This window comes from Mytilus edulis, chromosome 11 (genome assembly GCF_963676685.1).
Source record: "Mytilus edulis chromosome 11, xbMytEdul2.2, whole genome shotgun sequence".
Lineage (NCBI taxonomy): Eukaryota > Metazoa > Mollusca > Bivalvia > Mytilida > Mytilidae > Mytilus > Mytilus edulis.
This window is the reverse complement of record NC_092354.1, coordinates 42550276-42622364: the sequence shown is the minus strand read 5'-3', so window position 1 is coordinate 42622364 and position 72089 is coordinate 42550276. Positions and strand designations below refer to the sequence as shown.

General features: G+C 31.0%; 2 protein-coding genes and 1 long non-coding RNA gene across 4 annotated transcripts in view; 2 read left to right on the top strand and 1 right to left on the bottom strand.

The window, feature by feature from the left end:
- Window positions 1-30655: 30655 nt before the first annotated feature.
- LOC139495603 (uncharacterized) lies at window positions 30656-40435 on the bottom strand. Its single transcript, XR_011657405.1, has 4 exons — window positions 40321-40435; window positions 36001-36072; window positions 34320-34871; window positions 30656-30790 (listed from the first exon to the last, which is right to left on the bottom strand). It is a non-coding gene; the product is annotated as an uncharacterized lncRNA (long non-coding RNA).
- A 15591-nt stretch (window positions 40436-56026) lies between these two features.
- Window positions 56027-62957, top strand: LOC139494854 (suppressor of tumorigenicity 14 protein-like). The gene is made up of 5 exons (XM_071283015.1): window positions 56027-56134; window positions 57374-57448; window positions 58508-58618; window positions 60850-60999; window positions 62543-62957. The coding sequence occupies exons 2-5, from the start codon at window positions 57397-57399 to the stop codon at window positions 62725-62727; spliced, it is 498 nt and encodes a 165-aa protein (XP_071139116.1). The 5' UTR covers window positions 56027-56134; window positions 57374-57396; the 3' UTR covers window positions 62728-62957.
- Window positions 62958-68740: 5783 nt separating this feature from the next.
- LOC139495602 (low-density lipoprotein receptor-like) overlaps window positions 68741-72089 on the top strand; it is a 6183-nt gene continuing 2834 nt past the window's right edge. Inside the window, exons 1-3 of one of the 2 annotated variants that reach the window (XM_071283887.1) lie at window positions 68741-68854; window positions 69832-69900; window positions 71306-71416. In XM_071283887.1, coding sequence (XP_071139988.1) covers window positions 69855-69900; window positions 71306-71416 — 157 coding nt within the window. In that variant the 5' untranslated portion in view covers window positions 68741-68854; window positions 69832-69854. Of the gene's footprint in view, window positions 68859-69831; window positions 69901-71305; window positions 71417-72089 lie in introns of both variants that reach the window. The other variant, XM_071283888.1, reaches the window with a different exon arrangement.

Here is a 72089-nt window from a genome sequence, read left to right as displayed (position 1 = left end):
TATAATGAACTTAATTGAAGTTATAATCAAATAACCTCATATCAAGACATTCCAGGGGCACCAACTCCTATAAGATGCCATTTAATTGTATAAGACTAAATGTAGCATATCTTCATTACAATAAAGCAGACATTTTGCACTTGTTCTTTTATATGTATCTCTCAAAGTGTCGGAGAAAATGCAAAAACAAGCAAAAGTCACTATTGAGAACTTGACCTTGACCTTTGACCTTGACCTCATTTTCTAAGTAAGGACCCAGGGGACTCAAATAAAAACATTCCAGGGTTATACGGTTAACGGTTTATGAGTTAAAAAAACATACAAACAAATTTATTCCGTAAAGGTAGATAACTCCTATAAAATTTCATCAAATAGCTTCGATCCAAAAACGCCAAAAATTACTGAGGTTGTAACGAACAATTTGTAAAAAGAATTTTGTCGCTATCTTTTTTTGTTACGAAGGAGATACACTCTGTTGATAAACAGTGAATAGGGAGATAACTCTTACAAAGAAAATGGTTTGTCTTAGCAGGGTGAAATTTGAAAGCGAATAAACTATACGATACAATATGAAAAATATCTAAGCGACATATTGCGAAACAAACATTTATCGCAAGTACAAAATTTGGCGGAAAAAAAAAAAAAATAATAATAATAATAATAATTAAAAACCAATTGTTCAGAGAACAATTGAAAGTCTTTCCACAACAAAGAAATTTGGATCAGAAGGTAGTTTTTTCATACTGATGATATAAATAATGGTTTAATTATCTTTTTGAGTGATGTAAGGGAGATAATATGCTACTTCCGGTCTCATATGATAGCTTCTTTCACACTGATTCCAAAAATATATAGTTTCTATGTACTTTTGCATGTAGAATGGGAGATAATTGGTTACTTCCGGTTTGTTGGAAGTCATTTTTATTCTTCAGTAATCAGTTTATGTATCTATATGACAAAATATATGGATTCTGAGTACTTGTATGTGAAAAAACTGCAAAAAAAGCTACTTCCGGTTTTCTCAAGGTCACTTCCGGTAACCATTTTTCAAGGTCATTTGTCACTTAACCTTTTGTATAAGGTCAAATGTCTTTGTAATGAACTTACTTGAAGATATAATCAAATAACCTCATATCAAGACATTTCAGGGGCAACAACTCCTATAAGATGCCATTTATTTGTATAAGACTAAATGTAGCATATCTTCATTACAATTAAGCAGACATTTTGCACTTGTTCTTTTTTATGTATCTCTCAAAGTGAGTGAGAAAATGCAAAAACAAGCAAAAGTCACAATTAAGAATTTGACCTTGACCTTTGACCTTGACCTCATTTTCTAAGTTAAGACCTAAGGGACTCAAATAAAAGCATTCCAGGGTTATACGATTAATTGTTGATGAGTTAAATAAACATACCGACAAATTTATTTTGTAAAGGTAGATAACTCCTATAAAATTTCATCGAATCGCTTCGATCAAAATACGCCAAAACTTTCTGAGGATGTAACGAACAATGTGTAAAAGAAATTTTGTCGATATCTTTTTTTGTTACAGAGGAGATGCACTCTGATTATAAACAGTGAATAGGGAGATAACTCTTACAAAGAAAATGGTTCGGCTTAGCAGGGTGAAATTTAAAAGCGCATAAACTATACGATACAATATGAGAAATATCTAAGCGACATATTGCGAAACAAACATTTATCGCAAGAACAAAAGTTGGCGGAAAAAAAAAATAATAATAATAATAATCAGAACAAATACAATAAGTCTTTCCACAGAAAAGTGGAAAGACTTAATAATAATAATCAGAACAAAAACAATAAGTCTTTCCACAGAAAAGTGGAAAGACTTAATAATAATAATAATAATCAGAACAAATACAATAGGACTTTCCACAGAAAAGTGGAAAGACCTAATTAACAATATAATCAAAATAACAAATACAAAGTTGGAGAGTATTTAAATCCGAAATTCAATATTTACAAATAATCATCGACAATAGGTATTTTCATAGTATTTCTAGTAAAAAAAACTGTGTACCTATGATGATGCTGGTGGTTTTAGAGATGAAATATGCCTCTTGGCAACGTCATATCAGAAGATACATGGCAAATGTACCACAATTCCGGGCGGTTTTTTTTTTATTTAGAGTATGTTCCATTGTCCATGTCCTATATCTACCAATTTATTGTAACAGCGCTATGTTAATGTTTTGGAATACACTACCCAAAGCAAGCAAGCAAACAGTATGATAATATTTTCGCTCACAATAAAACAAATTGTTTAATATTTGTTTGGTCAACGTATCAAACCGGAATATGTTATTGTAAATACGTACTTCAACAACCACAAAAGACCACAAAGGCATAATAATGTCAATGTATAAGAATTTATTAAGGAAACGACTACCAACAACACATTTGAAAGCACAAAAATCGAAAACAAGATGTGAATACCTATTCAACATTAAAAGGGCAAATCAACAGCAGGACACACATGAATGAATACCAAGTTGCCCGTATGTCAATAAAACATTACATATTTATCTCTTTTGCATGTGACGTTCCAGTATGTTACAATTTTCAGATGGTAGTTCTCCATCGGACAATTTCAAATAATTCTGAGACTTAATCCACAAATTGCTAGATCTGTAATGTCCAGTGTGCAGTAGCAGCTTATTGTTGTCATCTGTGAACAGACGTGATTTGTATGAAATAGAGTACAGTTATCTTATACGAGATTGGAGGAGTTCAGGTGGATAAAATTCTGTAATCATGTGACCGTTGCTTATGTTAACATAATTCGCTGGGTTTTTTTACACCGCACACCGTCAATCTTTTCATTTTCAATAATGTTTGTTTTATTCTTTGAGTAAGTTAAGGAAGAGTTCTAATTTGACATGCCAGTACTGGTTACTGGTCTAAATTTTAAATGCCATATTCCTGCCGTGGAATGAAATATTAAATATAATTAAAAACCAATTGTTCAGAGAACAATTGAAGGTCTTTCCACCAAAACAATGTATTTTAATATGAAAGGTGTAAAAATAGGTTTAAAATGTCATTTCAATCGTCAAATGATAGCTTATTGTACGCTGATTCCAAAAATATATGGTTTCTAAACAATATTTTTTTAGATAAGGGAGATAATTTCTTACTTCCGGTTTGAAAAACTCTATTTCCGATAATATTTGACTATTTACTTGACACTGATTCCAAAAATATCTTGTTTTTTATACTTTTATGTAATAAAGTACAATAAATAGCTACTTCCGGTTTACACAAGGTCACTTCCGGTTGTTTTTTTAAGTTTAAATGGTTTGATACCGTTTGTCAAAAAGTCTCATGACTTTATTATGTATACAGATGGGGTAAAAGCAAAGGTCAAAATCTAGAACGTCAAATTAAGCTATGACCTTGTGATCAATTTCAAGGTCATTAACCAAGAACCTCAAATCAAAAGACCATAGGTCTTAATTATGTTTAGTTAATGAGTTATATCACCATACGCGTATTTTTAAATACCAAAGGGGAGAAAACTCCCTTTCACATTCAACGTACCCTTGCAATCAAAATTTACGTGTTACGACATGTCACAACAAACGATTTAGAAAAAATAATTTGTCGATATCTTAACCGTTTTTTGGAAATGAGTGGAAATGAGCCATATTCAAAAATTAGAATATGACCTTGACCTTTGACCTTGACCTCATTTTCATTTTTTTGGACCAAGGACCTCAAATCAAAAGATCCTAGGTCTCTATCAATTATGGTTTACCAGTTTGAAATGCAATTCACTTATATCAAATGAATAAGGGGAAATAACTCTCGTATGGAGCATTCATATCACTTCGGTCAAAATAAGACAAATCATGCAAAGGATATAACGAGCAATTTTGTAAAATAAATTTGTCATAATATTTTACGTTTGCGAAGGAGTTGCGCTCACAAGGAAAACAGTGTTTGGGGAGATTACTCCTACAAAGAAAAGTTTTCGGTTACGCAGGGTAAATTTCAAAAGCGCATCAATTGTTCGATATCATATACCAAATATCTAAGCGACATATTGCAAAACAAATGTTTATCGCAAGAACAAAATTAGGCGTAAGAAAAAAAAAAAAAAATTCAGAGAACAATTGAAGGTCTTTCCATCCTTTTTGATATGAAAAGTTGTGAAACTAAGTTTAAAATGTCATTTCAATTGTCAAATGATAGCTCCTAGTAAGCTGATTCCAAAAATATATTGTTTCCATACATTTTTTTTTAAATAAGGGAGATAATTTGTTACTTCCGGTTTGAAAAATGTTACTTCCGATTATATTTAAATATTTACTTGAAACCGATTCCAAAAATATCTGGTTCTATATACTTTTATATTAATAAAGTACAAAAAATAGCTACTTCCGGTTTACAAAAGGTCACTTCCGGTTGTTTTTTTTCAAGGTTAAATGGCTTGATACCTTTTTCTAAAAGTTGTATATCTTTATCATGTATACATATAGAATAAAAGCAAAGGTCAAAATATAGAACGTCAAATTAAGCTATGACCTTGAGATCAATTTCAAGGTCATAAACCAAGGACCTCAAATCAAAAGACCATAGGTCTTAATTATATTTAATTAATGAGTTATATCACCAAACGCGTATTTTTTAATACAAGAGGGGAGAAAACTCCCTTTCACATTCAACGTACGCTTGCAATCAAAATTTACATCTTACGACATGTCGCAACTAACAATTTAGTAAAAATAATTTGTTGATATCTTATACAGTCTTTGGATATAAGTGAAAATAAGCCAAATTCAAATATTAAAATATGACCTTGACCTTTGACCTTGACCTAATTTTCATTTTTTGGGACCAAGGACCTCAAATCAAAAGATCCTAGGTCTCTATCACTTATGGTTTATAAGATAGAAATTCATATCACTTATATCAGATGCATAAGGGGAAATAACTCTCATATGGAGCGGTCATATCGCTTCGGTCAAAATAGGACAAATCATGCGAAGGATATAACGAGCAATTTTGTAAAATAAATTTGTCATAATCTTTTACGGTTGCGAAGGAGATGCGCTAACAAGGAAAACAGTGTTTGGGGAGATAACTCCTACAAAGAAAAGTATTTGTTTACGCAGGGTAAATTTCAAAAGCGCATAAACTGTTCGATATCATATACAAAATATCTAAGCAACATATTGCGAAACAAATGTTTATCGCAAGAACAAAATTAGGCGGAAGAAAAAAAAAAAAAAAATAATCAGAAGAAAAACAATAGGTCTTTCCACAGAAAAGTGGAAAGACCTAATAAACATACTATACTACAAAATATCAATTATCTATGTCATCCCGCGCGGTAGTAGTCAAGAAGACAATATTTTGTTCAGGGGGTGACAGGATACACGTAATCGTTATATTTTTTAACTAAATGGTTCCTATGCAAGCAAATTTAATAACCAAGGATTTTATATAGTTGTTTTATTGTTTTCATCTTACATAGGGCTTTATTTCTGATCTTATTTCTGTGTACACACTTCTGAATCTACATGTTTCCCCTTTATCAATATAAAGAAACATATACCATTATGTTTTAGTTTTTTTAGCCTCAGTGTCGACCTGGTGCATAATATTGAGGGTTCTCTGAGAGAAATGAATAGTTTTTATGATAGATAAACCAAATTAAAAACAATATAAATATAGTTAACAAATTTGTTTATTCAACTTCATCGGAATAATGATACATAGACCTAAAATTATTTGTTGTCTATCCCAGTCGTGACATTTGCGCGGGAATTTCTCACATTGACATCGTAGTATATGTAATGTGATAGGATTTAGTATTATATCATTTGTTTCTTCTTCTATAGTAAAACAGTTTGACGTTAAGTTTGTACATATGAAGTCTCTAGTCTACTCATTCTCAATTTTATGCTGCATATCCAACCCTAGTCCAAATAATTTTGACGTCTGGCAAGGTTATTTTTCTGGGACGCCTTCGTAGGACCCGTCTCTCTGTCACCCTACTCATTTACTTCGTAATTCTCGTATCACGGCTTTGAGACGACGGCAAGCATTCAAAGCAATATCATAACTTGCGTCTGATGAATGTCTGAGGAGATGTAATCAGGGACGTCACAATGTATGAGGAGACGTTATCAAGCTTGCTTTAATCAGCGCAAAACTCTCTTGGGTCAAGTCAGAGAGGTGAAAAAGCCAGTAATAGAACGATAAACAGATAAGCACCTGTCTTACATCGAGTTAGGGAGATTTTCTTCCTATAAATACATTAAAGTATCACCCAATGTGACTGAGTACACAATTTGATTCATTTTACCTCCTTTAGGCCTAAAAGGTTTATCGCGGATAACTGGCTTATATTTTACAATATCAATGTGTCGAAAAAGCGATAATCTGTACATGTGTGTGTGAGGAGTCGTTATCAAATAATCAGGTTTGTTTCGTATAGATCCCTTTTATTATCACCAACTAAGGACACATTTGATTTCAGCTCATAAGTTGCGCTCACTTGCCGAAAAAAGGTTCATTGTGGCTCAATGGCTAATAGTTTACGATATCAATGTGTAGAACAGTCAATAATCTATACATATATGGTCAGATCATTTCCTATCGTACGTCATATGAATTGGTACTATGAATGCATTTTTAATTGAAATTGTGACGACACAATGCATTCTTAGTAGTACGAAAAACCATGAGAAGAAGATATATATACATATGTCAACCAATAAGGGACGTCAGAGTGTGTGAGGGACACCCTGTGAAGCTTATGTTTATCTAGTGTTAAAAATGTTTCACCTAAAGGACAGTATATATTGTCCTAAAAATGGTATATCATGTTCTACACATGACAATTTAACAGAAAAGACTGCCATTAGATTATATCACCACTGCGACTTTTTAATTTGATTTCATCCACTAAAGTCATTCAAGGAGAACATTTGATGTCGAATTAGTCCACATTTTGGAATATATGAGATCATATAAAGAAATACTTAAATCTGTTCCCCGAAGACTGAGATAGACTTCAATAAATCATTGTATCATTGTTTATTGAAAATAAAATGAATCATCTTTTAGAAAAGTTGTTCCTATGTCAATAAATCCCCCCTTTTCTAAGTTAAAAAGGCTTCCTTTTTCTGAGACTGCAAAATATCCCTCAATTTTTTTTTTTTATTTAAATATTTGTTTTGGGTTTATTTTTGGGAATGGGGTTCCTACCTGTTTATTCGTAGAAATTGTGAATTAGGCCATTACTCATCTCAATTGTATTCATGCATACTTTTCATGTAAGAACAATTTTTTCTCATTTTTGAAGGCTGCTTATAATTGCTTTGTAATTTGAACCTCTGTAGATAGTTGTCTAGTTGAATTGGAAATCATATATATCATATATTAATATGGATTGCAGACGTGAAAAATATGTACGAAGTTGAATATGCTGCAATCTTCAAACAACCTACTACAACTTATTAACCATGCAACTGTTGATCAGAACTGTTTACATGTATAAATGATTTCATCCCAGTCCTTATACATATCCAACTATCAATCAGCAGAACAAATGCAAATAATGTTGATGTCATTCAAGATTTTTGAATAAATCTTGAATCTTTATATCACAATAAACTGTATCCCAATATAAACATATTGGGCTCTTTTACATCCAAATATACAGTATTTGGTTTTCTCATGTGTATAGGCCTGTTTACGGGATGTATTCTGGTATAGACATTAACTTAAAAAACTTTGGTGAATTGTTTATATCATCTACGTGAGCTTCTTTTTATTTTAATACATTTTAGATTTTTCATTTCTGAGTTTATTTTTAAGAAAAGGGGGATTTTCGAATTTTCAGACTATAACTCAAAAATGCTTTCAGCAGTTCTCATGAAACATTGGTGAATTGTTTATAATATGGATGTAAGCTGCTGCCTTCAGAATTTTAAAAATGTTACATTTTACATTTCCAAGTTACATGAGTTATGGGGTTTTATGTATCAAAAAGGGGGGGGTTTTACAGTTTTGGTCAATGTTTTCAGCAATTCTCATTGAACTTGGGTGAATTGTTTATATCTATTGGTGTAAGCTCACTTTTTGATTTTCATAAATGTCTATATAATATTACATTGAGAAGCAAAAATGTAATTGAACTTTATTCTTTTGGAAATGTTACGGACGTATCATGTACTCATGGCGCAGCTGTTTATTGAAGGTGGTATCATACTATGCATATGGTTGCCTGTGCTTTCTTATTTACATCTATATATTTGAATTTAAGGGAATAGTTGTTATTTGTATAAACAAACACCATGTCGATGTATAACATGTACAACAATAAAACATCAACCCAGGTCAATTTGCATGTATTTGAAAGACATCTAGAGACAGTCTCGAATAAAAGACAAAACAAGTAAAAATATATCGATTTTTTTAGAAGAATAATTTTTACGTCTATTTGCAAGAATTAAAATGTATCGTTACAATTTCTTGACTGTTACATTGTGTTAAGTTCAACCTACCATTTTAGAAAACGGATTGCGGCTAGTCTTTTCGAGGGATATTTCATTAGCTGCAGATATCTTATTTTAATTTAAACATGAAGTCAGATTTGAAAACGACTTGAATGAAGGTGGAGTTAAAGCCGAATGTCAGTTTTAGTCTTATATATGTATGTCAATTTTCGTCTAACATTGTATATATGTATACATATATTATTGATTTAGTTGTGATGGTAACTAGACACTGACAAGTCTGAGATAACATTTTATAGTTTTGAATGTTACTTCATCAGTTAACTAAAATAGGGGAGGTATTCTTTTATTTCTGACAGAGGTGCACTCAACCTATATAAATTTAGGCATGCTATAGACTGCATGATTTTACCTCTAATTTGTGAAAGTTTTAACCGGTGTTTAAACTGAAAATACGATAATAAAATTCATGTCTTTTTCAGGACTTCGGATCCAACCATGTAGTATGGCATGTTTGTGAGATAAAGTTTTAACCAATAGGATGTTCATGAGGGACCTGTTGTACAAAGTATATCACTGGATTGAGCTCTTTGTCTTAGTATAATATTATAGTGCTTTGTTTGAACTCAGTTCATTGTTATGCAATTCATTCTTTGTGAAATAATTCTGACAAACAACTTTCCTGTACAAGGAATTGTCAAAGTAGTATCCATTCTATATACAATGTATGTAATTAACATTGAGAATGGAAATGGGGAATGTGTCAAAGCGACAACAACCCGAGCAGACAACAGATGAAGGCCACCAATGGGTCTTCAATGTAGCCAGAAACTCCCGCGTCCTTCATCTAACTTCTTAACAAATATGCATACTAGTTCAGTGATAATGAACGTCATATTTAACTCCGAATTGTACACAAGAAACTAAAATTAAAAATCATACCAGAATAACAAAGGCCAGCGGTTCCTGATTTTGGACAGGCGTAAAATAGCGAGATAAAAGCATTTTTTTTAGATTTCAACCAAAGATATTTTTGTTCATTAGCCAAATTTAAAAAAACACAAACATTTACCAAACAATGCTACTCGCTCTACTAGCAGTTTGATGCTAGGTTGTTTTGTTACACTTTATTTTTTCACATCTGTATTAGTTCTGCACACTGACATTTATCATTCGTTTGGTTTTTTTTTAATTTGTGTGAATTAACAGTAAATGTTAATTACTACACTTCCATACCACAACAAAACTGCCTTACTGTATAAGTATCATTTATATGTGTATCCAAATTACAAATAAATTAAAAAGAGAATAGTTTTGCAATACCTTTTTCATATTGAATACTAAAACTTTTTAGATATATAAAGTAGATGTTCATAATATTCACTTGAAATTTTGTCAGATGCCTTTTTTGATATCATGTTACTCCCAGCTACAAAATGTATCAAAATCAAAGAAGTGGAACATGTTATATCATAATAATTCGGTAAGTTATGCAATTAGTGCCTCTTCCATGCCTGTCTTGAATATAAAAAAAAAATAAATATCAAATAAACAACACTCCCGATGCTCAGGTTGGGTTTCATTGTGCAACACAGTTAATAATATAGAACCTTATGGGAAAACATAGAATTCCTTTTTTTCATATAAAACACTGTCAAACATCCAACCACACTTGTATTTATATAAGAAAATGTTCAACGAATAATGTAAACCATGTTAGAACATTTGAAAATACATAGATTACGAAATTTACATATCGAAGGAGAGATAAATCTGCAATTATTCAAACTTGGCACAAGTTCAATCATAGTACTGAAGTACTGTTTACTCGAAATCAGATTTGAAGACTGGGTAATCATTCTCACAAAATTATATCTGTAGATAGAAAAGTGCAGTAGCTTTAAACGTTCAGTTTTAATCAAAATGCAATCACTATTGACCAAAGAATACTTATAAATGGTAATGATTACTAATCAAATAGAGGAATAATAAGGAACTGACCTTGTTATACTACATTTTAGATTTAAAACAAGGACAGCTATAGCAATGTACTAATGTAAGCGCTTCAACAGCCGTACACACAGGATAAATATATTTATCTATGTCATGACCTTTTTCCAGATATTGAACATTCAAATTTAATCGGAATCATTGTTAAGTCGGCTCGGAAAGGTAAACTCGAATATATGATTGATAAGATCTGGAAGCAAAGCATCTTGGACCCAAAGTACTAACGTACTGTTCACTAAGATGAACCTGATCTGAAGGCTTGCGAATAACAAAAAGATATTTCATTCTTCTCGTAGATTACTATTTAAATGCAGTGGTCATCTCAAGGCGACTAAATGAAACTTTGCAGTAGTATATCTCAAGTCCAATGTCCACTACTACATCCATATCTAACACACAGTTTGCTAGGTATTGCAGGCACAGAGGGAGCAAAGGGACACATACTACAATTAAATATGTTTTGCTCCATCTGACGAAAATATTGTAAATAATTGTTCGCTTATTAAGGTAGGAAAAACACAACGCTCAAGTGACTTCTTTATTATATTTATTATAGCATAAAATATTTCCATTGATTTCCAAATTAACTTAAATAATTTAACATTTTGACTATTTCTTCGCATGTTATGTATATGGAACAAGAAGTTACTGTGCAATTGTTTTACCACACGTACACTCAATACATTGACATACTGTTCCGTTGGATGGACTTTATATACAATTGCTAGTATTAACTGTTATCGCTATTTTGTGCATTTTTCATTTGATTTTTTGTTGGGATAATTTGTCATATCATGCTACTTGCTTGAGATGGAAACATATCGCTAGAAACTAAGTAGGCACGTGGTGTTGCTAATGAAATTGACATGAAATTGACAACGTCGTCATAGGTGAAATAGCGATTAACATATTACCATTAGTCATCTCAACTCGATTGCTTTCTCGCTTTCGCCGTACCGACTCAAGCGAGAAAACCAATTTCGTTGAGATGATCAACGATAATCTATAAATATAGATTTCCTTTTACATGTAGATTACTACAAGATATGCAGAGTTGTCTTTTTACTTTGACTTCAGTGAACCTGCAGTTGTTATCGTAAGTTGAGCTCATTTTAGCCGCTGCATATTACATATAGTTTTCAACATTTAACCAATGTGCTAGGTAGTTACAACAAATGGTCGAATATGATGTTCCCTGTTCTTGTTTTCAAGTGTCTAAAGACTGGCGAACGCATTTAATTAATTTTCACATTTCCATCAGACGTGATATGTATAAAACAGACTACTCTCTAATTTTGGACCGGCGATGTTTAAGATACTTTAGTTATATAGTCATGTTACATTTGCTTGTGTTAACATAATGCGTTGTTATCCTTTTTTACTAAATGTTTCATAGCAAAGAATTTTCTTTTTTTGTTAATATTTTGTCTTGTGAGTTCTTTAAACAATAGTTTAAATATAAAAGCCACACACAACCATGTTTTTAAAGCCATTATCCTACCTATTCAATAATGTTTTTTATACAATGTATAAAGTAGGAATTGTTTTATGTCTTGAACTGTTATTCAAACAGAAGATGCATATTATATAAGAGTTTTAGAGTACTTAGTTTTTAATATTTTTCTAACGACTATTTCATCGTAAAAAACATATTGAAAGCGATATAACTCTGTAATACTAAAAAAAAAGACACAAGCAGTATACAATTTAAGACGTACGGTGATTGTAGCTTATAACTTATACATTTTTTTCCCTCTGTAGAAGAAAGAACGCACAGTACTTGGATTTTGAAAGCAAACAAGAAATCATTGATGGATCAAGCAACTAATATAAAGAGGAATGATACCAGATTAATAAGAAGAAGGAAGAAGTTATTTTATACTAAGAAGGAAGAGAAGCGACCCAAAAAATGATGTCTTATCATTTAATAGTAGCATCATGATCAATCTTTGACGTCATTGTTTGAAATATTACAGATATTACCTCATACTTAATTACGAATATGCTTGGACAATATACATCAAATATTGAGTTAGAATAATATGATAACATTTTTTTTTACACACAGTTTTCTTTTTAGTAAAGATAAAACGCAGAATAAAAGGGATATTGTGTACAATGTACTATCGCCTGCTAGAAAATTTTCATAAAACTGTTGTAATGTCATTTAAATGAAAATCAGGTGTCAGTACATAAAAGGGTAACATAATTCACTGACAAAAAGTTTACTTTCAAACTCGAGATGATAAGTTCACATCACTGATATGGTTTTATTTAGAAATGTGATTTTATTTTGCTCAGTAAAGGATAGTCATTATTCTGTGTATAAACATTTCTTTCAACAAGCAAAAAATATATATAATTATACTCTTTTGTTAAGATATATTATATACTTTTCTATAAACGTCGTCATGGGAATTTTGTAATGATTCACTTCCGATTTTGTTATATAGACAATAATAGTGCATATATCAACGATATAAGGATGAGGCTTAGAAACGGGGAAAGGCGAGGCTGTGCCGAGCTATTTCCCCGTTTCTGGCCGAATCCTTATATCGTTGATATGTCAAGTCAATGCACTATTATTGTCTTTATACTGCAATCTAAAAAAAAAATTAATTGTTGTTTAATGCGTTAAGGTTATTTATTTGATTTAAATGTTTGGGGAAATCACCGTTAAAAAGGCCTCATATCATGCTGACGGAGAAATTTCAACACGATGCAATGTACATTTACCTGTTGAAACTCACACTCGATGGTGAAAGGAATCATTTGAGTATGGACTAAAATATCAACCATAAGCATAACAAATTAATGATTTATAGGTTGCAAACAAAAAATATTAATAAATGAAATATGTTTTTCCAATAATTGCAAAAGAAACAAGGTTGAGTCGTTCCACGCATCGTTGTATGCATTGGAAACAAGAACAGGTTGAAGAGGTCGTATGAATAATTAAATGTTATTTCGGCAACTTCTATTTAAATATTCATGAGGAAAAGTGATATCGGGTCAGTGACTGTATATGACATAGAAATATACAGTCAACGCATTTTGACTGCTCAAATAGAACGAGTGCAGTATACAATTAAATATATATAAATTTGGATGTTGCGACGCACTGTTGTTAATACAAAAGTGAAAAAGGGTCATAAAAAGGCAATATGATTTTTTAACCTGCACACCCATCTAATAAAGGGAAATTTGACTTATTATCATTTTCCTTATTTTATTAATGTCGAAACTACGTTTTGAATTAACAGTTCATTGAACATAGCATATATTATAAATTGCATGGTGTGTTAGTGACCTAATACAAGATATATGGGGTCAGTAAATTCCATATGAGGTGAAGGCGAAATGACATGATTGTAAAACGTGTATAATTTGGGTTTTACAAAATACTTTTAATATAAATTAGTGAGAAAGAAATACGACAAGATAAAAATATAAGATCAGTTAATTGGATTCAATTATATGTTTTATTGAAAACTAACATACATGTGATTTGCCTGTATATGTATGGTAGAAAATTTTATATATATTAACAGAAGACCAGAATCAGTTTTTTTATTCATTCAACACATTTTTAAGATTGTAAGTTGATGACACATTAGTCTCTGGAAAACAAAGTGTCACATTGCAGACGACACTTTGCATGCAATTTATCATTATCAATATGTGTTCTTATCAATAGGATTGAAACAATTCATTGTATGATTTGACCAAATTATTTAAATAAATTAACCTCGTCAACACCTATACTACATTAATTCAATTTCTAATGAGCTAAGTATCTAATTTCTGTCATCATTATACAAAATATCTGATAAGAAGAAATATTTTGCTGATAATATTTTTAATTTTTTGTAAAGAAACACAGCTATAATTTGTATAATGTCAATTTCCTCATGGAACACTTTCTCCACAATCAGAGGTTCATTAAGGGATGAAAATAAGTTTGACATTTGTGTTACGTTTTAAAACAGCTATCAATGTATTACTTTAAGTTGCTGTTTGAAAACAATATAAGGTCAATGTCATAAAATTATAAACTTTTAAGTACTTTGCGCAAACCTGATGAAGGGCTCGGTAGAACCTAATTCTAGTCCCAATTTCTCAGCCTCATACAAACAAGTTGAGTTTTGCCTTGACCTAATATTGTATGTTTATCTACATAATAAGATAGTTGTTCGGTGTGTATAAATATGTACATGTCTGAGTGGTTAAATTATTTAAGAAAATAATTTTAAATACTGTATAAAGGCATGTCAAGCTAAAACTTGTCTCAATAAAGTGCATTTCCAAATTTCTAAAAAAATATCTTAACCTAATTGTTTTATTGTTGCACAACTGGTTTTCCAGAACATATCGTGATATGGTGAAAAGTGAGTAAGATTCATGCTGTTTTAAAATATTTCAAATGCAAATAAACGAAACTTAATCATGACCGATATATCATTATATGCAAACATAGAACCATGCCTAACTAGTCTCATTGGCACTATTACCAAATATTTCTTTATCTACGAACTATGTACCAAACATTTAGAAAATCGAATATGCCGAACCTGTGTTGAATTCAATTTAAAATAGATTTGCCAAACTTGATCATGCCTGACTTACACATTTTCCTTAAAGAAAATTGTTTACTTCGTTTACTTCTCGGAATCCTGCTATTAAGAAATTTCGAGAATCATACATTAAGACTTCTTTAAAGCGTCTAGGCTGCAGACATGAGCTACAGAGTGTATAATTTGAATAATATAAGATTGATTTCTGAAAATAGTAAGGCCTTATACAGTTGGGTGCAGACCAAGCATTACATAAAGTAAACGCAAGTTAACGCCGCGTGCACATATTTCGTTAGTTAACTTCAAATCTCCCGTTTACTAGTAAACGCACGTTTACTATAATTACGTTAACGTGGTCGAAATGGAAATTTCTAATGTCTACCCTAGTAAACGGGCGTTTACTATGTGTCCGTTTAGTCAGTAGTAAACGGGCGTTTACTTCAGAATTCTTCAAACTTATTTTTACGTGCACTTAAAAGTAAACGGGCGTTTAGTACAGATTTTACAAGTGTATTTTTACGTGCACTTGAAAGTAAACGCACGTTTACTTTTCGCGTTAACTGATTGGGTAAATTTAGAAATAAACTTCAAGTTCATTTGCACATTTATTTTATATTTCACGTATATGTGTTTCAAACCAGAACAATTCAAAAACTCTTTTAATTCGAAATATTAAATTACACAAAATCACTTTCATAAAGTCCATTAACTTTACTGATTGGCAGATTTTCTATATTTTCCTTTCAAAAGTTACATGTGCAAATATCGATACGGAAAGAAAGGTTATCCGAGACATCGGGAGAATATTTTTATATGATGGGATATAAACATCATGGTTTACGTTGTTTCGTTCCCCGTTTATAATTGTCTCTTCGAATTCCTAACTATAACTCGGTGTATTTGATACATTAATTTTTAATCGAAATTCACCTTGTTTGCCTTGGATTAACATGATAAGATTCTGTTTTGACAAATGATAATAAAAAACGTAAATTGAACAGTATATTGAAAGGGATATCAATAAAGTGTAATATAAGTATGTTCATTTGTACCATCTCGTCAATTAAAATGTTCAAATATTGCTATCTTTACATTGATATATAACTCATTTACTATGCGGCTATATAAATTTACATAATAGAATGCTTATATGGTCAGTTTTGGTTGTTGTGGACAAATAATTTTATTATATGAGTCAGTCTGAGGTATGAAAACTACTGAATTTTGTTTACGATTCAATATTTTCACCCCATTTCCATTCTCAATTTTTAATATTGCTACCTACTTTCTTATACAATCAATCCTTACATGAAAATATAACTCATTTACTATGCGGCTATATAGATTTACATAATAAAATGCTTATATGGTCAGTTTTGGTTGTTGAGGACAAATAATTTTATTATATGAGTCAGTCTGAGGTATGAAAACTACTGAATTTTGTTTACGATTCAATATTCTGAATAAAAAAAGGACATGCTGGCACTCTAAATTGATGCGAACAAAAATTTTTAATCATAATATTCAAACATTACTTCCTGTTTTATTATACAATCAATCCTTACTTGAAAATATAACTCATTTACTATGCGGCTATATAGATTTACATACTAGAATGCTTATATGGTCAGTTTTGGTTGTTGCGGACAAATAATTTTATTATATGAGTCAGTCTGAGGTATGAAAACTACTGAATTTTGTTTACGATTCAATATTTTGAATAAAAAAGGACATGCTGGCACTCTAAATTGATGTGAATAAAATTTTATAATCATAATGTTCAAATATTGCTACCTATTTTTTTATACAATCAATCCTTACATGAAAATATAGCATATTTACTCTGTGGCTATATAGATTAACATAAGCAAATGCTTATATGGTCAGTTTTGGTTGTTGCAGACAAATAATTTTATTATATGAGTCAGTTTGAGGTATGAAAACTACTGAATTTTGTTTACAATTCAATATTTTAAATAAAAAAAGGACATGCTGGCACTCTAAATTGATGCGATCAAAATTTTTTAGTCATAATATTCAAATATTGCTACTTATTTTCTTATACAATCAATCCTTACATGAAAATATAACTCATTTACTCTGTGGCTATATAGATTTACATAATAAAATGCTTATATGGTCAGTTTTGGTTGTTGCGGACAAATATTTTTATTATATGAGTCAGTCTGAGGTATGAAAACTACTGAATTTTGTTTACGATTCAATATTTTAAATAAAAAAAGGACATGCTGGCACTCTAAATTGATGCGAACAAAATTTTTTAGTCATAATATTCAAATATTGCTACCTATTTTCTTATACAATCAATCCTTACATGAAAAATATAACTCATTTACTATGCGGCTATATAGATTTACATAATAAAATGCTGATATGGTCAGTTTTGGTTGTTGCGGACAAATAATTTTATTATATGAGTCAGTCTGAGGTATGAAAACTACTGAATTTTGTTTACGATTCAATATTTTAAATAAAAAAAGGACATGCTGGCACTCTAAATTGATGGAACAAAAATTTTTTAATCATAATATTCAAACATTACTTCCTGTTTTATTATACAATCAATCCTTACTTGAAAATATAACTCATTTACTATGCAGCTATATAGATTTACATACTAGAATGCTTATATGGTCAGTTTTGGTTGTTGCGGACAAATAATTTTATAATATGAGTCAGTCTGAGGTATGAAAACTACTGAATTTTGTTTACAATTCAATATTTTGAATAAAAAAAGGACATGCTGGCACTCTAAATTGATGCGAACAAAACTTTTTAGTCATAATATTCAAATATTGCTACCTATTTTCTTATACAATCAATCCTTACATGAAAATATAACTCATTTACTATGCGGCTATATAGATTTACATAATAAAATGCATATATGGTCAGTTTTGGTTGTTGCAGACAAATAATTTTATTATATGAGTCAGTCTGAGGTATGAAAACTACTGAATTTTGTTTACGATTCAATATTTTAAATAAAAAAAGGACATGCTGGCACTCTAAATTGATGCGAACAAATTTTTTTTAATCATAATATTCAAATATAACTACCTTTTTTATTATACAATCAATCCTTACTTGAAAATATAACTCATTTACTATGCGACTATATAGATTTACATACTAGAATGCTTATATGGTCAGTTTTGGTTGTTGCGGACAAATAATTTTATTATATGAGTCAGTCTGAGGTATGAAAACTACTGAATTTTGTTGACGCTTCAATATTTTGAATAAAAAAGGACATGCTGGCACTCTAAATTGATGCAAACAAAATTTTGTAATCATAATATCCAAATATTGCTACCTATTTTCTTATACAATCAATCCTTACATGAAAATATAGCTCATTTACTATGCGGCTATATAGATTTACATAAGCAAATGCTTATATGGTCAGTTTTGGTTGTTGCGGACAAATAATTTTATTATATGATTCAGTCTGAGGTATGAAAACTACTGAATTTTGTTTACGATTCAATATTTTGAATAAAAAAGGACATGCTGGCAATCTGAATTGATGCGAACAAAATTTTTTAGTCATTAAATATTCAAATATTGCTACCTATTTTCTTATACAATAAATCCTTACATGAAAATATAACTCATTTACTATGCGGCTATATAGATTTACATAATTAAATGCTTATATGGTCAGTTTTGGTTGTTGCGGACAAATAATTTTATTATATGAGTCAGTTTGAGGTATGAAAACTACTGAATTTTGTTTACAATTCAATATTTTAAATAAAAAAAGGACATGCTGGCACTCTAAATTGATGCGATCAAATTTTTTTAGTCATAATATTCAAATATTGCTACTTATTTTCTTATACAATCAATCCTTACATGAAAATATAACTCATTTACTCTGTGGCTATATAGATTTACATAATAAAATGCTTATATGGTCAGTTTTGGTTGTTGCGGACAAATAATTTTATTATATGAGTCAGTCTGAGGTATGAAAACTACTGAATTTTGTTTACGATTCAATATTTTAAATAAAAAAAGGACATGCTGGCACTCTAAATTGATGCTAACAAAATTTTTTAGTCATAATTTTCAAATATTGCTACCTATTTTATTATACAATCAATCCTTACATGAAAATATAACTCATTTACTATGCGGCTATATAGATTTACATACTAGAATGCTTATATGGTCAATTTTGGTTGTTGCAGACAAACAATTTTATTATATGAGTCAGTCTGAGGTATGAAAACTACTGAATTTGGTTTACGATTCAATATTTTGAATAAAAAGGCCATGCTGGCACTCTAAATTGATGCGAACAAACTTTTTTAGTCATAATATTCAAATATTGCTACATATTTTCTTATTCAATCAATCCTTACATGAACATATAACTAATTTACTATGCAGCTATATAGATTTACATATTAAAATGCTTATATGGTCAGTTTTTGTTGTTGCGGACAAATTATTTTATTACATGAGTAAGTCTGAGGTATGAAAACTTCTGATTTTTTTTTACGATTCAATATTTTGAATAAAAAAGTACATGCTGGCAATCTAAATTGATGAGAACAAAATTTTTTAGTCATAATATTCAAATATTGCTACCTAATAATAATTATATATTACGAGTTAGTCTGATGTATGAAAACTACTGAATTTTGTTTACTATTCAATATTTTAAATAAAAAGAAGTCATCGCCGTCAGGCTGGTACAAAAATTGCTGTCAATCGTTTTATATGGTCAATTATGGCATAAAAATATAACTGAATTACTTCTCTATAGAATAAGATAACTTGTTAAGAGGTAAATATTGTCAGTTGTGGTGAATGATATCAAAAAGTTTTGTTTTACGAGTCAGTCTGTCTAAGATGAGAAAACTGTTTGATTTTGGTGAGGATTAAATTACATGTATTTGAATAAACATACTTAAACTATTATTTGCGAAGAACAAGAAATTTACTATAATTATTGTTCAATTAAATACAAATGTGTGACATTTTTAAATAACTGTAATCGTCAATATGTCAAGCAGAAATGACCACTTGGTCAATTAATTTTGATGTTCCTTATCATTTCATATTTTAGGTCAGTGTATCCAAGTTACGATGACAATCTGCGTTAACGGGCGTTTACTACAAACAGTAAACGCGCGTTTACTTATTACAAAAATAGAAGACGCGCCTTTTTCCACGTTAACGCGGAGGTAAACGGAAAAGTAAACGCCCGTTTACTCTTTACAAAATTAGAAGACTCGCCGTTTTTGCGTTAACGCGGAGGTAAACGCGAAAGTAAACGCCCGTTTACTTTTAATGTCTACTGCAATTTCGGAGTTAACGCACAGTTAACGCGGCGTTTACATGAAGTGCACGCGAGTAAACGCCGCGTTAACTTTTTCGGCCCGTCTACATGTAATGCTTGGTCTGCACCCAACTGTATATAAAAAAAATTAAAATCGCAAAAAATGATGAACTCCGAGGAAGGTTCTATCGGAAAGTCCCCGATCACATGGCAAAATCAAATGACAAAACACATCAAACGAATGGACAACAACTATCATAATCCTGACTTGGTACAGGCATTTTTAAATGTAGAAAATGGTGGATGGAACCTGGTTTTTCAAACAAGTCCATATTATCCTTTGTTTGTGTTTCAAAATAAATTATAACAAAAATTAAAAAATAAAAACAGGAGGAATACTTCAGATTCGGTGATACAATAAGAAGAAATTGAGAAACTTTGTATAAATTTTATTGAAACCCAACTCTTTTCAGTATAATGTCAAGATTTATAAACAAGGTTCAAACAATGATATTTTATAACGATTATTCACCATTGCAGCAAATCAGTTATTTCTTTGACAATAATATGGAATGGCAAGACATATTGTACAATTTGTCTTCAAAAAATATATGTGCAAGGTCTTTTCACAAAGAAAAAGATGTAGGAATGGTCTGACATGTTAATTGTGTCAGACAGTTGAAGACAGGCGAAAGATCAAAGGGACATTCAGATTCTTTTTTCGAACTGAAATTGGTTTTTTTTATACAGATAAACAGACAAACAGTTAACAGAATAATACACCATCAACTAACATTAAACACCACGAAACCATAAAATCCTGGAGTTATTTTTTATCTATGATTTCTGAAAGGGTGATGAGACTCTGTACCAGACATGATTACTCATGTTTTTTATCAATCAAGGTAATATGTCTTACTCGGTAGGTCCACTTTTGGGAAAAGGTGACGAGACGTTATAACGTCAATTGAAACATCTCCATCGTCATCTATGAAACAGATGTTTTGTATTTTATAAAAGTCAATAAACTCATAATGGTGTCCAGCTAAAATTGGTTAAATATTGTAAGTTTGAAGAGCCATTTATTTTTTATATGTTTTACACATTGTTTATAACAGCAATTGTTTTCATTTCTCTTGTTGTACTGTTCAAACAGAAGATGCTAATTATGTATGCACAGTTGGTAACGGTTGGTTTTGAAAATTATAATTACGACTTTTTCATAGTAGGAAAAACATATTAAATGAGAGATAACTCTTTAATTATTTAAACAAGCTACAAATACAATCAAAGTACTTCCGTACGATTTACTCTGATAATCTAAGATATAAAGGCTGGGTTAACACTCATACAGATTTTTATATCCCGGTAGACGCTTTGATATTCACGAACATAAGCTTTACACTTTTAGTTTTTAAAGCTTATTTGATATCAGTAGTGGATCAAGGGACTATTATAAAGAGAAATGGTTAGATTTAATAAGAGGAGGAGGAAGACGTTCCTATTTACTAATTTAAAAGATTTGAAACAAACAAGGATATTCATATAAATAAACATGTCAGTAACTGTACACAAAGGATAACCATAGAATATTTTGTTTGCCTAATTAGATATTGGACATTCAAAGCCGAAATCAATTTGGTTTTCTAACAATGCATTTTTATCGTCCGTGTTCCTAAAAAATCACTCAGGGTAGGCCTTTTTCGATTAGTTCTTATTAATATTAAAATTTTAAGAGCGAGAACACATCTATTTTCTTTATTATGCAATACTCCTAACAATGAATAACATAGAATTACATTCGTGTATTTTATAAAATGTTTACTCGGTAGTGGTTCGATGAACTATTATAATAGGGTATAGTATTATGATAATGGGCAGAGCAAAGGAGGACAAGGCGACACATCTCGTCTTTTTTTTTAGGACAAACAATATGAGTGTCAGTAAAAGTCAGCGCATCAGCAACTACACACAACGAATGAACATGAATAGACATTTATTGACTTTGTGAGATATTGACATTGACAATCTTACTGAATCATTGTTTATTGATGAATTGGAATGCATGACAAATTATTTCTAAAGCTGACGGAGATTGGACAAAAATATAAGCGTTGGCATAACTACAGACAATAAATTATTTCATATGTGAAACCTTATCATACAACATAAGAGTATTAATGCTGGAAAATATTCAATTTCTTAATTTGAGACTGCAATTTTTCATTAAAAACAGGTGTAGTCTTGTTATAACAGCCAACTACACAAATCAGAAGAGAAAAGTCAGATTTAAGTATCATTGATAATGAACTATTTATTCATCAATGCTTCATATGATTATTTTTAAGTTCACTTCATTAAAAGTACAGGTAAAAAGTGAACCATTGACAATTATCTTAAGATTAAACAAACACCATACTAAAGTTAGTTTAAAAATTAAAAATTTTCAATCGAAATATTCATATAAGCTTTACAAATAACATTATGACAATTTCACCGTAAACAACATATATTCGAAGAGAGGTAACTCGATAATTTTTTTTTCCAAATAAATACAAGAACAATCAAAGTACTGTGGTATTGTTTATACGAATAGTCCTTAGATCCTATGACAGGAGAACAACTCATATAGCATGGCATCTCCTTTTGAATTTCGAAACAAAATGCACTGGTTTTAAAGTCTTTTAGATGAAACTTGCAGTAGCCTTCTCAAATTGAGTGTCACATATTTATTTAACACGATACAGTCATGTAGTACTATAAAGTTCATTCATTGTATTGGCAGTGTTTGCACAAAAGAAAGAATGGGACATTTAATAAAAACAATCAAATGTGACTTGCACTGTCTGAATACTATATAATGTATTCAAAAATTGTCTCTATTGTGATGAGAAGTGATCGTTCTAATACAACGATCTCTCCCCCTCCAATACGAGAATTGAGACGATTATCGGACTATAGTTTTAACTCAAAAGTGACTTATTGATTGTGCTATAATAGAATGTGTTGTTGTTGGTTTCGTTAAATTTTACGGGGTAGAACATTCGTAATTTAAACATACTCTTTTTTTTAGTATATGATATCTTAAAAATAGTTCCATTTTCAAAAGCAAGACTACAAATATTTTCTTAATCATATTAACATTCTTCATAGTCCAATAATGAATACCGTATCCAATTCATGTTTAATAACTGTTCAGAATAGCAATTGTCCATACTTGCACTGAATGTATTGACTGTTTAGACATTGAAATTCATAGTCTATCGGAAACATTGGTAAGTTTGTTCAGACTTAATAATTTAATCACATCATTAATGACATTAAGGGATACACGCATTTTGTTTCTTTTCATAATTTACAGAGACTTATTTTGTAATAAATGTCATTGAAATAGACTAATCTGAAGCCATCAAAAGAATAGATACCAACATCACCATTTTGAGTATTTATTCTAACATGTCTATTACATATAATTTTGTTTTATTTGCTGACGTTTGTTTAGTTCTTACAAAAAAGATTTTTACATTTACGTTTTTGTATCCAAATAACTTCAAAAAAGCCAAATATACAACCCTCAGATCCTGATGCTTTAACCTCAAACATATTTTGTTTTACAGTTTTCATATTGAATAAACATAAGGCTTTTACATACTGACATGTAGCTTTTCCAAATAGTTGTGAAAATTTACCAATAGCATTTGAATGTAAAATTATTTCGGTCGTTGCCTATAGCTATAGTCTAAACATTAATAATTTTAAGGAGGTTTTGTAGATTAAAGTATACAAGCCTTTGATAAATCTCCATTTCAGAGTAAATCAATATTTTCCGGTAGTTTTATTTTTAAAATTTACAGAGTTACCTCTCTTTCCATACACAAGATAAAACAGCGCATTTACTTTTTGACAAGGTAAGTTTATAAATAAATGTGAACATTACAATAACAATTGTGGGTATGTCGTTAGTCTCATCTCCCACATACAATGCAGCCTAATGTTTACTTTTTAGTAACCTTTTTTGCATATATCTAAAATACAGTTTGTTTTAATAGTATATTATTTTTGAAGAGGGTAGAAGGATACCAGAGGGACATTCAAACTAATTTTTTAAAAAGTATAATTATGAATAAAAAGTATAAAATGAGTTAAGTTTCAATCTGGTTGATACTCTCAGTTTCATATAGTTCATTATTATAACAAGACTTATTAGGACTGTCGCTTAAATGGAGATATTGAATCTTTGATAGTTAATTATAAAATTACACCATCAGCGATGTCGTTATTGGTCACTTAATGCCTATTTGAATTTGTGAAATTAAGAGATACACCACGTGGTTATTTATAGACACTACTTTTATGAAATGTATGTGTTTAATAAACGTGTATCTTTGTTGTAATGCTATGATTATATCACCGCTGAAAATTTACGAATAAAGTAGATATATTGTCCTTAAGTTTGTAAATAACGATCTTTCAATATAAAAAAACACACAGTCAAAAATCTGTTTGATAAAATCACTTCAGAATTATTTGTGATTTACAATGGTTTATTAAGCATGTCTCCTCATGTATTGCCAAAATCTGGCGTACTAAATTATAATCCTGGTACCTTTGATAACTTTTTGAATTTCACATTACCCACATAAAAGATTCAATGTTACACTAAAGGCGTAGGAATTTATCTAATTTTGTACATTGACTTTATTTGTTCATCTGTTGATATTTGGCTTCTTTGCAAGCATACTACATCTCCGTATTTTTTATATCGATACAATATGGTATGTACCTTTACTATGATGTAATTTGTAAAATTGCGAAGAATTTCGAATTATGATTATGATTGATATGTACATTCATTAACAATTAATACACGATATACGTTGTTTGATGTGATCACTTCCTCAAATTTTCAACAATTAAGATCGCTTCGTCTGTGTTATATTTTTAAAAGCAAATATGAATACATGTTATCAGATTTAGAATTGATTGATCAAAAAGAACGACTCATCATCTTTTCTCAACAAAGTTCATTAGAATATAACAAGACTTTCTAAATGAGTATTCTGTTTCAACTTCACAAATAATACATAATGGTCTTCAAGAACAGATTCTAAATACTGACGTCTTTATCATTTTACTTTCGTGTAAGCACATCTTTTAGTTTACGGTGATGTTTTTATCCTAACCTGCAAATCCTGATGATACGATCTTATTAATTTACTGAAGAAACCTAATTCTAAAAGGTTACCAAGTCTGTAATTAAATATTGAATATTGTTTTAATTGGTTGAGATATTGATTTTGTTAGCTGTAAATTGAACTAGGTGTTAGCTTCTGCGAGTATTTTCAGATACTTCTTCTGTGTATTTGTATGTTTGAGATGAGAAAAATAAATATATCTTACCACAATCTGTATTTTTTTTTCTTATGTCCTTCTTTGTATTAGTCCTACGTGTTTATTTGTTTACAGTGTTTCTTATGTTACACTGTGTATACACTACCCAGATAAATGGAATATAGAGAGCTCATTAGCATTGTTAAGCCCTCAATATTCTGTGTCATGGGTGTGTGTCTGTCTAAATTCAGGAGCCTGCATTTAAGTGGTTGACGTTGGTTCTTGTCTGTCATTTATCTAAACTTGTTATTTATAGATGAGGCCGTTGGTTTTCTGAATTAAATTCGTTCATATGTGTCATGGCAGGACCATCTAGAGCGGAGTATACGGTCTGGGTTTTTTTAATCGTTGAAAGCCGTACGGTTGAAATTGATTGCGACATTCACTTTATTAAAAAAAAGTTGGTTGATAGTTGCGTCATTGGCAATCATACAAAACTTATAATTGTGGTATGGTTTTATTTTGTATTCTTGTTTTGCATTTACCTTATGAACTTTGTATGTATAGTATATATTATGTGTCTAAATAGGATAATGCCTGAAATACGTTGTTCGGCTGTGCTTTTTTCATGTGCTGATGATTTAGGTTGTTTTACGTGTTGGTTTTTATTCCGTAATTAGTCACCACTTCGGTGTTAGCATGCATATCTACATGTATTATATAGTCATTTTTATAAATTTACTGTTTGCAAAAGTATGAATTATTCTAAATATTCAGGTTTTTTTTCTTATCACAGGCAGATAACCTTAACCGTATTTGGCATAACGTTTTGGAACTTTTTGTCCTTAATGCTCTTTAACTTTGTGTTTGTTGTGGCTTTCGCATCTTTTTTATCACAGCGTGACTGGTGGGTCTTGTGTGTGCGAGGCGCGCGTCTGGCGTATCAAATTATAAGCCTGGTACCTTTTAATGGCTATTATTTGTGTTCTTTTCTCTCTATTGTACATGTATGTTCTCCCATTTATTTTAATTGTAGTGATGTCATATAATGTTGTCATTTAAATTTTATATTCAACATTGACATAAAAGTGGGAGGTTTCGCTAGCCACAAACCATGTTCAATCCACCAGTTTTTGTTAAAATGTCCTGTACTAAGTTAGAAAAATGGGCGTTGTTATATCATAGTTTGTTTCTCTTGGTGTTGCATTCTAGTATTTTGTTTCTGTTGTATCGTTGTTCTCCTCTTATATTTGATGTGTTTCTCTTAGTTTTAGTTTGTAATCGGGATTTTTTTTTTTTATCGATTTATGAATTTCGAACAGCGGTATACTACTGTTGCCTTAATTCTGTACACAGCAAGAAAAAATACAGTTGTTATACATCAGTTTGATGTGTCTAAGCTTTTGAATTTGCAATTTAATAAGGGACTCTCCGTTTTTAACTTTCCTAAGAGTTCAGTAGTTTTGTGATTTTATTTCATCTCTACATCAAATGCATATGCCATTTTTTCTTTTATGAAATATTTTTAAGAGGATTAAGATTATTGACTGCTGCATCACAGTTACTAATAATTGTATCTAATATATATGGTTTGTTTTGCTCACATCTGTTTTCATCATGTGAAATCATATGATTATACGAGTGTGAGGTTTTGTGTGCTATAAAACCCTGTTTAATTCTTTATTTCGTACAAACAAAAAAGTCTGTACAAAGTCAGTATGTAATATGGATTTTATCATGTATTAATCACTTTATCATATATCTTAACGGATAATTTTGTTTCAAATTGCCGTCTCAATGTATGAGTTGTGGACTGATATAACAATTCGATTTGACGTCACAGTGTATTCAGACCAAGGGGATACTTATCCAGTTGCACTGTAGAACAAGTACGGCTACAGCGCCGTCTTTGCACCTAGGTTTGAAAATATTGTGCAATTGTGTATGGTTCGCAACAAAAATGACAATGTAATCGAATAAAACTTGATGTATTGAACAATATCAACTATCAGTAAATCATTTTATCTTACACGCGGATATCTATCTTTTACGCATTTATGTTAATCTATCTTATTTTTTTTTAGTTCATGATATTTGAAATTAATAAAATTCGGCACATACATTTAATTAGATCCATTAATACCAACATCGCTTATATTTACCATTATACATTGAACGTATTAACATACAAGTTATAAATCTGATTAAAATGATCTGCCGTAAACATATATTTCTCCAAGTTACAACTAAAAAGCATTGATAACGAATCAATTATGTATTAAATGCATGATATCATATTTCAAAACATTTGCTTACACTAAATCTTAAATATACACACAATTTCTATCAGTATCAGGTACTTGTATTAAGTTAATATAATAAAGTATGATAGCACATCAGGTGAATATAAAAATACAGAACTGTCAGAAATCGAATTGTTCTGTAGTCAATTTATTCTGGTGTTGAATTCTCAGGAATGCGTCCATGCTTTATGCAGTAGCCCATTTTTCTCCCTATGAGATTGCATTTGAGTTATGTCAGGATATTCGACAACTAGACGTCAAATGATCAACTATGATCTCGCTCGATATAATTCGTCACTCCCTCATGACGCTACTCTGAAAATCTGTAAACAAAAGAGAATAGACAGAAAATCTTCGTTTTTTTATATAAAAGAGATAAGTCAATGAACACATGCTTGCATTAATCGAACACACTGACATACTGTTCCTCTGGCAGTAAAGGAATACAAGAAAGTCATTGCTGTCTGAGGAGTTCAGAAAACACATTTGAGGTGCTCTAAAGGGGAGAGATACAAACATGGACTATGCCAGGCTTGAAAAGGGTATGTGGTACATGTCTTTTGTTTTTTTGTCCATCATTATCAAATATTCAAAATAGTAAAGTAGTATAAATCTTATTCACAACAAGCTTAAAAATATTCTTAATTAAATTTATTGTTTGGCAGTTTTCGCAACACATTGATTCCTCTATCAGAAAACTTGGTTGAAGTATGCGTGGCAAAATCATATTGCAAAAAAAGAATTCAAATTTGCTTTCCCTTTGTTTCATACAATTGGATAAAGACATGTGTTTTGTCTTTTTCTTAATTTGCTTAGGGCGTATGTTTGCTTTAAGATCTTTTTTTTATATGAAAAACAGTTATTTCATCAATACATAAAGTCTGTCGGTATCACTTGTGGATAGATCATCATCGTTTCAATACTGATGCATCACGCATTTTTGTTATTGTACGTATGGTATATATTTTTTTTTCGTTCGTTTTTGGTAACGCGCCAGATTCATATGCATTTGTGTTTATCTTCGATTACATATGTGCTTGCTTTAATGGTCAATCAGATTATAGCACAATGCTGATTATTGTGTTCTTATATTTGACAGCTTTTACCTATAATCATGATTATTTTTATTTGTTTTATTTACACATTGCTGTCAAGATGTTGACATTTTATGATACTGTCATACAAGTCAGAGGTAGCGCTAGCTATAAAACCAGTTTTTAACTGTTATCTCCTTGTTTGAGCTTTTAATTTTGTCAATTGATAAGAACTTTCCGTTTTAAACTTTTCTTGGAGATCCATATTTTCTTTACCTTACGTTTCCTCCAAATACATTAATTTAAAGCCATTTATAAATATTTCAAAATAGAAACAAAACTAGATTCAATATATTGGATCATAAATGAATCCCACTGTTTATATAATTAGTAGTCGAAAATCTTTAATAACATATAGTCACAAAAAGATATGGTATGAAAGCCGATGAGACAACTCTCCATCCAAGTCACAATTTTGTAAAATAAAACTATTATAGGTCAAAGTACGGTCTTCAACACAAAACCTTGTCTTTTTCATGTAACATTATTTTTATCTTTGTCAGTTCAAAGCAATAATAAAAAAAACATACCAATTTGGTTAATTTGTGGTATGCCTTTCGTTATCTCTCTTTATTCTGCCATTGGTATATTCATATTATTAAGGATATTATTTTCTGATCAAACCGACGAAACTGTCTTCTAGTAATGCTACAGCTGTTAAATAAACTGTCAGCATACTTTAATACATGGTAAAGAAGATACGTATACTACCTATTCAAAATGACAAATACGAAAAACAAAATTTCTTTCAATCGTTGAAAATATTGATCACTTTGGCTTGTTCCGTAAGTCTTAATCGAGTTGTCTTCTTTAGTTAAATCAACTATTAGTTATTTGCGTTATTTGAATCAGCCTTTGCTTTTAATCATACATTTGAAAGTAAAAAATAAACGTATTAAAAAGTATATAACATATGTGTGAACAACATATTTTCGTACAACACACATTACAAAATTACAATAAGATAAATAATAAAGAAAGTGTTTAAAGAAATAGTTAAAATGCATTAAACATAAATCATTAACAAAAGCATTAAATATACCAGAAATGCAGTTTGAATTAAAATAAATGTAGATTAAAGTCAGCATCGAATATTAAATTATTAAATTAGTTCTCCTTATTAGTCATATAATTTGTTAATTAAAATGCGATTACTCGAAAGCTTTTTTATCATTTTAAGGTAGTCCCCAATATACTGACACTGAATTTTTTTCTTAAAATAATAGCGTTAAATACAACATTCAAACACAAAATAAGTGAACATTATCTTAATTTATGGATTTATTTTGATTTAAATAAACAAATTATAACTTCTATAAACAAATCTAGATTTAGTTTTAAAATGAAAAAAAATCAAATAAATTTAGAAATAGCATTAGATAGAGTAAATATAATATAAAATTTGTAATCATTCAGCAAACTGAAATCCTTGATCCTGCTGTTATTGTTGTCATAGCATTTATAACATGAAACATAAAGAATTAAACAAATATCATAACAATTCAAGTCTTTTTTGTCTATTTTTTTTAAGAAAACGCAAACCTGTTTGACAGTTATTACCTGTAAAGACATCTGGACTCAGACATGTGTACTTGGCGCCACCATTCCAAACACATGTGCCTTGAATTTGATACCGCTGTGGAATTCGTTCACATGGATTGGACAAAAGAGCTGAAAAATTATTTTTTTTAGCTCACCTGACCTGAAAGGTCAAGTGAGCTTTTGTCATCACTTAGCGTCCGTCGTCCGTCTTCGTCGGTCGTCCGTCAACTTTTACAAAAGAACTTCCCCTCTTAAACTACTTAGTCAAATTTAACCAAACTTGGCCACAATAATCATTAGGGTATGTAATTTAAAACATGTGTCCGATGTCCTGGCCAACCAACCAAGATGGTCGCCATGGCCAAAAATAAAACATAGGAATAAAATGTATATTTTTGCTTATATCTTTGAAACCAAAGCAGTTAGAGCAAATCTGACACACGTAAAATTGTTGATCAGGTAAAGATACATCTGCCTTGAAATTTTCAGACGAAGCAGACAATCCGTTGTTGGGTTGCTGCCTCTAAATTGGTAATTTTAAGGGAATTTTGCATATTTTTATTATTATCCTGAATACTATTATAGATAGAGATAAACTGTAAATAGCAATAATGTTCAGCAAAGTCAGATCTACAAATAAGTCGAATGATCAACATTGTCAGCCGACCCCGTAAGGAGTCATTGCCCTTTTTAGTCCATTTTTAACACATTTTCGTCTTTTTTTGTAATCTTATACAAGCATTTTCTTCTCTGAAACTACTGGGCCAAATTTAATCAAACTTGACCACAATCCCTATTTGGGTATCTAATTTGAAAAATGTGTTCGATGACCCCGCCTAACAAACAAAATGGCCGACATGGCTTAAATTAGAACATAGGTGTAAAATGCAGTTTTTGGCTTATATCTTTGCAATAACATTAACGGTACCAATTTTTCTGCACCAGATGCGCATTTCGACAAATAATGTCTCTTCAGTGATGCTCGTGGCCAAAATATGTAAAATCCAAAGTTTATATAAAAGATGTAGAGCTATATAATCCAAACTAATGCATTTAGGGCAAATCTTACGACGATATAAATGTTCTCTACTAAAGATCGATCCGCTCACAAATTTTCAGACGAATCCGAGAACCTGTTGTTATGCTGCTGCCCTAAAATTTGTTATTAAGGAAATTTTTGCAGTTTGATTATTATCTTGAAAACTATTATAGATAGAGATAAACTGTAAACAGCAATAATGTTCAGCAAAGTAAGATCTACAAATAAGTCAACATGACCAAAATTATCAGTTGACCCCTTTAGAAGTTATGTTTTACATAATCAATATTTAACAACTTTTTCGTCATTTTTGTTATTTGTACAAAATTCTTCTTCACTAAAACTACAGTGCTAAATTTAACCAATCTTGGCCACAATCATTACTAGGGTATCTAGTTTAAAAAACAGGTCCAATGACACAGCCTGCCAACCAAGAAGGTCGAAATGGCTAATAAAAGAACAAATGGATAAAATCCTGTTTTTGCTTATATCTCTGAAACTAAAGCATTTAGAGCAAATCCTACATGGGGTAAAAATGTTTATCAGATAAACACATTGTTGAATTGCTGCCCCTGAGTTTTTTGTTATTATCTTAGATATCGTTATAGTATCTAATAATATCCAATATTTAATACTATTTATTATAATGTTAATATCAAAAAAGAAGATGTGGTATGATTGCCTATGAATCAACTATCCACAAGATACCAAAATGACACAGACATTTACAACTATAGGTCACCGTTCGGTCTTCAACAATGAGCAACGCACATACCGCATAGTCAGCTATAAACGGCCCCGATATGAAAATATAAAACAATTCAAACGAGAAACTAACGACCTTGTATGTATAAAAAAATGAACGAAAAACAAATATGTAACACATAAACAAACGACACTGAATTACCGGCTCCTGACTTGGGACAGGCACATACATAAATAATGTGGCGGAGTTAAACATGTTAACCTTATCTCATACGACTTCAAAAGCATAAGGAAATACAGGTGAGCAACACAGGCTCTTGAGAGCATCTAGTTTAATTAGTTCAGAAGAATTTTTTTTAATCGAAAACTACGGAAATTATTGACAAATGTACACTCACTAGATCACTCTCTATCATCATGATATATGTATATACAAGTATTTTAATCTGCAGATGAAACTGTTAAAATGAACGAAAATATCTTACTCAATATGTACATAACCATTATACTTTTATTCACCAAAATCAAAGCTATATCTTTTGTTAGACAATTTTTTATTTCAGATATGGCATATATACAAAATATTGATTGCACTTCATGCCTTTGTTATTTGGTAAGCGGAAGTATTCTAAAATTTAATTATATCAGTGTTCAATGAATTGATGAAAGAATATCTATTATGATAATCGTTATACTTTAAACCTATAATGTATAAGGAAGAATTTCATAAATAAATGTGAAACCTATGTATTTCTTTACCCATGCGACTTTACATAACACCACAACAAAAAAAGGGATTGACCTTTCATTGTTGTGTAACGTAAGTCATCTTTGTCTCGTTGAATCTCGTGTTTGCGAAAATAATATTCTTCAGAATTTGTACATTATAATTGATAAATACTCATCATAAGCATTTACTTTCAAATAAAATACTTTACATTTAAAATTTAAATCATCAAATCGTCAGTTTTGACCATTTAGAACACGGGGTATATCTTCAAAAAGTATATCGAACACCTCCTCTCTATATATAATAGCTAGTTAAATGATTTAAATCTAAAATCAGACACTTTTATAATTTTAAACATTTAAACTTTTCATTCGCATTATTTTTTAAATGAATGAGTTTTAACACGTTGCGCTGAACACATGCATCGTTAAACGATTCTGATAAATTCCCCTTAAAACAAGTCCTTTATGTGACATGTGAGGCCCACCTAACAAAATAACTTCATTAAAGAGTTCAAGCAATACCTTTACGTATTAATTTATTGTTTTCGAAAGTTATATTTAAGTACAGACACCTAATTATTGATGTTTTGTCAAAATAGTTAAGCGTGAATTGTTCAAGTTAAAATAGTAGTCTTGTCTGATCAGGGAAAAGTCCGTGAAACCCGAAAAGAATATTAGAGAGGATGACTACAAACTGTAAAAAAAATATTTTGCTAAAATCTGTCATCGTCATATTTTTCATTTATTTTGCAAAATGCGAAAATGGCAACCACTAGCGGAAACCCTGATTGTTAACAGTAACACTCTTTCGATAAATCATGACCGGATGCATGTGTCATGGTGTATTTACTAGCAAGCAGATACATACTTAAAGTGAAGATGCTTCTTAATGTTGCTTCACAGAAGTGGACTGGTCACCATTTAAAAATCATAATTAAAGCAAGACCCATACATATATCTTATGACGTATTACAAAACAATATTTGAAAACAAGTGTTTTAACATACTTAAAATATTGATGAGAATGTATATAGTTAGGCTTGTGGAGCTACAATCATAATTTCTTTTTTATTATTGTTATATACTCTCATAATAAATGAAGGCCACTTGCTATAGTGATCATTTAATGAAAATCATTCCAAGTTTTTAGTTTGAATTATAATATTCATTTTAAAAACTTACCAGTGCAAACCATTGAAAGTATATCATTGTATCCTTGACCTACTAAGGCAGAATAATTTGGCAGCACAAATACATAACTTTCATTTGATGCTATCTTATTGAGTTGATCTCTGTCAACATTACTTCCGATACCTACTGCGAACACAATGACTCCAAGCTGATGAAGTAAACTTCCGCTATCTTGAACTGAAGATCGACCGTCTGTGAAAAATATTAAGATTTTTAGTGAGAAGTCACGAGTTTCATTGTAGGTTTGAAACATATTGTTTCGTGCGAAATTTAATGCTATTTCAAAATCTTCATTACCGGAATTGAAATTTATATTGTCTATTTTAGATTTAATGCTGGCTTTATCGTTGCAGCAACTGAAATAAAAACCATTCCCTATAAGCTGATGGAACGCAAATACACTAATTTTTACAAAACTGTTCCCAATATCAAAGGCGTCCACAAATTTCTTGACAAATTCGAGATTGATATTGAAGTTAGTTTGACCGACACTTCCTGATTCGTCAATAAGAAATCCAATATCTGCTGGCTGATTGGAGCATACTGGAAAACAAAATTAAAAAGTCAACTGATGTATAAATAATGGTATATACATATGCATACTTTGAGGAATATATAGTCATCAACAATAACCATGTTTCTACACAATATGACAAGTCCATACTCTGTAAATGCGTGTAACTATTAAAAAGATAAAAGTCTAAGATTAACTACTTTACTCATTATCACACACTATATCATTGAAAAAGTGAAAAACATCAACTACTGACTAATCCATAGTAGGATAGGAAAAATGCAGGGCTTATTATGTTGAACGCATCTATCCCATTTAACTAAAGATTAGAGATACAACAGATACAGTTAAATCTTCCTCATATCTTGACTTACATCCAGCAATTCACAATGAGGGTCGCTTGATAACAAAACTTTACGACAAAAGAGATGTTTCCAGCTTCCCAATTGTGAACTGTTCATATCTATGAAGCAACAATCCTTCAGCGCTTTCCTATGGAATATTAATTTTTCAATTGATACGATATTCCCGGTCTTATATTTCCTTATCTTGATTTGCTCGCTAGAGGGTTGCCGCTCACAAGTAACACGAGTAAGTTATTAAACCATGAGTTCTAAATGGTTGAGTTGAAATCGTCTATTCGTTATTTTTACGGACGCCATCACGAGTTGGTTGACCTGTATGGTATATCCGTTTCACAAATGATATTGGATATGTCACTAATTATTAAACTACACAATCCGTTTCTATTCACGAATGTGCTTACCGTATTATACTATTTAGCGGATTTGTGACGGGTGTCACATGTGCAGCAGAATCTGCATACACTTTTGCAGCATCTGCTATCATCTGGGGTTCGTATTACTTAGACTTTAGTTTTCAATGTCATGTCTTGTATACTATTATTTGTCAGTTTGACTTTTTCTTTCTTAACCATTGCGTTTTCAGTTAATTTTCAAACTTTGAGTTTGAATATCCCTCCTTTATCTTGCCCCTCTTTTATCCTCTTTTATCCATCTTCCTTTCAAATTTTTATTACAAGTCGTATATATTACAAATCTTACATAAACGAACATTGATGAGGTAAATCACTTAGGTCTAAAATAATGATATTAAAAAAAACAATAAGAAATTAAAGAATTACTGAAACAAACATACCCTCAACAGCCTGAATAACTGACAGAAGAAAGGGGAAAAGAACACAGACAATCATCATTTTTATGAACCTTGCTGAAAAAAAAAACACATTGTTAGTATAAATGTAGTACATTACATCATTTTTTAAGAATATGAATCAAATACATGAAACTGCCAATCAACATTATATATTTTTTTTTTAAATTATGTGTTTGGTTTCATTTCCACTACATATTATCAACGTGAAAATGATCTCGCACTATTGAACTGATAAACAATTTACTGGATACGTCTTTGTATACCATCTCGTGTTCAATAAAGCACAAACTTAACTGTTGTTTAAAACACATTTAAAATAAAACGTGAACAGTATGTATGAAAATATATGTTCTGACCATTAAAAACAACTTTTTAAACTTCTAAATACTTATAACTACATGTTTTCGTTATGGCCATGAAGACACGATTACTGTCGAGTTTTTTTCTTTTATTTACCCGTGCACATCATTATGGAAACGTGTGTCATAATGTACGTTTCAATACATGCAATTCATTTTTAATTGAAAGTTAGCCAATCAACATAACGTATAATAATGAAAACATACTCTAATGTAATTATACATCTTTACAAATAAGTCGATGTTCCTTTCCTGCATGACACACGAAATTGTGTCGCTTTTAAACCACGCAGTAATGAAATATGACGTACAAATGGTTTCAGTGATATTCATAAAAAGAACAAACAACTAGAACACGACCAATAATACGTTTTTTTCATTACTAAAGCTTTTCATTTAGTCGTGGTTTTCCAAGAATGATACGCATCTAGGCGCATGGTCACGAGAAACTATTTAAAACAGATTTCAGTGAAATTATTCGTGTCACTGCAGCTATAATATAGACAAACGCAATTAAAATGTTTAATGGCGATTTTACTAACATCAAACCAACACTGTTTGCACATATCGTGTCAGGTGATTTTATATAATGTTACAATCAAACCTGGAATGGATCTGAATATTTTCAAAGCTGTCATTCCCCTTTGTAAAATAATCATTTTTAAAATAGATGGTTTACTTTTATAAATTGTTATTTGGATGGAGAGTTGTCACATTGGCACTCACACCACATCTTCCTATATCTATAGAAATATGTGGTATTTGACAATGAGACAACCTTCAATCTAAGTCGTAAACACAGTAGGTATAGTGTCCGGCTAGTATCGTGGTTTTTCGAATGATTTGATCGCGCTTTTTCGAGTGTGACAACTTTTTTTCGAGTGAAATTGATTTATAATGTAAACAAACAGGCTTCTTTTCTAACAAGACGTGATATAGAAGCTTGAGTTTGATATACAAGGTAATACATGATATATGAGTATTTGAGATATAAAAATAGTATCATTCTGACATTGCTTTTCATTTAAAAAAAAATACCGAATAAATCTATTTTCTTACACATACCAATGCAAATGTCGACAGAAATACATACATGGAATCTATATATCCTTAGATATACAGGCACATTACAAAAAATATTGTAATTGCATTGAAAAAGACATTGTGAGACTAAATTCAGTTTTTCATGTCCGGTTTTTTTCGAGAACAGTCCGGGCTTTTTCAAGGGTGTCCTTATTTATAGAGTGATTATACACATTTCTTATATTGATAGCTAAAAATGTTATGTGTTTACGTTTAAAAATTATAAAATAAAGGCTCAAATTAGGTACTTTCAAGGCACATGGTGTATCAACACTTGCATTTTATCATGAAACCAGTATCGTTCATTTGCATATATTCTTTTTCTCACATCTTATAAATGGCATGTACAGTATTTATCCGGGATGTCAACAACCTAATGTGAGTGTTCCGGACCATATAAGTATTAGGACCTCACGGGATAACTATTACTGGACAGCAAAATATCGACTTGGAAGATAACTTCCAAAAATATCTAAATGAACTGTTAAACAAGAGTTCAACTGTTTAACAATGGGTTACAACTTGTAACTTGTGCTGTCATGGTTAGCCTTTGACCTATCAAATAACATTTCATGTAACCGTCATTGTTATAGAAAAGTTTATTGTATTATTGAATCGTTTCTTATGTATACCTATATGGTCCAAAGTTGGGTATCCCCCTGGGCAATTATTTTTTTTAGCAATCTCTTTCGCCAAAACAATATATTTTTCGCCACTTTATTACTTTTTTCGGCAAGAAACATAAATATATCTTTCGATTAAATTTTTCCTTTTTTTCTACCCCACCCCACCCCTTAACCGTTAGTTTTCCCGTTTGAATGGTTTTGAACTAGTTAACTATAAAACGACTAAATGCTACAACTATGAGGAGGACTCTGATTATGTAAAATATAACAATTGGTCATACAGCAACTAAACGCCATGATAACTTCCTTTCAATAAAAGAAAAGTGTCTAAAAAATGGAAAATATGAATATTAATCAAGGCATTACAATGTTGTTCCTGGTGTCGTTCGAAACACTGGACAATCTAGCTGGTGATAGCATACAATATACACATTTTGCACTTGTCTATCATTGCCTAAGGATCATATTTAGGCTAATGAACTATTCATTGCATTGCTGATTTTAGCACTGAAAAGTAGTTGTATAACGCTGTCAAAACAGAATATTTGCATTAAATTGAAAAAAAAGATTCATTTTCATATGTTGTTGATGACTTTTTGGGACTATATGATATTGTCCTTCACTTAATTACTTTTATAAACTAGAAAAAGATCATTTTTTAAAGTTTAAAATACCTTAATTTTTTTGTAAAAAAACCGGACCATTTGTCTACAAACCCGGACGCTTTCACAGTTGCTCTAGAAAAAACCCGGACAATAACAAACAGTGATTTGTTGTTTTAAATACAAGGAAATTTAGCTTCTTTGTTGATTCAAACATATATAGTATTCAATATAAGATGGGTAGTAATGTTAAAAACTATTATAATTACGAAATATCCGTTAATTAAACTTATCGCATGTTTTATCACTCGAAAAAGCCCGATCTACACTTGAAAAAAATGGACCAAATCACTCGAAAAACCACGATTCTAGCCAAACACTATACCTACCATGATATAGATTAAACTCTTAAAACATTATATCCGACTTGTATTACGTTATTATGTATCTGTCCTAAGTCAGGAGTCTGCAACTCACTGGTTGTCTTTGTTTCTGTGCTATACATTTCTTATCGTTCTTTTTCTTTTTTAAGTTTCGAGTCAGGAGCTTGTATATCTGTGGCAGTTTTTTTTTTTGCTGTGCTACACATTTGTTTGTGTTTGTTTATATTTGTACATGCAATAGGCCGTTAGTTTTTTTTCATATTAGTCATATCGGGGCATTTTATAGCTGATTATGCGGTATTGGCTTTGCTTATTGCTGAGGGCCGTACGGTGTCCTAAAATTGTTGATTTTTGTGCTACATGTATATGGTCTCTTGTGAAGAGTTGTCTCATTGGCAATCTCAACACATTATTTTGTATACATGTACGTAAAATAAAGTTTAGATCAACATTTCCGTATCAGGTTAATATTTTTTCTAGTGGTTATGATTTACTAATAAAAATCAGTCTGCTTATTTGTATCCTTTTAATGTTTGTTAAATCAATTTTCAAAGAAACAACAAGCCGATAAATGAGCAGAAAAAAAACCAAAGGCCACCAATTGGTCATCAACACAGCAAAAACACCTGCACCTTGAGTCGTCCGTTGGCTGTTTGCATTTACATAATTTACAAACACGAAATAGTCGATTTTTAATTTCATATTCCATATTGCAGTTTTAAAGGATAACTGTTGTATTTACTAACCCATTTTAAATTAAGCATATTAGCAATGCTCTATTTTAGGTGTTTACTTTAAAAAGTACTGCTTTGATTATAATTGCGTGCTTGAAAAATATAAGTTTTAAAGGTGTGTTAAGGTCGATTTCTGGCTTTAAATCAACTAAAACAAATGTCGTTAAGGAAGTGATGTTTCTCGAATTATAAGTTTTTCTACATATTATATATGTATATATTTTCGTTTTTATATACCATTTATTCTTTAAAACATTAACAAACATTACCCATATTACACCTGGCATGCATGCTAAGATATTATTTTTTTTTTAAAATGAAAGGATGTTTCGTTCAATTTTTTTGTCGATTAAGATGAATATTTTGTTCGTAATTATGATTTTTTTTTTAAATTATTGTATTTTTATGTTTATACTTATGTTCAGCATAACCATATCTTTACTGAAGCTCAATAAACTGTAGAGGTTTATTCTAAGTATATGCAGTTAACGTTTATACATACTGTATAGTCTTACCTGCTCATAAACTAGATTATGACTTGTCCGCTTGAGGCTCAACTTTAGAATTAATTTAGTTACACAGTATACTAGGATTTATACCAAACAATACATAGACTATATATACCTGTTTACACCATTTCAACTATTTTTAAATGTGTTTTCTTAGAAAAATGCTATATATATCGACTAGAGACAGTGGGAGAAAGGACTATTTCAATAACATGAGTAAAACTTCCTTGATAAAACGGTTTTCCAACATGATATAGCCATCACATTTGACGTATATAGGATTTCCTTTGTACTCTACGTTTCACTTAAGCCATACAATGAACGAATAAAATTGTTGACATTTAAAAGCCAACTACTGCAAATCTACCCTATAATGATTTTGTTTATGTTGCAGTCAGTAGTAAATAAACTCATCATAGATACCAGGACTTTATATAGTATATACGACAGACGCGCGTTTCGTCTACAAAAGACTCATCAGTGACGAATCCAAAAAAGTTAAACAGGCCAAATAAAGTACGAAGTTGAAGAGCCTTTGAGGATCAAAATTCCTAGAAGTTTTGCCAAATACAGCTAAGGTAATCTATACCTGAGGTAGAAAAGCCTTAGTATTTCCAAAATTTCAAAAAATTGCAATCAGTAAATTTATAAATATAACCATATCAATGACAATTCATGTCAGCACAAAAAATGAAGATATATTTGAGAATTTTAAGGACGTTCAAAATTGTAGTTAACCCTTGAAAAACATACATTACTGAACTGTCTCATTATACTTCAAGAAACCCATTTAAGGAACTTTTCTAAAAAATATATTATATACTCGAGATATGTTTTAGACCGAAATTTCATTATCACAATATTTAATTGATTTTTAATTACCATTGTTTATCAGGTTTTATCATTTTAACAAAGGCCTGCTTCAAATAAGTATACATGAAGCTATACGCTACCATTATCATTTTTTCTTATTTAGTATCAGATCCAAAAAATTTCATTAAGGAAAAAGTATATCATAAAAAATGCATTTTTTTTAAAGATTGTATCGTTAATTGTTTATGATCTTTAAATTGTATCGTATCTCCATCACAACACTTAACAAATATAAGTGTTAGAACATGAGGTGCTCATATCATAATTGATAAGATAAAAGCAAAAAAATACATTGTCCAGATTGATTGAGATTAACATTATGCTGTAAGCCATTAAAGATGTTTAGATCTTAATGCATGTCTCTGTTGGCAAGAATTTCATCTTTTTATGTCGTCTTCTTTACATGTTAATCAAAATTGATTTCAAATGAGAATAATGATTAAAAGTTTAAGTTTAAAGTCGACAACATATGCATTTAACTGGATACACCATGTGAGTCAGGCGAAATTAATATGTGATAATGTACAGCTTATTCAAATTTATTTATGTCTGATAGCATGAAGATCAGTGTCAATATTTTTTTATTTGCTTCAAACATTCATATTTTTCTTTGTATATCTATAATTATCCTGCATGCCTTACACTGCTTGATAATGTTACCTGCTTTATACACTAAATTAAACGTCTTCCGTATGAGGCTCAATTTTAGAATGAATTCATTTATAAACTATTGTAATATTTTTGCATTGTTACACGGCTGATATAATTCATCTGTTTACATAATTCATTATTCATGTTATTGTACATACTCCTTACAATATTTAAAGGTTACTTTTACGTGAAAAGAAGTATCTAATTCACCAGAAACATTGAGAAGTCACTGTGTAATGTTTAACTACATAAATCACTTATTGTTTCTATCGAGCGTGATAAATCATGTTAAGAAAACGCAGTAATAAAAAAAACTACGAAATAGCATATAAGGTTTCGGTGATACACTCCGTGTCACTTCAGCCATATAATAAGCACAATCATTGTTTGGAAAAATTTAAGTTGATGATTTTATAAACTGAATGCATTTAGCAGTCAGTAGTAAAACAATTTTAGGATTTCATAGCAATAGATTAGCTGCTTTAGATCTTCCTAACCAAACCATATGAAATGAATAGAAATCGATTAGTATTGAATGTACTATCAGGTAATCATCGTGTTGTAAGTTCTTCAATAATTATATTTGACTTTGATATTATTCAAAATAAGATTGTGATCATAATTTACGTTTCAGATTATTTCACGTCTGGTAAATTATCTATTGCTTACACAAATCTAATTACTCTTATTCCTTTAATGTTTGTCAGGTTCCTCAAATACTTTTGTTACCTGCTCTTTGTTTTATTAACATCGACAGCTTAAAATTTATGCTTTCTAACTAGCGTAAAGCTAAATTTCCTGGGGTTTTCTTTGTATTTGTAGCTTGTGTAAGGTCTATTTTGTTTTAAAAAAAAGACAATGACCACAATCATCGACCAAAGTTGTTATAAAATATTATATCAGGAACACATGCACACCAGAATATCCTGAGATTTGACCAATAGCATAGCTTGTATAAATGATAGGTTTGTAAGTAAATAGAATAATGGGTTTGTTAAAAGCAAATTTAGAAATGAACATGAACATATGATATTGCAATTTTTACCCTTTTTAAAACACGACACAACGAAATACAATGATTAAATATCACTATGAAAATGTAACATACAATGTACGCTAGATAAAAGTAAAAGTGTAATTTGCGATACAAACTGTTCATCTACATTTCGTTTTACGTCTTTAAATTAAAAATAAAATATACCCGTGTTTGCTTCTTTATAATTGAAATTGTAAAGACTTGAACAATTATAGACATCTAAATATTTCTGATACTAATATGTTAATGTTTGTGTTAATAAACAGCATGGAATGCAACCGATACTTGTTGGTTGCATTGATTAAGGACACGGTGATTGGAAATCACTCATTTCACAATGTTCAAATATCGCACAGTATTAAGTTAATAAGCGATTGGTCGGTTATAATATATAATAATTTTGGGTGAATTTAAATGTGTAAATGTATTATCGGACTGGCTTCCAATGCCTATTTAAAATGCCAAATATTGTAGTAATCAATTATTAATCCACGATCTCAGCCTATAATTCCATAAAGTCAGTTTAACTGTTTCGTTAAAAAGGCAACAAACTTGAATTTTCCTAAATAAGACAGGGGAACTCTAGACTTCTCTAGCATTTGTTCTAGTATTCCTCCATTTAAAATAACATTGTCAATGTAGAAACGGTGCTTTCTGCTCAAAATTGGCAACATGTGTGTAACGTTAAGAATACATGTTTCTAACAAATTTTCGACACACACTAACTTGTTTTGTTTGTTATTACAATTTGAAATGGAAACGGGGGAAAAAGACAAGAACCAGGCCAAAGAGCATTAAACAGCAACATAGTTAGTGCACTACTCACATGTAGGCAGACTTTAACATATGTTATAGAAGCGCTTATAAGAAAAAAAGGAAAAGAAACGAGCATTCTCCCATGCGAGCTTTAAGAATATTTTACCACTTTTTACATACAGTACCTTTATTGAACTTGTTTCCTTCTATCGCATCTTAATAGAGAAAACTGTGTTAAATCGGCCTCATACCTTAATCTACATCTGTCAATTAAGAATGATTTTGACGTTTAAGATGTAGAAAGCTTCCAATCTTGGAACTGTCTGTTGCATGTATCAAAGTACAAGAATGGACTACAATTGTATTTTAAATACTTATTGCTTTGATATAAGATTTCTAATTACAGGGAATCGTCAGAAACAAAAGCATCAATTAAACGAGCGTGGCATCACCAAATAAGAGGTATCATCTAACGTGTAAATACCATTGCAAACATTAACGGGTGTAACTAGTAAAGCATGGTCTACTTAACAATCAGAGGCAACTAAAATTATATACATCTTTTAAAGATAAGTGCTGATATGCGTTTTATTTTTCTAACTAACCTTTTTCGTGTTGTCGTGGTTTTGTTTTGTATTTTGCAATGATGTGTAGCTTTTGTATCGATTACGGAGTTCTGAATACCCCCGTTTTATGTTTGAATACTTTGTTATCATCTACATCACGCATTGGTATTGGTGTGTTCCTACAAAAGAATGTTATCTTTATAATATGAAAACTGAAGACATCAAATATATCATAGATCAGAATTTTTAGTTCTTCTTCAACATTGATTTCAAGAAAAAAAAACAGATATTGAATTAAGTCACCCTTGTTGTTTCAGCATAATTCTTAATTTCAAGATGAAAAATATTTCGACTTACTTATGTTATTATTTCTGTGACTGCATCTTACGGCGCACATTTTTAGAATGAAGCGCTTCCGCGCTTCATTCAAAATGTACTTCGGTCAACGCTTTTACACCCCAATGAAGTTACAAAAAGAAGCATTCAACATGTTCAATTCTTAATTAAAAGACAATTGGCTTTTAAAATTATCTGAAATTGAAATTAGATATTTCCTTTTTACTTGATTAACTGTCCATCTTTAAAGAAGAAAAACACTATTAAATAACGCAAACTTCAACAATCCGCCCTTTGACAAATAAATCAAATGTTATTAATACACATGACAGATACCATTTTAGAATTCTAACGATTTCAAATAATGTCATGATTTAACAATGAAGGTAATATCTCACCCGGATTATGATATATAACAGGCTAATTTTCATTCAATTGTCAGAATGTAATTCCAAAATTAGATCAAATTTGGGTTCATAATAGAGTATAACATTACACAGATAAAATATAAACAATTCAGATACATACATTTTTATGTTACCTTTTAAAAATCTATTTGTAAAGTTACAGATCATCTTGCTATATGTAATTTGAAGCAGACATATACATATCGTGATAAAATTTCCCTCAACCTATTCATTTAATTTAAACAAACAAAAAAGAGAAAGATAAACAAATAATAAATCCCTATGATACTGAATATTTGAGCCATATCAAACATCAGTGAAAGCCAGTATTTGACAACAAGCATCGACTACAAAGCCGACTTCACGATGTATGCCCCTGATCTAGGGTAGACAAAAAAAATGCGGGAACCGATATATCTGTTGAGATCAACAAACATTTGATAGAACATGTAATCTCAAAAGACAAATGACCCAAATTATTATGTAATATAGATTAAAATATTGTAATCGAAAATTCACATAACAACAACTTTATCGTACGAAATACACGAAAGAGAGGTAAATTTTTTTCAAACAAACAACAAGAACAATAAAATATTGTACGTATTGATTACTCGAATGAACTTAATATCTGATGGCTGGCTTATAACTTGGTATATATTTTAACCTCCTTGTAAATGCTGTAGTTTACCGGAATAAAATTAATTAGAATGTACTTGAAGTAGCTGTCCCTAGTCAATTAATTGTCAAACATATCAGTCTCTTTTAACATAATAATATAAAACCTCTGATGGAGTCTAAGGGAAATTAATAAATGTTCACATTTTGATTAAACGTATGTTTAAAACAGACCACCATTTTCCCAAACCAGACTGAAGATGTTGAGGTTATTATAGTTCTATATTCATCTGATATTATTATTGTGTCAACAGAATGTGTTGTTGTCGGTTTCTTAAAAATGTCATAGCGTAGAGCTTTCTAATTTTCAGAATAGTTTTTTTTGTTCTATGATTTCTTTTAACATAGTCCATATTTCAAAACCAAGACCACAGTTATTTTCCTAATTATGTTAAGATCCTACAAACTTTCCTATACATATCATATTAAATTCGTACATTCTTAATGTTTTTCATAGTGATTGTGCACTATTACAGAAAAGGATTAACAGAAACTAGACATATGTTAACTTTTTGGGATATTGACATATAAAATCTATCGAAAAAAGTTGTAATGCTGTTTATATTCATAACTTGGAATTCATGATTGATACGATAAGGGTAGTATAAGCTGTGGCAAACACTAGACTGCGCGTGGGGGAAAAAAGAAAAGTTTTTATTAAATTAATTTACTGTTTTATTTTGTTATACATGAATAAAATACCGACTAAACTGTGAAATTTGAATGATTTGTTTTTTTGGGGTGGGGTTTCTATTTGAAATTATGCAGAGTTGTCTTTCTTATCATATTTAAAACGATTAAATAGTGCGTGTGTCTCTTAACTGTTCATCGGATAAATTTATAAATAGAAAGAAAAATTTCAATCATACTATATAACAATAACGGATAACGTCTGTGTAATTTATATGAATGTTTAACTTATATATACAAAACAATATAAAATGATAGAGTCCACCGTTTTCCCTTGACGATGGATCATTGTAAACACAGGGCCCCTTGTGTATACTTCGTTGGGTTATACAAGGTAAATCATATCCATATGATATTTAATAAATGTATTTCAAGTCTTAAAAATAAAAGATATGACGTTAATCTTATTTTCAAATAAAAAACCCACTAAAGGTTTACTGTTTGCATATATCTGATATACACTTGATATTAAAAGCAAGCCTAATTTATAGGAAACCATGGCAAGGATACCAATGTGACATTCCTTAGGCAAGTGAAGTGCCTCATTTAGATAATCATACTCTGTGTACATCATAATAGTAGGAGTATTGAGAGATCAGGGGGGTATACATTGACCTGTGTTCTTTGTCTTGACATTTTGACAATTTTTAGTTGAAACTGACAATCTAAGCCCTCTGTAGATATCGAAGATGTCATTATTCTGGGAAATCCTTTTGCTACAGTGTTTATATATACAGAGTCTATAATTTTGTCGTAGTTTATGGACAATAAAAGACTAGTAGAGTCTAACCTTTATTTAAGCTGTCTCCGTTTCCACTATATGTTTTGAATATTAAACTGGCATTTTTAGCTCTCCGTAAACATATTTATTCAGACCTCCAACGACAATAAAGACGACGTCATTATGGGAAATCCTTTTGGTTTCTTTATCCAATTTCCTTTTTGTCTCTTCAACTTTGGTATTGTTTGGCTTTATTAATATTTTGATATGAGCGTCACTATTGAGTCGTATGTAGACGAAAAGCGCGTCTGGCGTACTAAATTATAATCATGTAACCTTTGATAACTATTTGCATTTTCATATTAAGTAACAACTTTCATAATATTAGGGAGATTATGGGATCAGGAGTGTATCTGCGTCATTTAAGCGGCCCATGTATGTTTTGACTATATATTTCTTTCTACTGAGGCTGTGTATGCGTATATTTTTTAATGTGATCAACGTGAACGGTTTTTTTTATAATTCTAGAAATAGCATATAAAAAAAAGTATAGCTTTGATGTTGTTTTATTGAAAAAGCTCGATTTACAGAAGTATTTGTAAACTATGAGTATCATGCGTTTCTTGTTTTTGAATATTTGAATATTGATCGTTTTCAACAAAATTTGAATATCGAACCGACTAATGGCAGCCGGTTGGAGATTGAATATTGAATAACGAAACGGCTGCTTACTTCACATTTATATCATAATTGTGGTTAATTAAACAAGTTGCTTCATAGATTTTTTTTATTCGATTTGATGTTAATGGTATGCTCACCAATTGTTAAAAATTATCATACACAACTTTTACCATGTTCTATCCAAAAAAGGAAGCTGTTATTCAAAGGTTTGAAAAATCAAGGTGTTGCAGTACTTTTTTCATGTGTATAGATTACAACTGATATGTTTATTTTATATATAAATCTCGCAATTTTTATAAGAACTAAAGCAAGCAACAATATTTCAAACAATCCTAATCAAGTAGTAAACGTTTATTGTCAAAATTTTAACGGAGCTATGAAAACGGTCATACCAGAGGAGGTTTAGCTTGTTATATATAAAACCAGGTTTGTCACACAATTTTTTTTTCCAATAATGATTGTTTGGAATATAAATGTCGGTTTCTACTCGTTTCGTTGGTCTGTATCATTTGATTGTGTCAGTTTTTATGAGTTCGTTGTTTTTCTTATACTTGTTTATACCATATGCAAAAGTGTGTCTCTCATAAATAATGCATTTCTTGAACAATTGAATTTTGTTTTCTTTCAGTAAATTTATTTAGATATATTCCTCTTTTGTTTATCTCATTTAATACTATACAGATCAAAAGTATGGACTATGCATGTTAGATAAAAGAAAGCTATGAACTTGATATAGTTACCTAGAACAACTTATGTCTTTGATATAATTTCCTAGAACAACTTATGTCTATCAAATATAAATCCCAATATCGAAGGTTTCACGAATGTAACTATTATAGAAAAATATGGTAGTGCCTGAAATTGAATACTAAGGAGGTCCACAATAACCGGTAAGGGTAGTATAGAATATAGGTATAAGTTTAAACACTTAGATGTTAAGGCTATATAAATGTTGAAAATATGTCGCACAACTCAATGTTTTACCTTAGAATAAAATAATAGTGCATATCTACTTTCCGTTCTGGGATACAAATTTTCAAGAAACTTCATTGTAAAAGTGGAATAGTTTTAGCCGTTAAGGGAGTTCCTTTGGGAAATTGCATTGTCTATATTTACAGAATGACAACCTGAAAGCAAACAAGGAATATTGTGTATACTGGGAAATACTAGTTATGAATAACAATGAAAATAATAGGGACTAGGACGTGTCGGTGTCGTTGAATAAGTGTGCACTTCATTCAAAACTGATTGTGCCCTTATAATAGCAGACTTGTTTTTGTACTGTTACGAATTACAGTTTATGACTAAACTCAGTAAAGACCCGTCGAAATTGCATTTAATTGATAAATTCAACAATACTTACCGTTATCTTGATGATACTTTTCGTTAAATAATCAAGAATTTTCTCAATATACTGCTGAAATTTACCCCAAGGAACTTACTTTAAATAAATCAAATTTATTCGGTAATAACTGTCCTTTCCTGGATTTAGATATTTCGGTTTTAAACGGGAAACTCCACACTAAAATTTACGACAAAAGAGACGATTTTCGTTCCCTATTGTTAATTTTCCATTTTTAGATGGTGATGTTCCTTTGGCACCATCTTACGGTGTTTATATTTCACAACTTGTTCGCTATGTCCGTGTCTGTTGTGACGTTTTTGATTTTAACGAACGCAACCTATGTATTACTGGTAAATCATTAAACCAGGGATATCGTAACCATAAATTACTTAAAACATTTACTAAATTTTTCCATAGATATAAAGATTTAGCTTTGAAGTTTGGTTGTACCTGTAGAAAACTTATTTCAAACGGGATAGCACATCCTTATTTTTACGGAAATGTTGTTAACCGTGCCCGGAAATTTAGAAATGATCCATGTAAACTTGTCGCTCCTTTGAACAAACTTATTCTGAAAGGTTACCTATTCAACACTGTAATAAGATCATTGAATATTGTTTTGTTTGGTATAAACATTGATTTTGTTATTAGTAGATTAAAAGCTAACTAAATAGTACTAGTATGTTATATACATAAACATATTCATGGATCTACAATCTGTCGATACCTGTAACTTGGCATTGCATAAGGTCATGATTTTCTCTGGCTGTTTATGACGTCTTTACACTAAATCCTTTGGATGTTGGATGTGTACGGATTGGTTGTTTAGTCTAGATGCATGATTTTTTTATTAGTTGTTGGTGGCTTTGAACTAGCTGTAAGATAACTGCGAGTACTCTCAGGTCTGTTAGTTGTGTCTTTTTGTGTCGGGATGTATAAGTTCCCGACCACGTCCACTTGTATTTTTGTTCATCTGATGAGTTAAGCCTTTTTCAACTGATTTTTATAGTTTGTTCTTATGTTGTACTGTTATACCACTGTCCAAGGTTAGGGGGAGGGTTGAGATCCCGCTAACATGTTTAACCCCGCCACATTATTTATGTATGTGCCTGCCCCAAGTCAGGAGCCTGTAATTCAGTGGTTGTCGTTTGTTTATGTGTTACATATTTGTTTTTCGTTCATTTTGTTACATAAATGAGGCCGTTAGTTTTCTAGGTTGAATTGTTTGCATTGTCTTATCGGGGCCTTTTATAGCTGACTATGCGGTATGGGCTTTGCTCATTGTTGAAGGCCGTACAATGACCTATTGTTGTTAATGTTTGTGTGTCATTTTGGTCTTTTGTGGATAGTTGTCTCATTGGCAATCATACCACATCTTCTTTTTTATATTGATACATTTGGTATAATGATGTTTACATTGTGTGGCAGTTTATCACAATTGATAGTTATATCACTAGTCGATATTCTAGTGTTTACCAAACATCAAAGAGAGGAATGTCCAGAGCTAAAATATAAAATTTCCAGATCATATTTGTAAATAGGTTTGAAATAATGTTAATGATTATTTAGCTAACCATTTGTTTAATATGGAAAACACTGAAAAGGTTTTTATTTTATTACATATCATGTATTTGTTGTTCTATTGTCGGGACAGGAAATACATTTTACTTCCCATAATTAACTTTTCCATCTAAATACCAACAAATACCAAAACTATTTCTTGAAATCGATATTCACCGTGTATAACTTTTATGTTTTAGAACAGATACACACATAAGTACAGCTCGTCAATGACATTTTGTGAATGGAACGTCCATTTGTATCTGTCGAAAAACCAATTAAAACCATCGACAATTGCTCGTTTGTTTGGCCTTCTATCAATTGATGACTTCCGAAAACCGGTGTACTACTGTTGCCTTTTTTTTCTTTTTTTAATACTACATGTTTAATACTTGATGGTTATACCAATGTTACCAAAAATGCATTGTGAATATATAGCTTAAGGTGATGAACTACGTTTAAAATAATTAAACTAGAAATTGTTCTTCTGCAAGTGAATATTAATAAATCTGTTATCCTATTTCGGCTTGAAAAAAGATCTCTATCAAATGTATCTAACTGTTTAAAAATTAAGTTTTGATACGACCCCTATAAAACAGACCAACATTTATTTTTGTCCGTATTGGAACGTATTGAATTTTTCTTCAACCAATCAAAGTTGTATATATATACATGTTTATGTGCACATGCATAAGGTCGATTTCTATCCAACGTAGCTCATTTATTTATGCATGGGACCGTTCCTTTACCTCTAATGGTTTAATTTACAAATTGTGACTTGGATAGAGAGTTGTCTCATAGGCCCTCATACCACATCTTCCTATATCTATGTACTTGTGCATATCGTCGATCGATTGTACATTTTCAATTTTTTATTGGTTAATTTTAGTATTTACTGTTACATGTCAATCACAGGGCAACTCGAAAGATTTCAATTATATAATGTTTATCATCATCACAATTTTTAATGGCACCACATGGTTAAACAAGAAGACCTCGAAACAGTCAAAAATTAGAGCAGCTAATATCTTTAAGACATTTTTTAAAAATCGTTTGTTTTCTGTGGTAGTTTTCAAACATACTGTAAATATATAATGCTTTTTTTTATTTATCATGTTTATATAATTCAGATTTCAAAAATAATTTTATGTCAGCAAAATGATATCATTTACTTATAAAGTACAAATTCATGTAATATTTACATGTTGTTTACGAAGGGCAACCCTGAACTATATCTATGTTTGCTTAATATATATTATGAAATGGAAAATATTATATTACTTAAGATTCATATGTCATTTTCAGTTCGATATGTATCTAAATTGCTGATTTAAATCTGTTTCATACATTTATTATTATAAACCCTATCATATTATTATACACGTATAGAGCTGCTAAATTCATGCTACACTACACATTTCATAACCAACAAATATTAAAATAATTATTTGAACACCTGGCGTAAAAAGTGTAAACACATAATTTTCATTTAAAAAAATCACAAATTTGCATCATGCATTAAAAATTTTATTAACTCTAAGTATATTACGAAAGATGTTTGCGACTGATTATAGTGCATTAACATACAATCCTTGATCTACATTTAATAAAGTAAGTTACTAAGTCAAATTTTGTAAAGCATTCATGATTGATACGTTAGACCAAGACTTACGTGAGCATATGACGGTTAGGAGGATTTTTTGGCCCCATTTATGGGTATTATGTTTTCTGGTATGTGCGTCCGTCCGTTCCTTAGTTCGGTCGTTCGTCCGTCCGTTCGTCCGTCTATTCCGCTGCAGGTTGAAGTTTTTTGGTCAAGGTAGTTTTTGTAAAGTTGAAGTCCAATCAATTTGAAACTTGGTACACGTGTTCCTTATGATATGATTGGAGATTTTACCCAATTTCATGGTCCCCTGAACATAGAAAATTATATTGCGGATCCGTGTACTATGGACACATTCTTGGTTAATTGTATTTCCTCCAAAACCCTTTTGTTGTGTGTTCCCCGTATGCAAGGCTAGTAATAAGCTGTGATGTGATGTATATATATATATTGTAGAAACAATTATGATTTGCTACCACTGTTTTCATATAAATGCAGATTTGAAAACTTTTTTCAGTAAATAGCAAAAAGTTAGAGAAGTGCTCTGTAAAGTGAATACCTACATCAAATGTATCTCCTTTTCTTAGCTATGATTTGTATTGACTATTCATGGAATCAATTATGCCTTGGTAACACAACAGGTATCATGTGTACAGAGAAAATGGCGTGGAGACTCAAACTGTGTTGAAAGTGATAAGATTCGTATGCAAAGTGCAAACATAATAATAAAGTTAAACATGAATTTAACCAACAAAAATAACTTACGACTTTATTGTGGTGCTAGGGACAGACGATGTGGGATGTTGTCCAACATAAATATCCTTGGGGAAAGAGTTAGGACTGACTATAATGCATATTGTACGTTGCCCGACTTTTTGTACTCAATCTTCGGTATTAAGTTCATTTTGTTTTATTGTAGTCATGTTTTTGTACCATATTTGACAAGTCAATAGCACTAACACAGCTCCATGCAAATTTATTCCGCGATTCCTGCAGCAGAATATGTCGACTAAGTTATATAGGTTAAATTACTTGAAAAAATAGGAAAATCGAATTTTCCAACAAGAAGTTTGAATGAAACTGTTGTGTTTTGTGAGTGAATTTTTTTTTTTTGTCGTTCATTTTAGCCATAGCGTCATTAATTTATTTTTGATTGATGAATTTGAATGTCCTTTAGTTATCTTTTGCCTCTCTAAGTTACTCGTAGAAAGTAAAAACACAAAAATACTGAACTCCGAGGAAAATTCAAAAACGAAAGTCCAAAATCAAAAGGCAAAATCAAAAGTCCAAACATATCAAACGAATGGATAACAACTGTCATATTCCTGACTTGGTACAGGCATTTTCTAATGTAGAAAATGGTGGATTTAGGTTAATGTTGATGGTTATGTGATGCTAACTGTATATGGGGTGGGTTGTTTTTTTATCTTATCTCGATATATTGCTGGCTCGTTTACTTATTTACAACATCTTATTTCATTTATATGAAATCTGAATTACAAAGTCTTCGTGTCAACTGCATGTGATCAATGGGAGATAGTTGTCAAATTAAAAGTCCATCATGTATGTCAATATTGAACTAGAATTTTGAAATTAAGGAGTTCAAGTTTCAATAAATTGTGAACCGAAACACCTGAACGGTAAAAGTCAGAATCGTTATTATTAAACTTGACTTTCATATTGTTGTCAGTAAAAACATATTAATATTTTAAAAGCTTTGGTTAAACGGTTCATGGGTAAATGCACGAACAACATATGCCTGCCGCACGCCCGATAGCCCGCCGTACATCCTCAAATCAATTTTCGAAGTAAATCAGGTTAAAAATGGAAAGTTGGGCTGATGAATGTTTTTACCTTTCATTCTCGCTACATTGAAGACCCATTGGTTGCCTTCGGCTGTTGTTTGCTCTATGGTCGGGTGATTGTCGCTTTGACATATTCACCATTTCCTTTCTCAATTTTATTTTACCTTTCATAAACATTTCAATTAGTCAAATTATAAAATTCTAAAACTTTAAAAGAAAATAAAATAACTGAACGGAAAATATAAAAATCCATAATCTGATATCGTGATAGACACAAGTCTTCCCCTAATAATGCACTTTTCAATATGAATAATTCTAACGAGCGTTATCATCAAACCATGTAAAATAAATACAATATAAATGAGATGAAATTGTTAAAAAAACAGTGATCACAAACTATGTTAAAAATCATTTATAAATATAAAGTATAATTAACTGTAAAATGTTCTGAAAAAAATCTTGGTTCAACAACCTTGCTTTAAAACAATCTAATGTGTTCACGAACGGAGGTTGTAAATATGTCGATACTTTACTCATCCCATGGCTTCAGTTGTGTATCAAAATTTGGTTCGTTTTGCAAATCTCCAGTAAAACAGTAAAACCCTAGGTAAAGTGTAAGATCTTTTAATAATCACACACTTCAGAAAAAAAAAACGATAAATCCAGTGCATAATGTTTACAAGATGAATATCACGCTCCTGGCATGTTCAATAACACTTGCAACACTCGTTGGTGGGATAGGGTTGAGATACTTGCTATTGAATAAGAGGGGCGATAGATCATGCAGAGGGACATTCAAACTCATAAATCAAAATTAAACTGACAACGCCAAAGCTAAAACAGAAAAAGACAAACAGACAAATAACAGAACACAAAACACAACAATGAAAACTTAAAACTACGCGTTACGAACCCCATAAAAACTGGGGAGATATTAAGTGCTACGGAAGAGTAAGCAGATCCTGCTGAACAATGGCCTCTGTATTGAGACAAAAAGTACATTAAACATGCACCCAAACCTAACATATTATAATTTCTCCGTGGCACAAAAAAGGACCCATATCAATATTTTTGTATTATATTGCTATATATTTTTGTATTATATTGCTATAAATGTTAAATGGAGAAGACTTCATAATAGATATAGGAAGATGTGGTGTGAGTGCCAATGAGACAACTCTCCATACAAATAACAATTTAAAAAGTAAACCATTATAGGTTAAAGTACGGCCTTCAACACGGAGCCTTGGCTCACACCGAACAACAAGCTATAAAGGGCCCCAAAATTACTAGTGTAAAACCATTCAAACGGGAAACCCAACGGTCTAATCTATATAAACAAAACGAGAAACGAGAAACACGTATATATTACATAAACAAACGACAACTACTGTACATCAGATTCCTGACTTAGGACAGGTGCAAACATTTGCAGCGGGATTAAACGTTTTAATGGATCCAAACCTTCTCCCTTTTTCTGAAACAATAGCATAACATCACAACAAAGAAAAACATACGATAAAATATCAATTGGCAGACTTAAGTCTGTTTGACTTGTGTCTTATCCAATTTGTACTTTAACAAATAAAATATGTTTAAACTAAACCAATATTAATATGCAACCCTGGGTTTGCGTTTGCAATATCAGCCTTCATTATCATGAATACAGGTAAACCAACGACAATTTAGATGATCAAACCGAGGATGTGTCGCCCATCTTCATCTTAATGCTTTTTAAATGGAAACTTTCCTAAAACTTTGAATTTTCAATCTCTTTATTTGATATGTATTGCTGATAGGTTCCGTATATTACATGTTGTCTGATTATAGACAACATCAAATGTTTAAGTAGGACACCATTGCTCAAATATAAGTCAAATTAAAACGTACTTTTATTGACATGTGTGCACTCTAGTTTATTTTTCTGAAAACAAATTAATCAAAAAAAAAAAAGGCAAAATGTACATTCAGCAGTTTTTGATTACTTTATACAATTTGTCACTGCGACTTAAATGTGTCCAATCAATTCAAAGCACGCCTGACTTTGATTCATTTAAAATAACAGGCTGTGGTAGTTGAGCATCAGTCTGGTTAACATTGTAGACAAGACATGTAAGTATTTGATTAATAATAAGTGAGACTTATCATTGTATTAGCACTAATTGTAAGTACTGGATGAAGACCATTTTAATGTGTTGATGTATTGATTTTATTTACAGTGTTATGTTGTCGTAAGTAATTGAATTAATCTCGTCCTGTATCGTACGTTATTATTTGTAAATGAAATAAATGTAGATATGTATGTTTATATCACATGATGTATTCAGTGCTGACTGATAGTTCGAGAGTCTTTGAATGGTTGCAGATGGGCGTCCACTTAGTGTCTTAGGAAATTGTTAAATTTTGAAATTTGACCCCACTTTAAAAAACCAGTTAGGTTTTTAAATGTTTATTGTTAAAGTGGGATATGTGGTCACCTGGTTATACAAGGTTGGAAAAATAATATCCATGCGGCGAAACCTTGATGGGGTTTCCCAAGCTGAGCAATATTCCAAGACGTTTGTTATACTGGGCAATATAGGGTAATTATACGTTTGATTTAAGATATAGATCAGTTCTTGTGAATAGTGATACGTGTGGGGAATTTCGTTACTCGTAATATAAGATGACTATATTACATATAGGAATTTCACTTTCTTTAATTTTTCATGAATCTGACCTGAAATGCACTAGAATTTCACGTCAAACAAACTTAAACAAGAATCTCACGTGAATTAATTTTTTTTAACATCAGATGTACTTGAATTTAACCTCTGATAAAGTTAAACGTGGACCAAACATAAAATGATTTTTCGTAAAAATCAGATTTTGTTTGATGCAAAATAACGTTTTTTTAAATAAAATAGAAATCGTGATATAGGTGGATAATTGATAGATCTGTCAGCAAAACATATTCACTTTTTATCATGTTCGATTAGAGTTGCTTTACCCTCTCTTTTCTTCTCAAATTGATACACTTTATAAATCAGTTGAAAATTTACATGTATCTAGTATGCTAGTGTTATATTTATTTTTGTAAAAACTTAATTCACTTAAAAGATTTCTGCCAATATTTCGTTTGGCTAAATGACGCAGATTATTATCCGCTTGAAACCAAGTAAAACCCGGGTTTTTCAGTATTACCCACTAAGCTGACTTCATTCTGTACATTTGTAAAGTATCTGTTTAGGAAGAAGTCAGGAATTTAACAGTCGTAAGGCATAGCAATAACAGATGTATATGTATGAAGATAGTATATGTTATATAGGTATATCCATTTGTTTTTTGTCTTTTTGATATTTTACTTTTTAGTGTCCCGTATTGCGAAAACAACTATGAACTTTAAGGTAGCTCTAGCATTAGGACTGTTTTTCGGCACAGCTTTGTGTAAGTAAATTAATTAACCTCGTAAAAGTATGTTAACTACAAAAATATATCTTATTATGTCAATAGATGAAAGTAATTGTGCTTCAAAAAGTAGTGAAATGCTGGTAGTCTATCATGTTTATGTATAGGTACTAAGTTAAAAAAAACATTCGTAGTTTGTGAGAAATGGAAAAGAACTCTTAAGAAACATTTGTTTTACATAAGATTGGAAAGTCTTGAAATTGCTGGATACATATAACAGTGCACGTTGGTGTCTGTTTCTTCTGACAGGATATTGTTCTGTGTCCCGTTCTAAGTGAATTAACACTATATCTGTGTATATCTCGATTTCTAGTGTCTGTTGTTATTATAGTATCAATAAATAGAGAATTTTTTTTCCATTTTAAAGAATTCATTATACAAAAACATTTATTAAACTATATTACGTTATATTTTGTTTTTCATTACAAATGTGTATTCAAATGTAATTTTTACTTAACATTGTTGTAATAACTTATAATTACCATCAATTCCACGAAATACATATTCCACCTAAGTCGTTCACTGGAATGAAGCGCGATATAAGATATATGCCTTCACAAAATGCATATGTTGAGCATGTTGCGATAGAATATGACCTAAAAGAAAATAAAATATACATTCATTTTGATAATTTCGCTTGTCAAATTTTACTAAAAAATATGTTGTATTACATTTTAATCTTCTGTTTCTGTTGTGTCGTAGTTCTCTAATATTTGACGCGTTTCCGACAGTTTTTGTTTGTAAACCGATTTTTTTTTCTCTCAATCGATTAATGAATTTTGAACAGCCTTATACTACAGTTCCCTTGATTATATAGACCATGCAAATTCAGTATTTATCAGTCTCCCTAACATGGCACTTAAATCTGTACAATTCATATCACTAGATCAAATGATTTATTTTAACCAACAATTTTGTAAACAAAATCACAGAACTATATTTTATCCAATAAATGATTATTTTTGTGCAAGCATTTGTGTGCCCATGTGGTGTAAAGCAATCATCAATCCATCATTCAATTGGGTTTTTTTTTGTCAGGTTGTCCTGACAATAAGTATGAATGTTTAGACGGAAAGTGTATCCAAACCAGATTTGTGTGTGATAGCTGGGTTGATTGCAGTAAAGGTGAAGACGACATGGGATGTCTTGGTAATAAAACTAACAAGAAACACCATAGATTAAAGATCACTGATAAAATAGTGTATCAATTCATCTATTACATGTTCTACTGTTAAGATTATGTATCATTATACCCCCGCTTTGAAAAAGGGGGGCATACTGTTTTACCTCTGTCTGTCCTTCCGTCAGTCCGTCAGTCCATCAGTCCATCAGTCCATCAGTCCGTCAGTCCGTCAATCTGTCAGTCAGTCCGTCCGTCCCATGAATATTTTTCGTCACATTTTTCTCAGGAACTACACTACCAGGATTTCTGAAATTTGGTTTCAGTCTTGATATAAGTCAGCTATACTGTGTGATGCGTTTTCAGATTCATCACTCGACAACTTCCTGTTGACCGAACACTTGTATCATTTTTACACCTGATAGCCAAGTTGAAAATTTTTCGTCACATTTTTCTCTGGAACTGCACTACCAGGATTTCTGATATTTGGTTTCAGACTTGATATAAGTCAGCTATACCGTGTGATGCGTTTTCAGATTCATCACTCGACAACTTCCTGTTTACCGAACACTTACCATTTTATTTCGTCGCATTTTTCTCAGGAACTATAATTCCAGGATTTCTGAAATTTGGTTTCAGGATTTATATAAGTCAGCTATACCGTGTGATGCGTTTTCAGATTCATCACTCGACAACTTCCTGTTGACCGAACACTACTATCATTTTACACATGATGGCCAAGTTGAAAATTTTCGTCGCATTTTTCTCAGGAACTACAATGCCAGGATTTCTGAAATTTGGTTTCAAGGTTTATATAAGTCAGCTATACTGTGTGATGCGTTTTCAGATTCATCACTCGGCAACTTCCTGTTTACCGAACACTTACATATTTTTACACTATTAACATTATCCACTTGCGGCGGGGGTATCATCAGTGAGCAGTAGCTCACAGTTACACTTGTTTAACTAACGAAGTTTATCTGCAACATATAAGAAACAAAACTGTTTTACTTTAGTTTAGTCGAATAGTACAAAAACAAATTGTTTGAAGTCGTTAATGTTCACAGGTTGTGCAAGTGTTTACAGATCTTATACAGTATGACGTTATGTGTTTTACAACCATATTTTCCAACTAGAAATTGACAATGAGGGTTGGTTGAAAACAAAACTTTACAACAAAAGAGATGATTTCAGCTTTCCAATTGTGAACTTTCCTATTATAAGTAGCAATTTTCCAGCAGCATCTGCATACGAGGTATATATCTCCCAATTGATACGATTTTCCCGTGCTGCTAGTATTTCCTATGATGATTTTCTTGATAGATGGTTGCTGCTCACGAGGAGGCTGTTAAACCAAGTTCCAAATGGTGAAGTTGAAATCATCCCCTCGTAAATTTTACGGACGCCATCATGAGTTGGTTAACCGTTATGAAATAACCGTTTCACTACAATCTCTTTCCCTTTCATAAATGTGACCTACCGAATTAGACTATTTAACGGATTTTTTATAACATGATCAACACGGCTGGTGCCACATGTGGAGCAGGATCTGCCTACCCTTACGGAGCACCTGAGATCACCCCTAGATTTTGGTGGGGTTCGTGTTGCTTACTCTTTAGTTTTATATGTTGTGTCAGGTGAACTATTGATTGTCTGTTTGTCTTTTTCATTTTTAGTTATGGCGTTGTCAATTTATTTTCGATTTATAAGTTTGACTGTCCCTCTGGTACCTTTCGTACCTCTTTTCCAACATGGTCTCTTGACTATCAAAAGAACATTCGAAATCGGAATTTTAAAATATACTGAAGCACTATCTACAATGACAAAAATAAAATTAAATCAAAATTTACTGCCATCTCAAACCAGAGAGTGTGCCTTGTTATCTTTGAGGGTATGTATATATTGAATAATCCATTAGGTAACATTATTTCTGTTTGATTCCATTGTAAATTGAACATGTCATTTATTATTTATACATGCAATGCCACAGAATAAAGATCAGTGTTAAAATAACATACTAAACAATATGTTGCATGTCCTTCTGCTAAATTTAGGTCTCAAATCACTGAAGAAATTTTCATTTTGCAACATGTTGTGAATAATGGCTTTTCTATTGAATTACAACTCAATGTAAAATATCAGCAAAGTTATAAACCCTTTATTAATATACTGTATATGTTCACATCTGACATTTAGGAGGCTGCAAAAGCGAATCGAATTTTACAAATATAACAACTACAAATTTTGATAACATCTACAGGTTGTGCACGTGATAAGTTTGCCTGCCATAATAACGGTTTCTGTATTCCCTGGTATAAGGTATGCGATGGTACGGATGACTGTGGTGATAGTACGGACGAACGCGGTTGCCACAATATATGTTGGAACATCGAAAACTATCAGATCACTGGTAAGTTAATGCATTTTCCTGATGACAAAGGATTTTGAACTTGATGTTTGCTGCTTTGCTGCAAAGTAACAAGCTTTTTGAAATTGAAAGTATAAGAAAAATGAATTTATAAAGCGGCACATTATGAAAGGTCATTGTGTTTGTCTTCAAGGTATGAGCAATCGACAAACTGGCGGGAAGAAATTATCTGTAGATTTTCCATACAGTTGACATTGGCACCTTTTTGTCTTTTAAAAACTATTGAAAAAATACACCAATTTTAATAAATTGGCTTTTAAACAATAAGTAGTAAAATTATAAAAATGAAAAGTAGGGGTTTGCGGACCAAATTTTAATGGCAATACATGGTTAAACCTAAAGGTTTCCAAATATCTAGTAAAAATTCAAAAACAAGAAGAGCTAACTTCCTTAAAGGTGTCTGCAATTCGTAAAGAAACTTAAAACAATGATGTGTTCATAATGTGGAAAATAAATGGTTCGATGTGGTACCCAACACATTCACTAAAATTAATTGGGCTCGTTTAATTTTTTTATAAAATTTTGACAAAGTGTCTACTTCGACCCTGTGACAAAAATATAAAAATTTGTAAAAATTTCAACCAACCATTTTATCAGAAAAATTACACTGGTTTTATACCAGTTTGACAAACACTAATTTTGATCATTGAGAATCTTAATATTCCCCTAAGATCACAACGTAATTAAAACATTTAGCTGATTTTACAGAGTCATCTCCCTGTAGTATTAGGTACCACCTTAATTGATATTTTATAGCCCTGAACATAACATATAACCTAATAATAATTATACAATTTTAGAAGAAAAATAATAATTAAGATACGATTTCATTAATGTCTTTTTTGTAGTCTTATACTTAGTGTATCAATTTTCCTATGTGGCAAAAGGAATACAATTCACTAAAAGAAAAATTCATGTGACGTTTAATTTGCCACTAAAAAAATAAAAAAAACGGGACAATCTTCATGAGATTCTATAGACGTGCGTACAACAGTATTTACATGTTTTACATAAGTAAATTTTGTTATTGACCGTTTCTTGAAGTTCCTTCTACAAGAACAAATGTTTTGTAAATAGAACAATGAATTGGTGAATAGTTGAAACAGTTATACATTTATGTCCTTTTATCGAATAGATTGAATAAATTGCATGATATAAAATTCTAGCTTAAAGAAAGTACATTTTGTATGGACTAAATCATAATTATACGGTTGTTAAAACACTACCGGTCGTCTTAATAACATTGGTTAAGTTACAAGTTGATAATTTTCACAACGACAATATGATGTCATGGATTTCCGGTAAATTATCCTTACAATCCATAGTTTATGTAAGAATAGAAAATAAACCTATCAATTATTGTATTGTTTTTCTAATTGTTATGTTTCCAGCTAGTTTTACCTTAAGTTTTAGCTGTTAGAAAGTGTGGCACCGCTCTCCAGCTTCCTATTCAATACTATCATACACAAACTGTTTTTAACTCTTTCTGGAATTCACATAATATTGTATTTGTTTTTATATACAGCTCAAAGCAACAGTTGGAGTAATACAATATTTAGTGATGACAAACCAGTATCTAAGAGTCTCAACAAAGAAGGTAAAGTTAGAGCTGCCAGAACAAATATGTACCAAAAGAAAAACGAGGCAGAGAAAATAGCTAATAAACTTGAAAAGCTCAGGTTGCTCGGGAGAGGAAAAGACGAAAAATAAAAATAAAAACGTATGGAAGACTATGCCTGCAAACATTTTGAATGAATTGTCCATGGACTATGATGTGAATTAACTTTTAAAACAACCATTTGTAACATTAATATTATTTGATGTTATATCAACAAAAATGTATGTACTTTCACCTCTAGATTTCATAGTAGTATAATAGTTTAAGATATACTATCAACCAACTTTTTAGCAAATTATCAATTTTCCAATTAAAATAATTCCTACAAATCAAATTATTTGTGGTTTTTTTATATATGATTGATCACGACTTCAAATGTTGGAGCTTACCATCGAGCGGCTAGTATAACATTTATGGGAAAACAGTCAGTAGGATAACATCTGGACTTCTAACCGACAGAAGTCATTATTGTATATTTTTTGTAACCTGAAGAACATGTACCACATTCTCATCGACAGTATATGGAAATCATATATACTTAAAAATCAAAATAAAGTATTATACTTTATAACTGACATTACATAGCGGAAAGAAAATATTGTTCTATCAAAACATTTGTATTCGTGTTAGAAAGAATTGTTCTAATGAAATATGTTTTTTTTCTTTTTTTTTGTACATGTTTTTATTGTGTTTTGTCGTTTAATCACTGTCTTAGGTTTCGGAATTAGCGTTTAAAAAATGTCTATAATCGCTTACTTGTGTATGTTTCTGTTCTAAGCAATGATCATGTTTTTAGTTGTAGTTTGTTCATTTTGGTCATATTTTTTTGTTTACTGTTTTGTTATGAATCAGTCTGTTGATAATGCCATTTAAATGTATAAGCAAGACTTCATTCAGACTACACCAGGATCCATTTATTTATTTATGTGACCAGGATTCCCTTAATCACGCTACCAGAGATTTTTAGGGTAACCCTGTTAAAGAGTTTACTTGGCGTACGAGTGAAACGTTAAAGAGTTTACTTCGCATACGAGTCCGTATACGAGTGAAACTTCGACACCCAACAACACAGCAGGCCATGTGTCGGTCACCCAGCATGGATGGCCTAATGAAAAGGGAAAGAAACACAATGAAACGACGGAAGAAGATAGTAATTAAACCAAGTGACTTTATGAACAGTTGTTTATCTATTGTGTAAACTATGTTGTTTTGTGCAGAAGTGTTTCTGTTTTTGATTATAGTAGAAATCTAAACTTTATTTTGTGCACGACACCCTTAACATATTGTTATGGTGTCACGGAGCCCTTTAAAAGTACAAATTGGTGTACGAGACCCTAACATATTGATATGGTGTCATGGAGCCCTTTAAATAAAGGCAACAGTAGTATACCGCTGTTCAAAACTCATAAATCCAGGGACAAAAAACAAAATCGGGGTAACAAACTAAAACCGAGGGAAACGCATTAAATATAAGAGGAGAACAACGACATAACACCGAAACGTAACACACACATAAACGGACCAAGCATCAAACAAAACACCACGAGAATAACAAATATAACATGAAAACCAAATACATGAATTAGGGATAGACAAGTATCGTGCCACGTCTAGATCTGATCTCAATATCTCAAAAATAAGAGAAAACACAAACGACTCAACGTTAAAATGCAACACACACAGAAACGAACAATAATATAACAATGGCCATCTTCCTGACTTGGTACAGGACACTTTTAAAGGGGAATAAAAGTGGTGGGTTGAACCTGGTTTTGTGGCATGCCAAACCTCGCACTTTAATGGCAAAGTTAAATATAACATTGAAATGACAACATAATATTACAGGACTACAATACAAATAAATAGGAGAACATATTAGACAAAGAAAAACATGATTAATAGATAACAAAAAGCATCAGGTTTAAAATTCAATACGCCAAAAACGCGCCTTGTCCACACAGGACTTACAAGTGACGCCCAGATATAAAAGATCGAAAGAGAAAAAAGTACAAAGTTGTACAGCACTGGAGATAAAAAGTTGAAAAGGTTTCGCCAAATACGGCATTGTTTTTATGCCCGGGATAAGAACATTCTTATTATATAGAACAATTCATGTTATTGCAAACAGTAAATTTTATCAAATGAATATGAAAGAGATATACATAAAGAAACTGAAGTATTAACTATTTAAACAATGATTAACTACATTGTTTTTTTAAAGAACAGTCAGTTCTATTGTTTAAAAAGTTTTAAAGCAACAACAAAAATTGACTTAAAATATGTCATTGTCAGCACTAGTAAGCAAATATATTTTGTTATATTTCTTGTTTTCATATGTGCTTATTTTTTATTTTTTTTAATAGACTTTAGTTTTGTTCGCAAAAATTATTTTAAAGTCGTTATGAAAATTTAAAACCTGTGACCCTACTTTTTGCTTGGTGTCAATCGGAACAAATTCTATTTTGTCTTTTGAGTTACTCTTGGATCCCAAGTTTTTTTTTATGTTCCAGTGATGTTCGGATATCACTATGAGATGAGTAATTTTTATAATTTTATTATTTTTTTATTGTGTATAAACTGAACAGTGGAAGTTCAGGGCTAAGAGGGGGCTGTGTAACGTTTTTCGTTTATTACATGCATCACTGGGTTTTATTATCATGGTATAATTAGATTACTTATTTTCATTAACCGTTATAAAGTAATGCATTACGATCTATTTTAGTCGCCTTCAATAAGAGTGTACTTGTTAAATGTCAAATCAATCATGTTAATCAGCTGGTGCCAAGTTGTTTTGTTTATACAGGTGTCTCGGTTGACCTCAGCTTCGGTTGACCTTAGCTCCGGGCTTCGGGCTCCTGTAATTTAGCTCCTGTAGAATATTTCTTTGTTCAGAGTCATTTAACCATATTATTATCAGGATATTATAGTGGTATAAAAGGTGCGTACGTAGGAGATTATCGATTATACCACCGCATTGTTGAGTCTGCACTTGGGATGTTGTAAACTTCTATTACTGTTACATGTACTTTGGATTTTGAATAATACAGTATTGCACTTTAAATCGACTTTGTGTTTATGTTAACTTGCAAGACTTCGTTCAGACTACACCAGGATCCATTTATTTATTTATGTGACCAGGATTCCCTTAATCACGCTACCAGAGGTGTTTAGGGTAACCCTGTTAAAGAGTATACTTGGCTTTTGTCGTCCGTGTACGAGTGAAACTTCGACACCCAACAACACAGCACAAACACAAGAATACACACTTGAGTTCAAGTTGCAACACGTTAAACTAAACTAACCAACCAAACACATTTTTCGTCATACAATGTTTATAAGATACTGGTAATTCATTTTCTCTTTTTCTATATCAATTTTCGTGTATCAAACGGGAAAATAGCACCATGAATTTAAGTATATAATGAATTTCAAATTTGCTATAGACAAATATGCAGACTAGGGAAATTACAATATCAATTATCCGCGAAAATGTAGTATAACGTGTATATGGTAGTTTTCAAATATACTCTAGTTATGTTTTTATGCCCCACCTACGATAGTAGAGGGGAATTATGTTTTCTGGTCTGTTCCTCCGTTCGTCCGTCCGTTAGTCCGTCCGTCTGTGCGTCTGTTCGTCCGTCCGCTTCAGGTTAAAGTTTTTGGTCAAGGTAGTTTTTGAAGAAGTTGAAGTCTAATCAACTTGAAACTTAGTACACATGTTCCTTATGATATGATCTTTCAAATTTAATTCCAAATTAAAGTTTTGACCCTAATTTCACGGTCCACTGAACATAGAAAATGATAGTGCGAGTGGGGCATCCGTGTACTTAGGACACATTCTTGTTTATTATTATTATTATTCAGTTTTCAAAATAGGTGGTAGGTCACTAAAATAAAATTATTGACTTATAAAGTATGAATTTATGGCTTGGTGAATTAGGCACGATATCGAAAAGCGACCATGAAATATTTTATGTTTTGTTAAAAAGAATCATTTAATACAAAATGTTATGTCAGATATGCTCGTTCGGCAGAGCATGATATTGTGAAATTATATGTCATTTAAAGTAAGATAGATATCTAAATTGTTGACTAATATCTGTTTCATACATTCTGTAATCCCTTGTTGCTTTACTTTACACGTACATACCTGCCAACTTCAAGCTACATAATGCATCGTATTAGCGATGCACGATACAGTTTGGAAAACCAGTGTGGAAAAATTAATAAACGTGTTAAAATTATTTTTGTTAAAATAATATTTGTGATGTACGATCATAAACTTGTATCTTCATCATATTTTTTTCAAGTATATGACGAAATACTTTTGAAAACATAATGTGCGTTAAAAACAATTTATTTCATTTCATGTTTAGCCAGAACATCCTTGATTGACTTTCTGAAAAGTAAAATATTTAGTAAAATTTAGAAAATTTTTGACTTTCATTTAATTTTTTTTATATATCTTTGACATGTTCTTGACATTCTGAATTCTGTCTTGAAAGTACTCATCAAACGACGGCATTTTTTCATAATTTGGCTCGATATTATCTCGACATTAAAAAATCTGAGTTAAATTCGGACAAAATTTAGTAAATCCAGACTTTAAGACATTTGTAGTGTATTTTAATGGTTATGACAAAACGGTCAGACGTGGGATGATAAATTTTGCAATGAAATGGAACTGAATTCATAAAGTTAGTACTTCCCGCAATCAATTCATGTCGTCTCATCCAGCATAACATATATATAGTAATATTTGCTTGTAGATTCTTGATTTGACTTTAAAAGATTATAAACCGTTTAGAATTATGATATTAGGTTATGTACCGCATATATCCAAAGATAAACGGCAGGACAATTTGACTGCCATAAGAAATGAACTAGATTTGCAAGGCAGAAAATTAGTCTTGTGTCAGATCTTCTACGAACTACTGACCGGGATATCGCAATGTTCGTTAACGTGCATATAGCGTGGCACTATGGGCACAAGCTAAATTCCGAGAGGAAAAAAAACTACTTAACAAACTTGGTCAAAATTTCTGTCAAAGTTACATTTCTGAGCCTAACAAGATGGCTAAAACAGTAAATCATAGTGACCAATATTTCTATGAAGATGATAGGTTTATACATTAATTAGAAACTCTGCACCAAAATACCTACCAAATATATAAACTTTCTATTAATTCCTATCTAACACTGAATCTAACAAGTTCCTTAACTGTTCGCTCCACGGTGAATGTAAGATAGAATGACATTAATTCTTATATTAGAGGTCTAAGTCTTGTAAGTTTCCAAGTTTCTGAAAACAAGAATGTGCCCATAGTACACGTATATCCCTTTTGCATTTTAATTTTCTATTTTCAGTGGCATGAGACATTGTGGTAAAAACTTCGGCATTATAATAAGAAAGATTATATCATAGGGAACATGTGTACTAAGCTTCAAGTTGATTGACTTCAACTTCATCAAAAACTACGTTAACCCAAAACTTTAACCTAAAACGTGACAGACGGTCGAACGGACGGACGGACGCAAAGATCTGAAAACATTATGTTCATAAATGGGGCAAACATGGGTTTTTGTTTGCAATACTATACTTATCTTCCATAACTACAGGTAGGACAAAGGCAATTAATATGATTAAAAAGAGACTATCTAAGTGCGTCTTATAAAAAGGCACTCTTCTAGTCATGATCAATCTTGTGTTTTGTTGATCCTGTTTTGCTTATAATCATGATAATGAATCAATTTACATTCGTATATTACATGTAGTCTGAACACAGACACCATAAAATGTATAAATAGTACAATGTTGCATAAATATAGAGTTAAATTTTAGCGTCCATTAACTTTAGTTGAACTGTGTGTAATCTAGTACATGTTTCTGAAAACAGATTTGTTGATCCTGTATTGCTGATAATGAGTCAATTTACTTTCGTATATCAAATGTAGTCTGAAAACAGACACCATAAAATGTATAAATAGTACAAGGTTTCACAAAAATAAGTTAACTTTAAATGTGTGCATTCTAGTACATGTTATTGAAAACAAATTTATTCTAAAAATAAAGACGAATGGACATTAAACAGCTTGATTATTATTTGATTTCCTGTTTCGGAAAAATGTGTCCAATCTCATTAGACCATGACTTTGGTACATAAGATGATGTTGCATACTTGTTAAGCAATAGTCTGGTTTATTCAGTTGACAAGAAATGTAGGTATTTGATTAAGATTATTTTGATTGTTTAACAAACCATTTTATTGTAAATGTTGTAATTTGTATTTCCTTAATTTTTTTCGCAGTTTAAACCTTTCTGAACATATTTAAGCCCATTATATAAAAAAAAACTTTTATTCAACGTGTTGCTGCCGGTTATATCAGAAGAGGCTTGGACAAATTGATTAATCCGATGAGCCACTGGTATCAATGGGAGAATCTATATTTAGTTGTATTAATCTCTTTCTACAAGTGTTTTTAATTTGATACGTTTAAATATTATGTATGTATACATCATATGGTATATTCAGTTTTGACTGAACGTTAAAGAGTCCCATCAACAGTCACTCTTGGTAGAGTGTTAGGATATACTTAACTTTTGAATGCTGTTGAATGGTCAACCATATCTGTAATTGACTTTTGATACTGTAGGAGGTTTGGTCTTCCTGAAATTTTTGTTCAATGAGGGTTGGCAAAGTATAAATCTGTGCGTGATAACTTTGGTGTTGCTGAACAATATCTTTTAGGAATTTTGGTCAGAAATGCTCTACAACATCGTACTTTATTTGGCCTTTTGTCATTTTTGGATTCGAGCGTAACTGATAAGTCTTTTGTAGACGAAACGCGCGTCTGGCGTAAATACAAAATGTAATCCTGGTATCTGTTATGAGTTGTTTTTTTCGTCCATAAAACATGATTATACTGGACAATACAGAGCAGTATTTCGTATTACTAGTATTACTTAATAATGCAAATAATTACCTGGTAGAAATATAGTTTTACTAAAGGTTTTCTTTAGAATTTTCCACTGAGTTTAATCCATTTGAGTACATTTGTAAAACGTCAAAAATAATAACTCCGCAGTCTCAAGTTATACCTTTTATGAATGTCCGAAGATATCATATTAAACAATTTACAAATTGGACTTTAATTACGGTTATTCCTCATTTTGATATTATCCGTTCTCATTTTAGTGTCCTGTATCGCATAAACAAGAATGAAGATAGTACTGGTATTTGGACTGTTTTTGGGAACAGCTTTGTGTATGTATATTAAATTAGAAGGCATCATTAACAATTTGTGGTAACAAACTTGTCTTTTACTAAACATACAAACCAAAATATAAACAATTAAAACCCCACCTTCAATATAAGCACTGTTTGACTACAAAATGCTATCTGAATTAGAGTCGCATATTGAAGTACTAAAATATTGTTAGGCTTAAAGTATATAAGATTGGAGATTAAGAGCAAACAAATCTTATAACAAAGCCATGTTACTATTGTTTGTCTAGTTTTTTTTTTTTTTTTTTTTTTTTATTTTTAGCCATGGGGTTGTCGGTATATTTTCCATTTATGAGTTTGACTGTCCCTCCGGTATCTTTCGGCCTTCTTTTACTACACAGCTACTTTTGCATAGGTACTATTTCTGTACCAAAAATCTGTAGTACTGGAAATTTACTTTTAATATTCAGTACTATTTTGTTACTTTAAAATTATTGTAATATTTAGGTACTTGTATTTTCCAGTACTTGATTTGTACTTGAAATTTTAGTACTAAAGTGTGTGGTTGCACAGTTACTTTTTCAGCATTTTGAAAATTTGTCAATTATAAATCTCATATAGTTATGATGTTGAAACATGGAATACTGTGATCATTGTTGGTATTATTTATGTACCAATATTTTAAGTACAAATCAAGTACTGGAAAATACAAGTACCTAAACATTACAATAATTCTCAAGTAAAGAAAAAGTACTAAATATTAAAAGTAAATTTCAAGTACTACAGATGTTAATTACAGAAATAGTACCTATGCAAAAGTAGCTGTGTAGATCGAGGTGAATCGGCTGAACTTATAATTCAATACGTTACTTTTGTGTGTTTCATTTGAATCGCATTAGTATCAATATTAAATTTTGAACTGTTAACCAAGTAAATCTTTTCATGAGTTTTGACGGGTTCGTACTTATTTTTAATAACCTGCCTATTTTTTATAGATTGTTGTATTTTCGTAATTTTCATTTAAGCCATGTGTGTGTTTTCATTTGAATTTACAGTTTATATTATAATATTCAAAACAAATGAACAATGTTGTAAAATATAGTCAGGACTTCTTTTATTGAATCCATTAAGGCAACAGAAGTATACCGCTGTTCGAATTTCATAAATCGATTGAGAGGGGGAAAAACAAATCTGGGTTAACAAACTAACACTGATGGAAACACATCAAATATAAGAGGAGAACTACGACACAACAGAAACACAACACTTAAATTTAACACACACACACAAACGAACTATAATATAACAATGGCCATTTTCCTCACTTGGTACAGGACATTTTTTTTTTAAATGTTAGGGTTAATAATGTTTTATCTTTATCCAGCCTTTTTGAGAGAACATGGTGTAAAAAACCATCAATCAATCGATGTTGTTTGTTTTTCAGGCTGTTCTGACGATCAGTATGAATGTCAAGACGGTCAATGTATTGAGTTGAGTCAGACGTGTGATTCTCATGTGGATTGTAGTAGAGGAGAAGACGACATGGGATGTTCTGGTAATTCGCCGTTTCAATATATATAATGTATTTTGGTAAATATTTTCAAAAATGTACACCAAAACGTCGTGATTGGTTGAAAACGTTCGAAACAATTGAAATTCAACCAATGACGCTACATTATTTTCATTTGGTGTTCGAAGAATTATATTACCAATAGTCCTTTAGATTCTGAAACGGCCAATAACAAAGCCACTTTTTCTATTTAAAAAAAAATCTCTTGGTTATAATAGTAGATGGAATGCTGTTTGACGTAAGGTTTTTCTACATCAAGATATAAATATTAGATCAATATCAAGGTAATATTCAACTCGGAAGTTCAACAATTATCGAACTAAAACCTACTATAAAACATGTACAATTGATAGTAAAGTCATTTGCGCATGTCATTTATTCTAGATTAACTTCAACCTTAAATTATTAAGTTTGCCTGTTAGTTTAACGGGATGCATAAACCATAACGTTGCAATAGTTCAAAGTGATGAAAAGCCCACTTTATACATTACGTTCGTCATCCGTAACTTTAAATTCCCTCAATTAAGGCCGTAATATCTTATTTTATAGAATTTTTTGTTTTTTTTGGTAAATTACACTGTACTGTCTAATGGGATTTCTTATATATCGTTATCAGTACAAAACACCATAGGTTAGAAATCATTGACACTTAAAGGAA

What these genes read in the sequence shown, in the direction of transcription:
- LOC139494854 (XM_071283015.1), top strand. Translation starts at nt 57,397, where the DNA reads ATGAACTTTAAGGTAGCTCTAGCATTAGGACTGTTTTTCGGCACAGCT. An exon ending in GTTTTTCGGCACAGCTTTGT is followed by an intron (nt 57,449 to 58,507) that starts GTAAGTAAATTA and finishes TTTTTTTGTCAG; the next exon opens with GTTGTCCTGACAATAAGTAT. An exon ending in AGACGACATGGGATGTCTTG is followed by an intron (nt 58,619 to 60,849) that starts GTAATAAAACTA and finishes TAACATCTACAG; the next exon opens with GTTGTGCACGTGATAAGTTT.